At 35.8% G+C, this 72089-nt stretch overlaps 2 protein-coding genes across 3 annotated transcripts; one reads left to right on the plus strand and one right to left on the minus strand.

The window, feature by feature from the left end:
• The first annotated feature begins 21524 nt into the window (after positions 1-21524).
• LOC127092022 (small RNA degrading nuclease 5) lies at positions 21525-32875 on the plus strand. Its single transcript, XM_051030796.1, has 14 exons — positions 21525-21949; positions 22127-22186; positions 22257-22322; positions 24965-25098; positions 25178-25290; positions 25483-25611; positions 25697-25767; positions 26228-26287; positions 27459-27514; positions 27747-27807; positions 27920-28187; positions 30630-30811; positions 31842-32137; positions 32529-32875. Exons 1-14 carry the CDS (start codon positions 21638-21640, stop codon positions 32650-32652), a joined length of 1932 nt encoding a protein of 643 aa, XP_050886753.1. The 5' UTR covers positions 21525-21637; the 3' UTR covers positions 32653-32875.
• A 2614-nt stretch (positions 32876-35489) lies between these two features.
• Positions 35490-38623, minus strand: LOC127091724 (scarecrow-like protein 1). 2 transcript variants are annotated; one of them, XM_051030407.1, is made up of 3 exons: positions 38454-38623; positions 37778-37813; positions 35490-37685 (listed from the first exon to the last, which is right to left on the minus strand). In XM_051030407.1, exon 3 carries the CDS (start codon positions 37643-37645, stop codon positions 35870-35872), a length of 1776 nt encoding a protein of 591 aa, XP_050886364.1. In that variant the 5' UTR covers positions 37646-37685; positions 37778-37813; positions 38454-38623; the 3' UTR covers positions 35490-35869. The 2 variants fall into 2 exon arrangements, with proteins under 2 accessions (XP_050886364.1, XP_050886363.1); XM_051030406.1 differs by having other exon boundaries at positions 38404-38566.
• Positions 38624-72089: the final 33466 nt, after the last annotated feature.

The raw sequence follows: 72089 nt of genomic DNA on the forward strand, positions 1-72089 counted from the left end.
GTGGCCTTCTTTTTATCCTCTGGTACAATATAGATCTCATTTTTCACAACATGCAAGATCAAGGGGTTAAACCACCTTTGGGTTTGCCTCACTACTTTTGCTCCATCTTCAAGTAAGACCTGATTCATGCACATTGATAAGCTAATACCAAGAATCTCAACCAAGGTCCATCCAATTGCCTTCTTATGTTCCTGCTCAAGTTGAACATTTGATGAACAATATAAATCTTCAGGAAGTGGTTTAGGCTCTAAAGAAGGTGGTTTTTCAATGGACTGTATGTTTGGGGCAGCCAGAATGTCAAAAGCTTCAACTGCATAAACAACTTCATTTACACTGTCACCCTGCAAGGTGTAAGACCCCAATTTTATCCCTAAGATCCCTCATGGCATCATATCATATCATTGCATTGCCTCAAGGATCATTGGACACCTTGCTTCCTTCCCTGTGGGTGGGTTATCTTCTTGAGAGTGGTTCTTGATCACCAAGCATGTTTGCATTTGTATATCATTGTTTTTCTTTTTTATCACTAACCAAAAGTACAAAAATATGTCATTAACCCTTTGTCTTGCAGATGAAGCATTAACAGGTCAAGGCAATCAAAGGCATTCATTGAGCAATAGATGGTGGTCATTCTTGAGATTTGGACCTCACCATCATTCACAAGAGTTCATATGAGTTATGATGTCATTTTGAAGCAAAATCCCAAGTGGTAGAGGCATTGAATTTCATCAGAACATTGTCAAGTCATCTGAAGACCTAGAAAGTCAACTGCAAGGTTAATTGTGGATTTGGAGGTGGGAAGTGACTAGAAATACTTCATTCATGTTCAAACAAGTCTCATTTGACATTTCAAACACTCACATTGAAGAATTTGAGGTCCAGTCAAAACTTTCCCAAAATAGCAAGTGACCTATAATTTGGAATTTCCAAAAAAGGAAAGGTTTTGGACCAACTTCAACTCAATATTACATCATAAAAAAGCTTCAAATGAAATTTTGTTGAACATGAAAGTTGTATATCTTTCTCTCCCATTTCCAAAAAGTCCAAGATCATGAGCATATGATGTGTGGTTGAGGAGATATGATCCAATCATGGCAAAGTGTGTATGGGACTTCAAATGAGCATAATTTTTCAACCAAAGCTCCAAAATGAGTGGTTCTTTTTGCAATATTCTCCTCATGACTTGTAGTTTCCAAACATCTCATTACATGGCTTGAATTCCACTTGCATAATCATGTGCTCACTCATGAAGATTTTTGAAGGAAATTTCATAAAATCATTTTAGTGAATCATATGCATACAAAACCAATTCCAAAGGGTGCATGAACTTATTTTAAGTGATTTTGGGCCTTATTCTGGCACTGTTCACGCATGCATGAAGTGCATGAGGTGAAAAACCATTTTTGTACATACATCTCATAAGTTGCTAATCTCATTTGCATTTGGCTTAAACTTGATTTGAGGATCATTAGCAGGACCTATATATTGTTAATCATAACTGCATTCATCATTAACATTGATTTCATATCTGAATTTCAAGAATCATCAAATTTTTTCTCTCAAATTTTTTTCCAATTTCTTCACACAAGAACCTTTCCTATTGATTGATTCATGATCCTGAAGCATTTTTGAGGAGATTGGAACGTGGAATCGGAAGGAATCGTGCCATATTGAGCCATACTCGAAGCTTGAAGGTTCCATGGATTTTGCAAATTTAGCTGGATTCGTGTATGCTGGAGCTTCAAATTCATCATCAATCACTTCATTAAGCATTGTAGAGAAGATTTGAGGCCTTGCTGAGCTTGATAGCACACGATTCAAGTTTGCTGTTCTTGAAGAGGTCATAATTCGCATCTCTTAATTTTAAAATCCATTGCTATGTTGTTGTAGATCTGGATGTCCTGATGAATCTGAGCTTTGAATCGTGTAATTTGGTGCACTATACATGAAGATATGCTTGATTGAAAGTTTGATGTTGATTTTGATTTTCTTCGATTTGAACTTGTTATGAGGTTTTTACATGATTTGTTTATGGATCTTTAATGTGCATGGAATGATGATTCGAATGCTGTGCTTGTTTGTGATTTCTGGACACTTTTTGAATTTTCTGGAAATTCACATGAAGATCATCATGATCTTCATCTTCAACCTATGAACTTCATCATTTCCAGAACTTGCTGCGAATTTGCTTTGGTTTTACTACGAATCCTTCGATTAGCTACGAATTTCTGGGCGCGCTAGGGTTTAAGTCCAAAACGGCACCGTTTTGATGTTGAGCGTGCAAATTTGAATGTGTGCAAGGTTCGAGTCCTACCGAGTGATTTTTTTCAAATTGCCATTCATTTTTATGTTTCCCTCCATATTTTGCCATGCTAGTTTATATTTTGATTTCAATTTTTTCCAAACTTCATAAAATCATATAAAATTGAAAACTCGTCCAAATTGATCCCAATTTTTTGCAAAATGCTCCTTATTCTGTCTAGTTTTTTATCATCATAATTTCCAAAGTTGTGCTTGGCTGGATTTATTTGGTGCTAGGTTATGTGAGCATGTATGCATGTGTGACCTTGCCTTGCTTATCTTGTTGTGAAATGCTTGTTTCTTATCCAATGAACTTGAAATTTTGCATGCTGAATCTAGACACATTGCTTGACATTTTGGTTTTGGTTTGGTATTTTTCCTATGCTCCATTGTTGTTTTATGCATGTGCTAACTTGGTGTGACAATTTGTGTCACACCTTTTGATGTCCAACTTGTGCCACTTGATTTCTATGTCAAATGATCTCCAATGCTTCTGATTTTTTGTATGTTGATCATGTTAGATGTCTTGAATGTGCATGATTTTTTCCAGATTTATTTGAATCATTTCTATTTTGATTTGATTTTTCCATTCATGATGATCACATATGAGCTTTGAAATTTCCTTGAACTTCACTTGATCATGAAATGCTCTTGGTGATTGATTTTGATGTGAGACCTTTTGGAATATGTCAATATGTGGTTGAAGTTACTTTGTGTTAAATTTCAGCTCATGTTTTAAATTTTTTCTCCATCTTTGACCCTAGGCTTTGACCTAGTGGTTTGTTGCTTATATGTGAGCTTTGATTTCAGGTTAAGCATCCAAGTTCCATAATTGATGATGCTTCATCATTTGAGTATTGATGTTTGCTTTTGATTACTAACACTTGTGTGTTTTGTAGGTTGATGCCAACTCATTTGAGTTTGCCTTTTGGCTTACACACTTTTGTACATTGGGATTGTCTGTTGCTTATTGACTGTTGTCTGTTTGTCTGAGTATTGTACTGATTTGTTTAGTTGTTTCCACAGGTACTTAAGTTGCTTTAAGTTCATTTTGAACTTTGCTTTGCTTGGTTGCTTAACCACTTAGGTATAATCCCTAATCTTCATGTAGTCTGGAAGACCTACTGTTATTGGTAGGCACCTGTCTGAAGTCCTCCTTAAGAGGCCATGTTTTTGTTTGTTTAACTTTGTGCCAAGCAGGAAAAGTCCTCTTATGAGGCAATTGGCAGATAAAAGAGATGTGTAATCCATCTCCTGCTACTCAGTGTGTCATTCACCTTGCTCACACCATGTGTTGATGCATGGTGAATAATAACCCAAGATCTTATAGAGTCAATCATTTGTGGAGAAGAGTTTCAACTTTCTGAACTCCCACACTTTCCATTGATCAAAGCTCTCCTGACCAGGGATAAGAGCTATGAGGCACACCCCTCATCTCCATTTCATCTGCTTCACCTTAACTCTCAATGTTAGGGTTAAGAGCACAAAATACCCCATTCCAGTTGGCTGTAAAGCCTAACCTTGCTTGAGCCTAATTGATTGTATATAGTGTGTGCTAATTGACTTGTTTGTTTGCTTACCTGATTCATCTGTGCATATTTGCTTATGTGTGCCTTTGTGCATTTATCATAATTTCTTGTATATCATTTCATGATCATTGGTTCATTGCTTTGTGACATCTTTGTTTTGTCCATTGAGGAGTCAATTGTAAGTCCAGCTATTGGCAGTTGTTTCCTATGATCTGGTGGGATTTGGAACTAAGACCATTCATTGGCGTTCCTTTCCTAGGAGTCAAGTGTAAGACCATTTATTGGCAACTTGTTTCCTCTTGCTTATTGCATTTGTCGTTTGTTCCTTGTGAGGAGTCAATTGTAAGCCCATTTATTGGCAGTTGTTTCCTATGATCATTCCTTGGAGACTGGTATAAGTCCATTGATTGGCATCTGGTATCCATGTTTCATTTTGTTTTAGGAGATTGGTATAAGTCCATTGATTGGCATCTGGTATCCATTTTGTTTTAGGGAGATTGGTGTAAGTCCAGTGATTGGCATCCGGTATCCATCTTTGTTGGCTTTGCCTGACACCTTGTTTATCTGTTATTTGCTTGTTGCATATTCCAAAGGAATCACTTGAATCATCTACATATGATCTCAAGAGGTGAACATCTAAGAAGTTTTACTCCCTCATCCTCCCACCTTTTGTTTCTTTAAACCTCCATTTGCATGTTAACCCAAAACTTGAAAACTATTGTGCAAACATTTTCATTTGTTTTCAAACTAGAAACCTAGGCTTTAGGCCTTTGATTTTCAAACTTCATTTTCATAATAATTCTTTTGAATTGAATTCTAATCATACTTTGACCATCTTTTGTGAATAATCCTAATTGGTTAATTTCACTCATTCAATTGTTTTGTGGCTTTGTCCATTCTTGATAAGTTTTCATACATTAGCCATAGGTTTGATTTATCCTAATTGGTTGATGTTAATCTCACCTTTTGTCCTTAGTGATTGAATTGTAAGACTTCCTTGCTTATTATAGGGTTAACCCCTCATTAGCAAGTTGAAGCTTTTCTCACATGGTGGACTCGTGGTTGTATAGGTTGAGTTTTCTCCCGTGGATAACGAAAGACCTTAGGGCTTTTGTTTTAAAATCAATTCACTTACTTTTGGAAATCTTTTAGCCGAACTACGGCGTTTTGATCCTTACCTTTCATGGAAAGGTAAGTAGGCAACAGGTTCATCCGTTCAAACACAAAAATAATAACTTGTACATTCTTTTCCCATCCCTTCAATCATGTTTGCACAATAAATATTTCATAAACAAATAACATTCCGTACAACAAGTTGTGAAAAGGGCTCTCTAGGAGTACCTAGGACGTTTTGGGTGCCTAACACCTTCCCATTGCGTAATTAACCCCTTACCCAAATCTCTGATCTTTCATTAGTTTTCTATGTGTAAAACTTCTTAGGCTTTTGTTCGCTTTTTAGCCATTCCTTTGGATAAATAAAAGTGCGGTGGCGACTCGATTCTTTGTATGCTTTGCTTTTGATTTAATCAATAAATCATAAAGTGACGAATACACTGCTACACAAGGCAGCATCAATCTCAGCATAAACAACACAAAGGTTAGTGTTAGTACAATCATCACATGAGTAAATATCATCAAAACCAGATACAGTTGGAAAATCAGCTGAAAACAAATAAGAATAAACTTCACCAACAACTTCAGAAAGCAACTCTATTTGAAAAACAGAATGCTCTTCCTCGTCAATCTTCTTATTTTTCAGTACTCTTTGTGGGAAAGAGATTGATGATACATACTTTTTTTCAACCTCAACAATAATAGAAGGTTCAAGTTTATTTTCAGGTGTTACACTAACAATTTTTTTATTTTTTTCTGGGGTTGGTTCTATAACTTTTTCGGATCTCAAGGAAATTGCACTCACATTAGAGTATTTTGGATTAACTACTGTTTGGGCGTGTAGTTGGTTTGATCCTTGAGCTTGTTGCATGACATTCATTGAAGTGGCAAGTTGTCCCATTTGTGTTTACAAAGTATGAATACTATAATCTGTCTGCTGCTGAAATTGGAGACTGTTTACAACCATTTGTTTGACAAGTTCCTCTAGTGAAGGTTCAGAAGGTGAAGAGGTGGTTACTTGTGGAGGGTTATATGGTGGTGGTGGAATGGGTAGAATCAATTGTTTCACTAAATAGGTAAGTTCATCAATTCTGGTTTCTAGAGCTTTGTTGGAAGAAGAAACATGAATCTCATTCACATATTTTGCTTGAAAAACAGAATGCTCTTCCTCATCAATCTTCTTATTTTTCAGTACTCTTTGTGGGAAAGAGATTGGTGATACATACTTTTTTTCAACCTCAACAATAATAGAAGGTTCAGGTTTATTTTCAGGTGTTACACTAACAATTTTTTTATTTTTTTCTGGGGTTGGTTATATAACTTTTTCGGATCTCAAGGAAATTGCACTCACATTAGAGCATTTTGGATTAACTACTGTTTGGCCATGTAGTTGGTTTGATCCTTGAGCTTGTTGCATGACATTCATTGAAGTGGCAAGTTGTCCAATTTGTGTTTGCAAAGTCTGAATACTATAATCTGCCTGCTGCTGAAATTGGAGACTGTTTACAACCATTTGTTTGACAAGTTCCTCTAGTGAAGGTTCAGAAGGTGAAAAGGTGGTTACTTGTGGAGGGTTATATGATGGTGGTGGTGGAATGGGTAGCATCAATTGTTTCACTAAATAGGTAAGTTCATCAATTCTGGTTTCTAGAGCTTTGTTGGAAGAAGAAACCTGAATCTCATTCACATCTTTTGCTTGGACCATAAAATTATCCATTGTTGTGAACTGTTGGAAGTTAAGTGACATCTTCTCAATCAAGGATTTGACAGCAACTGGAGTCTTTTCAACAAGTGCTCCATCACTAGCAGCATCTAAAATGTTTCTTTCTATTGGTAGCAATCCCTCATAAAAGTATTGTATTAGCAATTGTTCATAAATCTGGTGGTGAGGACAACTCGACACTAACTGCTTGAATCTCTCACAATATTCAGCCAATGATTCCATGTCAACCTGTCTAATACCACATATTTCTTTTCTGATTGAAGAAGCTCTTGAAGTAAGGAAAAATCTTTCTAAGAATATTTTCTTCATATTATTCCAACTTGTAATAGAATTTGGCTCAAGATAATATAACCAATCTTTTGCAGCACCTTGTAGTGAGAATGGAAATGCTTTAAGATTAATACGATCTTCAGTAATTCCTTGATGTCTCAATGATGTAGAACACACAATCTGAAATTCTTTTAGATGCCTATGCGGATCCTCACCTGCAAAACCATTAAACCTTGGCAACAAGTGTATTAAACCAGATTTCAATTTGAAAGGTACAACAGCAACAGGAAATTCAATACATAAAGCATTATAATCAACATTAGGGGCAACGAGTTCTCTCAAAGTTCTTTGATCAGCCATGTTAAACTCAATATAAAAAAAAAAAATCAACAAACAATGAGAAAACACAACTAATTCAGCAATGTAGCAATAAATAGGAAAATACTAACAATGTCCCTATTAAGTAAAAACAATTGAAATACGAGAAAAAACAATTAAAATAAAATACAAAAAATACAAAAACACGAAAATTAATCTAATAACGTCAATTAAGAATTTTGAGAATTTTTGTGGAATTTTCTGAAACTACCAAAACACAAAATAAATCATAAAAAAATAGAAAAATAGGGAATTTTGATTTTTGAGGGTGGCGTCCATTATTTAGTTCCTAAATAGAGGCTTTCGATCCTTAATTTTTTTCTAATGAATCTACAAAGAATCGGAATAATCTGAGACGATTTTCTTAAAAACAGAAAGAAAAAAAATTATCCTAAACCGCAAAAAGATCAGAACGCAAGAAAGTTAAGGCAAAACAAAATGCTAAAAAAACAACACCTATGACTATAATAATGGTTATAATCTACAAAAGTCCCCGGCAACGATGCCAATTTGATCCGTTGTCGCATACGGGTCAAAAACGAGTTTAAAAGTGTAGTAAAACGGAAGCGACACTCGAATATCGTATCACAAGGACTCTTGAATGTTATAATCAAACGAATAGAAAGAAAGAGTTTTTAAGGTTCAAAACTTAAATCGAAGATGATTAAAGGTAAAAGCAAAATTGATAAATAAGTTAATCTATTATCGATTTCCGACTTATCATCGATTCTTATAATTTTAATTCCCTAGCGGATTCAATCCCATTCGATTACAATACCCACTGACAAGCGCAAATTGGTATTATATGATATATGTTCCTAATTTCCGAATTAAGCAAACGAATTTAAGCAGACGCGAATTAAGCAAACGCGACTTAATCAAACACGATAACGAAAAAGCTACGCTAACGTGATTATAGTTAAGGATAGTACAAACAATCAAATTTAATCAATTCTATCCTATAAGAAACAATCGAATTAAGCAAACAAAAGTAATCGAATTAAGCAAACGGGTTTATAGAAAGAATTGAAAAGAAATTGAAATTAAATTGAAATTAATAAAAACCTCAAAGTGGAATTCGAATACAACAGATCAATTCTTTGGAAATTAGCTCTCCATGAAATCTTCTAATGTATCATCGAAATTCAAAATTAGGATTTCTATAGTAGTGAAAGACCTAATATAATAAAAGGTAAATTCGGACCCTTATAGGATCCGACCCGAAAATAACAAAAACTGACCTAAACTAACTATTTTAATTAAGTCTGGAACTTCAACGAATTATTCGACCCTCCTTCACTTAGAATCAGCTTTTGACTTCAACATGAAACTTTTACTTATCCTCTCAGCTTTCCAACGCATATTATAACTCATTAATCTGATTCTCGTAACTCAAGTTATGATTTGCATAGTAACAAGGTATGAAATAACTATTTATGCTGAAAATAAAGTACGAAAATAAAATAAAAGCAAAAATAAACTTAAATGTAAAAACACACTAAAATAATAAAAATAATAGAATAAACTATAGAAATGTCTAAGTAAAATTATAGAAGAATGTGTATCAAAATGCACTGATCACCAGGCCTGGATGCACCTCTGAACTTGTCCGTCTCCGGAATACTTCCTAGTTTGCAAAAATCATGTGGCAAACCAACACCAGTAGTCCTTCCTCTCAGGTCTGTCGAAAATGCATTCGCTTATTCTTTCCTTCAAAATGTTGTCTCTCTGCACTCAATCCTTTTTCATTTGGTTAGCCGTGTATCCAATAGTATGCAAACAATTGACGCGCTACTAACATGCAATCAGAAAAGAAAAAATGATCTAAATGTTCGTTTACGCCGAAATCTACTCAGAAACCTCAACCAGGTCTGTAGAATAACTTTTTAAACCACTAAGTAAAGTTAATAACAATATGAACTTGGTTTTTGTATGAAACATGGGTCATCTTTGTGCTGAAGATGACTCATTTATGGAGCTTACCATAGACATACATTTCCCTGTGAGAGACTATACATTAACAGATATCGAGCTGGACGAGAATGATTATCCTATTAATAAGCTAGGTGATTTAAATTCTTTTACCAATTTCATGTTAATCTTTTATGACCATTTTTCCTACTGAAAATTTTTTCTTAGCCAATTTTGTACAGGTTTTGAGTGTACATTTCCTTACGACTTGGGGCGTCCTTTTTATCATATTCGAGCAGTTGATTGTGAGATGGTATTCTATATCAGTACTCAGTAGTAGTAGTACTAATGTAATCTTGGTGAATCTTGTTCTCTATTTTGCATGGTTTTTTATTTGTCCTATTTTTATGCATAGTGCATAACAAGAAAAGGGTTTGAACTGACAAGAGTTACTCTAGTGGATCTCCAAGGACAGGTTGTGTTAGATAAATTAGTTAAACCTTCAAAACATATCATTGAGTACAGCACAAGGTAATTCGCGTATGGCCGAGTTTTTTCCTTTATTTGAACAAAAATTGCGGGAAGATACATAGTAATATCGATGACGTGCAGATTTAGTGGAATAACGACTGAGATGTTAGATGGGGTGACGACAAGTCTGAAAGACATTCAGGTTTTACAATTGTTGTTTCAGTGCTATGGTATTTCATGTGAAACTCTATGTTTTGCTCACAAAACTTGAACTGTTTGGATTTTTCAGGAGGAGTTTGTGAAACTTGTGAAGAAAGAAACTATTCTTGTTGGACATTCCTTAGAACATGATTTGTTAGCATTGAAGGTATCACATGAGTTGGTCATTGACACCGCGGTATTATACAAATACCCGTGAGGGTCTTCGCATAAATCGGCTCGGTGTTCGAATAAAACTGCTCGGTCTTTGCAGAAACATTCTATACGGTTTCTTGCTAGAAGATTTCTTTCAAGGGAGATATAGCAACCAGGGGATGGACATGACAACATTGAAGATGCTATAGCTGCCATGGAATTGGCAGTATTGATGATCAGAAGTTGGAGTATCATCTAGTGAGAAAAAAATGGTAGAGTTTCGCATTGGATGGTTTGGACATGTGTGATGATCAATGTAGCCATACAATGCAGTTTTTCTTCATCCTCTTTGCTACTTCCATTTTTGGAATACAATGGTGAAAGCCTATAATAGGTTGTTTTTGTAAGCTCTTCAAAGCACAATAACTTCATGCAATACAGTGCCATAAGCCTATAATAGTTTTAATAATATTCAATTTGACTAGTAACTATATCCACCACACAAGAGCCTTTGCAGTGGCCGTTTGGGATCACATAAGCTCAAATTTTTGCTTTTAAAAAAGGGACCTTTCCACCCTATAATTATCGTGTTTATTTTAAAATTCATTGAATAATTCGGAAATGCAGTTATGGATTTGTCAAGTGGAAAATTGAATAAAACATCATCTCACATGTATTATTCATTTATGATCACACCACCATTCTTCTTGGAATTATATTAAAACCTCGTTCTATTCTCAATTAAGTTTTGTATTTCAAAATAACTTTTATTTTCATATTATTTTCAGATTAACCACATTCAATTTCAAAATTGAACGTGGTTACGAAAGTTTATTTTCAGATTATTGTAATGGTCAATTTTAGCTTTTAATTTTTTCTATTATGATTGGCCTTATATATGATTATATATGATTGACCTTAAATATGGCCAATGGATCCATATGGAGGTTGGCAAATTGGATTTCAGCGTTCTAATCAGGAAGTCAGATAATGGTTCAGATAGAAGATAATCATTTGTGACAATGAGACACAAAAGAAGTGACAAGTACAAAAAATTTATATGAAAGTTGAAACAATGACACCTAAACGAGAAAATGTGAGTGTCCTTTTAAGTTGTGCGGGTATCTTATAGCGAATAATACATGGATGTTTAATCATGACTTGTGTTACAAGTTAGTCAGGCATCCCATTGCATGTCGCCTTAATCCTGAAGAGAATGATCTTGTTTCTGATATGACATTGAACATAGTGCAACCCAAAAAAAACATGCAGCTTTGAAACGGAACAGACCTCAAAAGGTCTCAAATATCAAGCAAGTATACAACGTTCGTGTCCGAAACAACAAGGTGATAAGAGGTCCAAGAAATGAAATGCAACAACTGTTGAAACTCTTTGATGATGATCATTATGTATCTAGGTACAAAGTGTGTGAGGATGGAGAAATTGTTCGAGATATATTTTGGACTCATCTTAATTCCATCAAGTTGTTCAACATATTTCTCATTGTGCTTATTATTGATTCAACATATAAGACTATTAAGTACATACTTCCACTTCTGGAAATGGTTGATGTTACTTCTACAATGATGACTTTTTCAATTGGGTTTGCATTTTTGAAAAGTGAAAAAGAGGAAAATGTTACTTAGGCTTTAGAAATTTGTCGAACTACGTTGAAGGACTAAGAAAATATGTCAAAGGTCATTGTCATCGATCGCAATATCACGTTGATGAATTCGGTTGCAAAGATGTTTTCTACATCATATGCATTACTTTGTAGGTATCACATAACAAAAAGGTGACTAGTAAACTTAAGTACGCGATAATGTTTACTGGTGTTTTTAGTAAACAATCACGAGTTTAGTTCACTTAAAAGATTAACTTGAAAAATCTTAAAGACAATTTATGCAAAGACAAATTATGGTGAAAAGTGTGTGTGATTTGAATTTAAATGTTTGGATAACGACCAATTCAATGCAGAAGATAGAATTTGAATAAAGGTAATAAATGAAAAATGAAGTAAATGACATTTAACATAAATGCATTGAATACAAAAAAGATTTGAAGAAAGTTTAAATGGTGGACGCAGACTCACATGTCTCAAAAACTGTTTCGCTTTATGACTTGGGTACTTTGGTTCTATAGAGAATGAGAATCGCAACCTCAATTACAATGCATAAGCTTGCATTATATACTATTACAAAGAAAACCATCAACCACAGTTAAATCTTATAAATCTGACATGTATCCCACTACTGAGGCATTCATGCTCTAACTTGCTTCCACATGCCTTCAAGGATATAACTGCTAAAAAAGCAAACAAACGAGGCAATAATTGACGATAACCGTTTCTGAACGCGTTACTTGTCCATACGCATATGAGAAGATCTATACGCCTATGAGGCCAACCACCTCAAACCCCCTGTGCAGGCCAGACCCTTACGTGTATGGGTCAAACCAGACTATACGCCGTACCCTGGGCCATACGCGTATGACGTAGTACAAAAATGTGTCATATGCATATACAGAGGGCAATATGTGTATGACACGACCCAGATATGAAAAAGCCCAAATTTTATTTATTTAGCCAAAAAACGCGAATTTAACATTTTGAAGGCTGGAGAACTCAAATTCTTGTGGTGGATCAAGGATTTCATGAACTCTAAGTGATTGAAGACTTAATTTTATCTCATAATCTGTAATGTCTACATCTTGTGTTTTGATTTTCTTTGATATTATGAGTAGCTAAGCCCCCAATGCTAGGGGATGCCCTTGATTCTGATTTGTTAAATTATTCTGATTTGAACCTTGTGATAACAACAATTTTATGATATTTGATTTACTTTCAATTTTTCTTAATGTTTTTTCTTCAAAAAAATTTTGTTTAATTTACGATTAGTCATTAGGCTGGACTGTCATTGTTAATGCTTAATTGTGAGTATTTTATAGTAGATATCACCTAGGACTAGGGATACCATGTGGAAACCGGAATATTCTTGATATTGTAATGCTTAATTTCATCTCTAATTCACTATAGACATATGAGTTAATTTGAATGATTAAAGGTTTTCTCACAAAGGACTTAGGAGTAAACACCCTTAAGAAACGGTATCCAATATTGTTAAATTAAGTTGTTGCAAGGTCAGGTTAAAATTATTGAAGAATCCAATCATAAAACTTCCCTAGCATGTTCACACATATTATTCTAAATCGTTCAACTACTTTGTTTACTTTTTAACTGCTATTTTATTTTCTCTTTCAAAAACTACAATTTCAAAACCCCAAGTCTTTTGTTTAACTGAAGTAAAACACGAACTTTGTATCGTCAAGCAGTCTTTGAGATCGATATTTGGGATTTCTCATTATTGCTACATTAGAAGATTAATACACTTGCTAATTTACCAATTAAGTTTTTGACGTGGTTGTCAGGGGGCTGTAAAAGATTATAGAGTTTGAGTTTTATTTTAGTTAAAATTTTGTTGCTCTGCAATTAAAATTTTATTTCAGTTTTTATTTTTATTTTAATTATATTACTACTAATCTTTGTCTAATATTTGTATGCGAGGAAAACCCTTCGCTAATTTTCCTTTTGATGCAGAACCCGAAAGAACATTACACGCGAGGCTCAAACAAGCTCGACAAGCTAGAATGGTCGATCAAGAGGAGATTAACTTTGACGATTCAGATACAGAATCAGAAACAGAAGTAGAGGATTTGAGTATGGATGAAAATCCATAAGGAAGACTTCTTGGGTACTATGGAAGAGCAAGCGCCTCAAAAAGTCGTTTAAGCATAGTTAATCAATTGGTGAATGTTCCAAATTTTCAGTTGCATCCAACGACTATCCATCAACTATATAAGAGACCTTTCACATGAAAAATTAAAGAAGATGTAAATAAACGTCTGCAAAGGTTTCTTAATATGTATACTACTTTAAAGATAGATTAACACATTAAAGAAGTCAAAAAGTTGAGAATGTTTTCGTTTACCCTAGCTGAAGATGCCGAAGAATGGTTTTATTCATTACCTGTCAGAGTATCACCACATGGGAAGAGATGGAAATAACTTTTCTTAATGAGTATTTTCCTACTTCAGTTTTTCTCAGGAAAATATATGACATCATGAACTTTAAGCATAAAGAGGGTGAACCACTGAGTGATTCATATAAGAGATTCAAGAGGTTACTTGTTGATTGTCCTACTCACAACTTAGATCAAAATGAACAGATGCAGATGTTTGTTAATAGGCTCAGGTTAAAGATTAAACAATTGATTGATACAGTTGTTGGTGGCTCATCCAACTTTGCAACACCCACTAGTATAAAAAAGATAATACAAGCCATTATTGCGAATGAACACTTAGAGTTGTATGATAGGTGTACAAGCAAACCAGAAGGAGTGATAAATTTGAAACTTGTTACTTAGAGTATAAAGATGGAAGAATAAATTGCTGCTAAAGTTGAAAGAAGACTCAAAGAAATGAATATAAGTACTCAACAGGTGGCTAAAGTTCAACTAGTTCAAGATGTTAGTTATGAAATTTGTGGTGACCCTTATCTCATTTTGCTATGTACTATGTTACAATTGCGCAACAAACTGAAGAAATGAATTATCTGAAGCAGAATAACCCCTACTCTAAGACTTACAATCTAGGTTAGAAGAATCATTTAAACTTCTCCGGGAAAGATTAGCAAGGGAGTGTCAAAATTAGGGTCTTGTTCATTATTAGAATCAACAACAGTACCAACCTCAACAAAACTACCAGAATCAGTTCCAATAACAATATCAACAACAAGCTCCTAAGAAGGCAAATTGGGAAATACCCATTGAAAAGATGGCCGCACAAAACTCCTATGTATGATTCGATTGGTTTGATCACTGAATGGTCGACAATGAAGTCTGCGATAATTTGTCCTTTTATTGCTTTCAAAGGACAGTTAGTGAGTGAATATTTAGTAAGCGCTAAAGCCCACTTCACTATTCGACTATGCAATATAGGCTTTGATACATGTGCTTAATAACATTGAAATATAAGTAGACATAAACTTCCATAGGTTTTATATAATGCTTCAATTTAGTACATGAGAAGTATAAACACAAACATAATTTTTTAATCGAGTTATACCTAGTTTCTGCATCTATCAGGATTCAATTGAGGTAATGAATGGCTCTTTCAACACCATTATCATCCTCTTGGTCAAACATACTTCCTATGGTCGAATCGGATGCATCTATGTACAAGTTCGTGCTCTTATTTCTAATTTGAGGTAATAAGTATGAAGGCTTCATCATGTATTCTTTGATGTTGTTAAAAGCCTCTTGCTGCTCACTCCCCCAAATGAAGTCACTGTCTCTCTTGAGTTGAAGTAGTGGCGAGAAGGATTGAGTTTTTCCACTTAAATTGGAGATGAATCTTCTACGAAACATTATTTTCCCCAACAAAGATTGGAGTTGCTTCTTTATCGAATGAGGATTGAGATTTACAATTTCTTTCGTCTTATTTTGATCGATCTCAATGCCTTTTTTATGCACCACAAATCCCAAGAAGTCCCCTGCACGAACACATAAAGCACATTTTAATGAATTCATTTTCGATTTATATTTCCTCATCCTTTGAAAGGATTGTCGAAGATGGACCAAGTGACCATCCCCTAATGAGGAATTTATGACTATATCATCAATGTATACTTGCATGAAAGTCTCGATGAAGTCATGAAACATTGAATTCATTGCTCTTTGGTAAGTTGCGCCAACATTTTTCAGACCAAAGGGCATCACGACCCACTCATAAGTCCCCAATGCAAATAGGAATCAAAACTCCATCTTAGGTACGTTTTCTTCAGCTATAAAAATATTATTATAGCCAAAGTACCCATCCAACACCCTTAAAAACTGATAGCCTATGGTTGAATCGACTAGCATTTTTGCCACATGCATTGGTACTCGTATTTAGGTGTAGCATTATTTAGATCCCTAAAATCTATGCAGACTCTAAGAGTTCCATTCTTTTTTATAACTGGAACGATATTGGTTAATCATTCGACATACCTGGCCACTCTTATGAACTTGCTTCTGAGCAGCCTCTCAGTCTCCTCCTTGATCTTTGACATTATTTTTGGTGCAAACCTCCCAGGCAACTGCTTCACCGACTTCTTACCCGACCAAATTGGTAGCTTTATTTCCACTATATCTTGACTCATCCCTAACATTTCATTGTAGTCCCAGGCGAAACAATCTTTAAACTATTTGAGCAGCTCGACCACTTTTTCTTTCATGCATGGTTCTATCTTGGCGCTGATGTACACTGGCCTCTTTACTGCTCTGTCGCCCAAATCTACCTCTCCCAAGGGGTCTTGGCCTTGCATTTTCTTATTAGTTTCTTGTGGGGATTTTTCAAACCCCAAAGGATCGTTGTCGTATATGCAATCGAGCCTCCGACTTTCTGAAGCTGTTGTCTGGCCCTTGGAGCAATCTCTAAATTTATAAGAGCTTTCAACATTGGCTTCACTGTCCATATTTTGTAAGCTATCAGTCTCTAAGGTTGATTTTAATCTGATCTTGGCCATATAAGCTGAAATTAGATCCAAGGAGCTTGCCTTAGTAGTCATCCTCATTGACCATTATCCACCATGTAGGGTGTAGACTTTCTCCCTTGACAGGCTGACTTTCTGCCTTCTCTTTGTCCCATATGAACCCATAGTTGGGGTGTAGGTTCGGGGAATAGTTAGAGTCCTTCTCAAAGGTATAAACCTCCTTTGTTGCGTAGCATGGCAGAATTTTCGCCAGATTCCTATGGAAATCCTTCTTTCCGACCTTCCCAACTTTAACTTTGTAGTAACTTTGGTCGGCTTCTATGTTTGCGACAATGCCATTGTCTCGCCAGAGGGCCACCCTCTGATGCAACATCTACAACACCGCACCTATGCCATGAATCCATTCACGGACGAGTAGTAAATTGTAATTTGCGTTTGATGTTATCACCATGAATAAAGTCAGGCTTGAAGTCGAGCCAACTGATAAGTGCACTTGAATTACACCTAGAATGTGGCTAGTCTTGCCCTCATAATTAGACAAAACCATGTTGTGGGGTTGAATATCCTAATCAGTCTTCTCCGTCTTCTTAAATAATGAGTGCAAAATCAGGTTGACTGCCACACCGCCAGCGACAAACACTTTGTTAACGGCTATGCCATCTACGTTGGCCTTGATGAACAATGGTTTCAAATGATACATCATCCTCAGGTCAAAATTTTCAAAGATAGCCTACTGTTCTTCAAAAATGACATTGTTCATGATGTAGTAGAAGAGAGGCTTCTGGTTAGGCGCCTCATCTTGTATATAATCCTTCCCTATTTTGGAGACTTCTAAGACTCGATCATAATCCGCAAGTAAAATTGAAACTATGCCGCAATTAATTATCGTTGACCATCTCGTCATCAAACCATGGTGTGTACTACGACTCTTTGTCTTTTGATTGAGGCGTGTACTTGGGTGTTTCCTTCTTTGGCTGAGAAGTGTAATATGGTGCCTCATTGTCTGACTGAGGCGAGTACTCAAGCGTTTTCGCCCTAGGCTTGTAGCCATTCTTAGCGTGTTACGCCACCTTCATAGATAACCTTTTGTTGTTCTCCCCTTTATCCTTCTCGATTGGTTCCTTTGGGTAAGGCTTCTCCTGAGCCTTTGACACAATTGAGAGGTGATTTTCCTCAGGGGCTTGGTTTCAGTTAGTAAATTCCTCTTTTTTTGCCTTCTTCTTCCTCTGATGACACCTCCATTAGGTATGCGTCATTGGGTTGTTACCCTTATAAGTTAGGGGAATGTGAAACCTTTCCTTATGGACTTTGTGGTTGCCTTGATCTTGGACCCCCACTTTAGGGTCGACCTCTTTCCATTTTGATTGCTTCGCCCCCTTCTGTTTGAGGGGTTTCACCCACTTTCTCTCAGGAACATTTGTTGGTAGGCGAAATGTCCTATAGAGAGGTTGTCTAAATTGCCTACTGTATTCTTCATTTCTGCAAGGGTCACCGCGGTTGTTCGAGGCGAACCTAGCAGCTTGGCTTCCTCCCTTGTCTCTCCTAGGGTTGTACCTCATGGTACCCTCTTTCTTTTTTGTCACTTCTTCGTCAAAAAAAGCACTACACTTTGGGCACAATATCATTTTGGAGTCATTGAGCTTGCAGCGCTCCCAAAAGTCAATCATCCCCTCTTCAGCCTGGGGGTAGACCGTCTGCATCTCAGAATCGGCAATAGCAGAGATCTGCTCGCCCTTGTTAACTTCCATATTGAAGCCCTTTGTGGCTTCAACCATCATAATCTCCAGGGGCTCAACTTAGTGAGCATCTTCGGTCTGCATAGGGTCGGAGTCCACTTTCACTATTGACTTTGGCTTTTCTCCAAACTGAAGCCTCATGTCATTCAAAGCTTTCTAAACTAAATCCCTTAAAAGAACACATTAAGACGTTTTATGATCCAAAAAATTATGGTACTTACAAAAAAATATTTTTTTCCTTTGTTCGATAGAAGGAGTTTTTAAGCCTTTAGGCATTATGATCTGTCCATCTGTAACTAACAAATCAAATATTTAGTCGCATTTTGTTATGTCGAAAGTGTAAGTTTTAGCGATAATTTTTTTATTCTTGCTAGGCTCAACGAGATTCTTCCCATTCGACAGCTTCGACAATTTACATACATACGAAGACCATGACTTAAGCTCAGCTACGTTTACCTCGCTCTCTGCGAGATACTCGTCGCCTCTATTAGACAAATAATCGTCTACCTCAATGTAAGCAACTTTCTCCTTTTTCTGGTACTTATCTGTTGTGGCTTTTTCATCTTTCAAGCGTTCGACTTGGTGAACCCTATCTGCCAATTGCGCCAATATCCCTAAGGTACTGAGTGTCTTATTTCTTCCTAATTGAGTAGTCTAGGCCCTCAACAACCATTTCAACCAGTTCGTACTTAAGGACTTGCGTAAATCACATTGCTTTAAGAAGTTTAAACCTGTTGAGATAATCATCAATGGATTTAGGGATTTTTTGCCTAACACAAGCTAACTATTTCAGACTTACTTTTGATTGGCCCATGTAAAATTATTCATGGAACAACCTCTTCAACTGACTTCATGTTTGGATGGAGTGTAGAGGTAATGTAGTGAACCAGGTGAAAGCGTTTTTTGTAAGAGAATTTGGGAAATACTTTATCTTCAGATTCTCGTTGTTTGCTATGTCGCCTGCTTCAGTTTGATACCTGACGACGTGTTCGACCGTCGACTCACTTGTGTCGCCAAAGAACTTAGTGAACTTGGGTACTTTCTAAACCTTGGATAATTATGTTTTTCGAACATATTCTGACAAAGGAGATACGAACTTAGGTCTGTGAAGGCCCACATTGAGGCCACTTTGGGCCAAGATATGTTTGACCACACTTGCTATGTTATTGTGCCCAACAAAGTTATTTTGTTGAACATTTCAAAGGACTTGATCTGCATCCTGGTTCCTGTGAATTGTTAGGGGTATGGGGTTGACTTGAGCCACGTACTCCATTTCTTCCCTATTTGGGTCCGGGTCATATCGAAGCCCTTGATTTTGTCTTACAATATCCTGAACCAATCCATTTTCAGACATTTCTACATGCCCCTCATTCGATATTTGGGGAGTTGGTCGAGAAGGTATATGGGGTGTGCCAAAGAAATCGTCTATTCGCCCCATCTGGTTTGCCAGTAACTCATAAGTTTGGTTTGTGTTTGTGATTAGTGGGTTGAAAATAGTCCCCATTTTCTGGGTGATAATGTTTACTATTCTAGATTACTCTCATCCATTTGTTTCCCCATAACCATCATAGAAGTGGTATTCAATGATGGTGTTGTCTGAGGGATATAACCTATCCCTCATAGTCGACCCATATTATTAATGGTCGACGCAGATGCATTCTGATGGTTATACAATGGCGTTGTTGCCACTGCATTGTCACTATACTTGGACATGTTAGTATGAAAGTCAACCATCATCAGCGTTGGTATGCCTTAAAGGTAATCCATATTATTGATTGGCATAGAAAAACCAAACAAAGGCCTTACGACCGTAGGGTTAAATAGGGCATTTTCTGAGTGTGATGGGGGAGTTATCCCTTGTGACGACACCGATACAATTGGCATTAATGACATTGTCGAAACAGTTATCCTAACAGTTGTTGATACAATCGCATCCTCAACTGTCGACATGACTGATTGTTCTACCATGTTCTAGGGATTACTCTGTGCACTAGTATTGTCTACATAAATGCACGTCATTTTTGGCAAAGACTTTCCACTCCTTAAACACATGCAAACAACCCATAAATGCTCATGAATGTAAAGTAAATTTTAGAGTATACGTATCCAAACTAGAAAATTTAGCACGGGGCCCATTGGGCGTACCAATTTGTTTACGCTGAAATTTCGTAAACAACTACTAGTCTCTTAATTAAAGGTTGCATGCAAGATCGACTAGTGAATCCTAGGACACTGTGCTAATATTCTTAACTTATAATTTTCTTTTAAGAAAGGACGCTACTTCGACTCAGTCGAAATAATCATAGTGGCAATGTGAAAATATAGTTTCGATAGGAATAAAGCAGATTGTTGCAGTAAAGCAAAAGCGAAAAAAAAGACTGAAAAATATGTAAACGAAAGTAGTTAGACTGGAAAAGTAAATTGAATTGAAAGACTTTTGTATTAAAGTAAAGATTTGATATTTTATGGTTCACACATTCTCTCAATGAAGACTATTTTATATTAACGTTGATACTTTGAGTGTACGTGAGATTCTGTAGTAAAATGAATACCCTCAATTCTACAAATAAAATCCATATATATATACTAGTAAGACATAACTGCTCTCAACGTTTAGATCTTTAGCTTTTGCCACGTAGAAGCATGCATGACTCTCATTTTGCATTTCCTCCACGTGTCATTTCAGAATTAAACTCAAAAAGCAGTTATCATTATCGAACGTGATATATGCGCGTCCAAATAACCGCTTTCTCGACGCATTTGCTGCGGTTGAAATGTTTCCACAGTATTCCAAAAATACTAAATCCAAATTTCTCCTCGTTTGAGACCTAAAACTACATACAAGTTATCACAAATCCAACATGTCTTTAACTTTAACTTGTTTGCAGAGGCATTTTCCTCTATCAAAAATCCTAGTTAACTCTCACACTTGTAGGAAAGATTGTTGCAGTTCAAGTGTGCGTGAGATTGTTGGGGTTCAAGTGTGAGTATGAGTCCCACATCAAATGAAAAAATGAATGTTAGAAAACATTATAAATAAGAAGACCCATAGACCCAATGCCTTAAGATTTTGGATATATATATATATATATATATATATATATATATATATATATATATATATATATATAATTTAAGTACGGTAAATACTAAGGTAAATGTGTATCCGTATTATTTCTCTATATGTATTTTTTGTGGGTAATATGAGTATAATTGCCAATTCTAAGTGGATTCGAAAATGCGACTTAAAGAGGTGTAACTATAATGTTTAGGTCTATGATTAACAAAAGAAATCTAATCCTTTTCGCTCTAGGTTGGGCATATGGTTATTTTTCTGCGTTTGCTATTTAATTATTTTCCAGTCCAAAAAAACACCCGTTTCGTTATTCACAGTAACAATAACAACCATAATCATGACGGCTACCTCCACCGAAACCCCTCTAACAAACTAAACTCCGCCGCACCTCCTCTTCTCCGCGGCTCACTTCCGGGGTGCAACAACCGCCACTTCCCGGTAGCAGCTTCCGCGAAAATGGAATCCTCAAAAAATCAATACGAATCCCTCTCTTCCATTGATGAAGATGATTCTACGTCTAACAAGTGCACCAATTTCTACGATATTTATGGCCCCGAGGTATATATATCTTAATAGAATACATATTCTTTGATTTTTTCTATTTAGTTTAATTTATTGCCAACGTTATTTGGAAATTAATTCCCCTTTTTGTTCTTTTTGTGTGTTTAGAAAGTGAATGCAATTTTGTGTGTCTCTTCATGTATTTAACTGGAGTTGTTTACTCTCTTATTGCAGGCTAAAGCGGATGTTGTTTTCAAGTCACCGGAAGAAGATAGATCAACTCTGAATCTCTCTGTAGGTTCTTACCAACACTGTGTTATTTGAATTTTTAATTTGTAATATTCATGACTTTGGCATTTTACAGGACATTCAAGGACTTGTAACTTGGGTTCTCGGTGAAGGATTCATGCCATCATGGGTTTTTATCAAGGTACCAATCATTTTCTTTCTAATTGTTTAGTTCTAGTACTTGCTGAATTTTAAGTTTAGCTCATTGGGTGGGGTTAGCTCTTGTCTGCGTTGCATAGGTACGGGCACGCACCCGAAACCAGTACTGGTATGATGAGTACGGAATACACCATTTAAAAAAAAATTAAGATACGGGTACGATAGCGTAATATTTTTAAAATACACTTATAAAAATAACAAGTGAATTATATTGTTCAAATGTCAACAAAACATCAAAATTAAAAAAAAAAATTATTCAAAAAAAAGTTAATGTCTATGCAATAACATAAAAAAATTACACTTTAAAAGTGTCGAATGTCAATAATATATGGAATCATGACTGCTTATCAAGATTTTCCTCTCCAACATCATTAAAAAGAACGACTTCTAATATAGGCTTATCGAGAGAAAGATTAACAACTTCAAGAATACACGCTCCATCAAATTGATCTTATTCATCTCGAAAAAGAGAAATACTTATCAATAAAATAAAAAAAATCTAATTTTGGTCCACTAAAAAACGCTTGAAATTGTACCATCCAAAAAAAAAGTCGGGTTCGCGTGCCAAACACGTACCGGTGCGCGTACCAACTTAAAAAGAAAAAGAATGGTATGGGCTTACCGTTTGTGTACCGTACGCGTACCAGTCCCAATACCTACCTACCTGGTACTAGTACTTTGCCTAGAATGGCGTACCCATGCTTCACATTGTCTTGTTAGGAGCCTTAAAGAAGGGTAGAAGATCTATGTGAAGGGTAGAAAACCTTGCTTAAAAGGCTTACGATCCCATTCGGTAGATGATTTTCAAAGAACAGTTATAAGCACCTTCCAATTTTAGTAGAATTACTTAAACTTGTAAAGGAATTTCCCATCCTTCTTACCAAATAAGAATGACAGTGTAGATAGTGCGCATTCTCAATAGCAAACCTCTGTTCCACTCGTAGTGAGACTATATATTTTATTGTTGTACTGTACTGTACTATATTTCATAGTAAAACGTTCCATATCTTCATTCTTTCGAGATTTTCTGAATTACAGACTATGCAACCTAGTGGTATTGTGCTTATTATAATTTTGGGGAATCTTAACAGGCTTTGCCATGATTTATCTGACATGCCTAGGTTTTTTGTTGATGTAAGAAAAATAAGTCTTCTTAATCTTTATACTTTTTAAAGTGAAGTTATGTGTGTCTTTAAATTTAGAAAAAAGTTAGACAATGTTGATAAGCTTTAAGTTAAATACGAGTTAGTTAATCAATCCCTAAATGAAGTCACGATTCTTGTTGTCAGAGTATAAGTTACTCCAATGTAATATTTAAGGACATTATAAGATACTATTTTATATTCTAATAGTCTCCCTCAAGCTAAAGCTTACTAAGCTCTATCCTTTACAAGAAAACAATGTATTGCTCCACAACAAATAAATAAAAGGATGGAAAGGCAACTAAGGGACACGGGTGAAGTCGGAGAAAATTTGATAGAGTCACAGGTCCTAAAGTTTGGAAGGTATACGTGAGAAAAAATAGAAAGTAGGGACCACTGCTGATGTGGCATTAGCGTCTGAATGAGGGGAGTCGTGTAATTACATTTTCTGTTATAAAAATAGTGGAAGAGTGGGGGTAAGGGGCAGGGAGAAGTTTGTTTTGCATTCTGTTCGGCAGAGAGTGTATTTCTCTGTGGAGCATTTTGCTCTGTGGGTAGTTAGGGAGAGTTTTCCCTTTCTACTGTTTTCTACTTCCTCATCAATATTAGACAAGCATTTCTACCAATTGAATTGTTTCTGTTACTGTTTTATTACACTGGATTTTCTGGTTTCTATCAAAATTGCTATAAAGATAGTCTAGCCAGGAATGATCATCAACCTTAGAGAAAGTTTCACATTGGATGTGATATGGTCTGAAAATGAGTTTATAAGTGAGTGATATTTCTCATCTTACAATCCGGCTTTGTAGGGTTGATCTTAGAATTTGGGTTGAGCCTAACTCATCCCTACAAAACCGTCTTATAAGGTGAGGATTGCCTCCACTTATAAACACAACACAAGCCATATCTCTAAGCAATTTGGAACTAAATTCACCCCTTCAAATCCAACACAATGAAGGTGTTGGGGACTGCAATGAGGCAAGCCAAATGCTGCAATTAAGGCGACTGGGGGCGGACCACAATTAAGGCGGAAATTCCAACACCTCCCTTCACGCTTGGGCCTCAATGAGCCCGAAGCATGGACGACGCGGGAAGCCCAACAATGGATCTAGGATAGACTCCGATACCATCTTGGAATTTGGGTTGGGCATAACTCATCCCTGCAAAACCGGCTTGTAAGGTGAGGATTGCCTCCACTTAGAAACACAAAACATGCCATATCTCTAAGCAATGTGAGACTAAATTCACCCCTTCAAATCCAACACAATGAAGGTGTTGGGAGCTGCAATGAAGGCGAGACAAATGCCACAATTAAGGCGACTATGGGTGGACCGCAATTAAGGCGGAAATTCCAACAGTTGAGATAGGCTAAATCCAAATCCATCAATAGAAAATAGTGTTAGACCATCAAATTAGACCCGTACGGCATATCAAATATTTTTTTTTACTACAATCACTAATACAACACTCTCATGATTTGCAGAATAAACCTCTTATTCACAAAGTGGTTATGCTCTATATGCCAGGCCTGGATGCAGCTTTGTACTTGTCACTGTCCAGAACGCTTCCTAATCTAAAAAAATCGTGTGGCAAACCAAGACCAGTCCTTGCTCTCAGGTCTGTTGAAAATGCATTCAGTTGTTTTTTCCTTCAAAACGTTGTGTCTCTGCACTAAACTTCTTTTCCATTTGGTTAGCTGTGTATCAGATAATATGCAGACAATAGACGCACTACTAACATGCAGGCAGAAAAGAAAAAGGGACCTAACTGGTTCAGTTACACCAAAATCTACTCAGACATCACAACAAGGTCTGTAGAATAATTTTCTTGAATTTTGGATTCATTTTTAGATCACCTTCTATGTACTTTAACTAAAATAATATTACAACCTGTCAGTGCAAATGCAAGTAAACGCCATTGCATCGTTTTCAATTTTAAAGCAATAAGTTAATAACAATATGAATTTGGTCTCTGTATGAAACATGTGACGTCTTTGTGCAGAAGAAGGCTGTAGTGCTACGCTCAATCTATCATTCACGGAGCTTACTGAAGACATACCTTTCCCTGTTACATACTATACACTAACAGAGAAAGATCTGGATGAGAATGGATATCCTGTTAATAAGCCAGGTGATTTTAATTCTTCTACCCAATTTTATGTTAATCTTTATGGCCAGTTGCATACTAAACGGTTTTTATTGCCAATTTTGTACAGGTTTTCTTTCTACTCTTCCCGCTCCTCCGGGGTCTCCTTTTCATGAGATGTTAGCAGTTGATTGTGAGATGGTAAATCAATCACTATCTCTTTGGTTTAATAAAATTACTGTTGATGATAAAATTGATGAACTTTCATTGTTTTGTCAGTAAGAGGGAGTGGACTAATATGTTTAGGGGAATATGCTAATATTATGATATTCCTGCTTTAAAGTGTTTGCTTATGAGTGAGAGTAACCTTTTTAAATTGGCTGACCGCGTGTCATAATCTTAGTGGGATAATATAGGGGTTTCTTTCAATTTCTCAATGTGAAAAATGAATTAATAATGACTAAAATCATACAATGACAACTTTCAATTTCTCATTAACCCAGATTTTATTGAACACAGTATTTTTAATAACTTTAATCTCTCTATATGTACAAATTTAGTTATGGAAATTTTATTTGGTATTCTATAGTTTTGATGTAATGTTTGTCAATCTCGTTCTCTTTCTTTTTGGTTTTTTTATTTGTCTTGTTTTTATGCATAGTGCATAACAGGTGAGGGGTTTGAGCTGACAAGGGTTACTCTCGTGGATGTCAAAGGACAGGTACACACCAATTTTCGTTTTGAACATTTTTCTGTAGAATGTAGGAAAATATTACTGACCTTAGTATGAATAGCTATTTTTTAAAAAAGAAATTCAAAAAATAAAAAATTATTATCACTAATCAAGTTTGAATGTTATGTTAGTTTCGATGTGTTTATATTCATTGGATTATGTATAAAATTGAATGTCATTTTTTACTTGTGCATTTTGAACTTGAAAGTTGTAGTCTGAGCACTCCCCATCATGAAAGGAACTATATAAGGTGTGGACTGCCCTCCACGTATAAATTTATTTTTAGGTCTTATCTCTCATCTAATGTGGGACACTTCACACAGTTACATGCCTAGGACTGGACGTTTGAAGTGTGACCCAAGTGCGTCGACAGCAGGTGGCTCAAAATATCTTGGATATGCTCTGATTATATATTAGGCCTTACTCATCCTCACTTCCCACCACTTATAAACTCATTTTCATGCCTTATCTCATCAAATGTAGAACTCTCAATACTAAGATCAGACTGATCTTTACATGTGGCGTCTTCTATATGACGGTTTATCATTTAACCGGCTACTGTGTGCTGTCTCTCTCAAGCCATAGTAACTTCCATATTGGCAGTTGCATAGTCAGGTTCCGCAACATCATCACACTTCACTTCTATTCCCTTTGGCAGGGAAACTTAGAAAAAAAATTATAACTAGAAGCTTATGAAGATTAATGAAAAGTTCAATATAACTGTCCTGCCAAACTTAAGAAGGGATTGCAAAGGCTGCAGCAGACCATCCGCAGAGGAAGCTGTGTATTTTATAGCCTTTAACAAACATCACAGACCTGCACAGACTCTTTTGTAGCAGTACTAAATCCATTTTAAGTCCATGGCTCTGTTTTGGGCGTCTTTTATTCTGTCTGACCATCCGCAGAGGAAGCTGTGTATTTTATAGCCTTTAACAAACATCACAGACCTGCACAGACTCTTTTGTAGCAGTACTAAATCCATTTTAAGTCCATGGCTCTGTTTTGGGCGTCTTTTATTCTGTCTGACATACAAGTTTAAGAACTTTATTAACCATTTTACAATTTGAGACTCAACTCATCAAAATTGGGAACATTGACTTGCAATGTTATAATTTTTCCAGTTATATTCAATCATTAGTTTTTTTTTTTATCTTTTCAGGTTTTGTTAGATAAATTGGTTAAACCTTCAAATCCTATCATTGATTACAATACAAGGTGAGCTGTTTTCTTCCAATTTTACCCCCACTTTGAGTTATGTGTGTGCTGGGTGAATTTTACACTTTAAATGTTTCTCTATATGATTGTTTTATGTATGAAAGGAAAGCGAAAAGATAACGATGAGAATAAAAAATTCTAAAATAGAAAAGCAAGGGAAAATTGGAAAGTTTTTTTCCCTATGGTCTACTTTTTTGTTTAACTTGAACAAAATTTGCCGGATGTCATGCAGATATAGTGGAATAACTGCTGAGATGTTAGATGAGGTGACAACAAGTCTGATTGACATTCAGGTTTGTGCAATTGACTTGATCTGTTTCTGGAACAAATAGTTGTTAGTGCTGAGCTATTTCAGTTGAAACTATATTTTTTGCTGACATAACCACAATTCCTTCCCATGTTCAGAGAGAGTTTCAGAAACTGGTTTACCAAGAAACTATTCTTGTTGGGCATTCTTTGGAAAATGATTTATTAGCATTGAAGATATCACATGACTTGATCATTGACACGGCAGTATTATACAAACACCCCCGAGGGTCTTCCCATAAATCTGCTCTTCGGTTTCTTACCAGAAGATTTCTTTCAAGAGAGATACAGCAATCAGGGAATGGACATGACAGCATTGAAGATGCTAGAGCTACCATGGAATTGGCAGTATTGAAGATCAGAAATGGCAAGTAACTCTTCTACATGCATTATTTCTGCAAGCTTTGTATGAATGTTACTTAACTAATTACGGTTTTCTGTACATGCATATGCAGTTTTAATATAATAATATTCTGTTGGACTTTCCGCCTTAATTGCGGTCCTCCCCTAGTCGCCTTAATTGCGCCTCTTTGGCTTGCCTCATTGCAGCCCCCAACTCCTTCATTGTGTTGGTTTTGAAGGGGTGGATTTAGTCCCACATTGCTTAGAGATATGACATATGTTGTGTTTATAAGTGGGAGCAATCCTCACCTTACAAGCCGGTTTTGTAGCGATGAGTTAGGCCCAATCCAAATTCTGAGATGATATCAGAGCCTATCCTAGATCCATTGTTGGACTTTCCGCATCGTCCACGCTTCGGGCTCATTGAGGCCCAAGCGTGAGGGGGCGTGATGGACTTTCCGCCTTAATTGCGGTCCGACCCTAGTCGCCTTAATTGCGGTCCACACCTTCATTGTGTTGGCTTTGAAGGGGTGAATTTAGTCCCACATTGCTTAGAGATATGGCCTGTGTTGTGTTTATAAGTGGGGACAATCCTCACCTTACAAGCCGGTTTTATAGGGATGAGTTAGGCCCAATCCAAATTCTGAGATATTCTAATTCTGATTTTGTTTTTTTTATTTGGACTCAAACAGATCATCGAGTACAGAGCTGTTACCATTCATATGTATATTTTATTTTATTTATTGACAAAATTTGTGTTCATTATTTCATCTTTCATATCAATTGGTTTTTGTTTGCCTTTACTTTAAAAGCAGATTACTTTTTGCTATAAATTCAGAGTGAATATCATCGATGCATATTTGTGAGGTGTATTTATGAACTGACGTTTTTATTAATTCCAAGAGGTGGTGCCACATGCATGATTTTTGCAGATGATATAGGCCTTGTTAGATAATCAAGAGATAGAATGTGAGAATGGTGAATATAAAATTTGGAAGCACATGGCTTACGCCTGATTTGGATTAATACAAGTATTCTTAAATGTGTGTTTATTGGGAGGCATAGTCATTTCGGCTATAGATATGAAAATTGGAGTCATGATTAAAGTATTTTTGGTCCATCGTACAAATGATAGCTCAATAAGGGGAGCAACCAAAGTATTCAAATATGGTGGATAGAATTGAAATTGAAGAATGTTTTTGGTGTAATTTGTGATAGAAAAGTACTACCCAACTCTAAAGGAAAATATGTACAACTCAGATGTTGTATTGTATAGGACTAAGTGATTGGCCATTTGGCTGTACAAAACCGAATTACTGTGCCTCCCATGTAGATAGCTCATTTGGCGGGCTAAGGAACATCGAAGGAAAGATAGGGTTCAAACTCTGCAGACTAACATAACTACTAACTTACTAAGATTTACCTATTAAAAAAAACAAAAGGCAATACAAAGCCAACAAGGAAACAAGTTGTAATGCTGTGATGGTATTATGGATGAGTATTCACGAGACAATAGAAATGGTTTGGAATGTGTGAGGAAGATCCATAGAAGCGATCATAAGTGGGTAGATCATATGGAAGATAGTCCAGTAGTTTGATGTTGAAAGAGATCAAGGAAAACTAAGGGTTGGTTTTGATTTAAATGGTTTGTCAGTATACATGATTGATGAAAGGATATTTTAGCGTCATCTGCAGTTTTTCTGTTGAAACCTATCTTTTTTTGTGTGCATATATTATGACTTTTTAATTTCTTCTTACTCAAGTATCGATGATCATTTGCTTCTTTCATTTTTCTTTCTTCATTATCGAAGAAAATGGTAAAGGAACTAGGAATCTTTAAAAATTAGAAAGTTTTTTTATGATGAAAAAGATGTAGAAAAGTCAAAAGATTTTGTGTCACAAGGGAAGCAAGTCTTGGGTGCAATTAAATTTCTGTTTTTCATCATTCCTGCCTAATTTCAAATCTTTTAGCTTATCCAATTCCTTATTTTGGAGTTACTAACACTTACTTAGTTTTAAATATTTTCTGTCATTTATAGTTGTCTTGTTTTTATTAATAGAAATGCATGTTCTTATAGTCCATCCATATCACATAACCATGTGTGTGATATATAAGTGATATTTTCTTACTCTTTTTGCATCTTATCAGTCACCATTTTGAACTACCCTTTTAGGTTAACATGCTTCAGTAAATTACCTTTGAGGAAACCGTATTCCATACGTTTATGCTTTACCGTGCTTGTCAATCACTGTGGTTTCACTATCTTATATATGATGGACAATTTTGTACTGAAGTACATGATTCATGTATGACTAAAAACTTTTAGAATGCAGGGAAAGTATTATTTTAATTTTTGTTTATTTATTGTTTATATATGTTTCAGTATTATCCCTATATATTCACATGGTTTGCCACGTTGTTAGCATAACTGTTATGACATGCTCTTGGCATTTACTCTTGAAACAGGGCCTGACTTTGGTGCTCCTCCATCCTTTATGCGCAAAAAGCTCCTTTCCATTTTGAGTGAGTCTGGCAAAAATTCTTCAATGATTGATGACATATCCATTGTAAAACGATTTGCCTCGGAGTCCTCTAATGCAATTCCAGTGATATCTGATGAAGAAGCACTTGCAAAAACCATCAAGGAGGTAACAAATGTCTTATTGCTATGATCTTGTTTTGATATTCAACTTTATTGAGCGTCTATCATATAAGTGTTAATATATAAGCTGTTTCTATATAATTGAAGATACAATGAAGTCAAATAATTTTTATATAAGCTATAAGCTCTATTCATAAGTTATTGTGTAGAGCTTATGGAAATATCATTGTATTCATAAGTTATTATGTAGAGTTTATGGGAAATATCATCAGTTGTTTTCGTAAGCTCTTCCAAGCAGTCTCACAAGCAAGGTTGTTAAACTTGAGACTTTAAGTCAACTCGTTTTGGCTAGGTGGATTCGACTCGTTCGAACAATTTTACCTCATTAAAATAATATTGAAATTAATATATACATGATATTATACTTAATCTAATATCATAAATTCATCAATATTTCAAAATTTCAACTTAATAATGAAGCAAAAGTATACCAAATTACCATAATAAAGTGTTATAATCATGAACTTGTATCAAACTACATAACTTAAGTATCTACAATTGTTAAAACTTAAAACAAACCAAAAAAACGACTTAAATAAATGAAATTTCACAAAGCAACAAACATATTGAGGGATAATAGATGTCTCTCACAACAACACTAAACACGTGAGTTTACATTGTAAAGCTGATATACATTAAAACACATAAACAACTAAATCAAATATCTATAAATATTGATCAAAATTTTATATTTCAAGGTCAAAGCAATTTAAAATCGTAAACTAGTAAAGTTGAGAGTTTATTATTTTATCTGAGCTTACTTGAACTCGTATAAGAGTTTGCAAAAAAGAGGGTTTACATGCGAGTTAATTCGTTTTAATAACCTAAAATCATAAACTCGTAATAGTTTAAACAATAACTCCCGAGTTAACAATCTTGCTAACAAGTGTTTATGTCTGAAGAGTAGATAAGCTCAAATAAGTCAATCCAAACAAGTTCTATATTCGTAAGTGTTTTTATTTTTGAGTATCAGTTACAAATGGTCCTTATTTGTTTCTTTGCCATATTTGTTTCAGTTGAATAATGAAAAGGTGCATTTCATCTGGACTCAGTTTTCAGAGTTAGACTCATACTTGAAGAAACAAGCTGAGGATTCAGATAGCTTGAATAAAAAAATTGCAGAGATGATTGCATTACATACATGTCAGAAGAATAATTCAAACGGGAAAGGCCTCAAGCCGAATATATCTTCTGAAGTGAAGGAAATTGTTACTCGCATGGATAATAAAATTCATAAACTGTATAAGTCATTACCAACAAATGCTATGATGATAGTTTGCACCGGTCATGGAGACACAGCAGTTGTTCGCAGGTAAGATAGGCATGCCTTTTTACGTCCAATTATTCTATGTTTGTTTTGTTTTTACTGCTATACCTTATTCACATTACAGTAACCTCGGACTAAGTTGAGGACGTGCTATATGTGGGCGCGTGCACACACACACACCGTTTATTAGAGTTTCATTTGAGCTATCCGCAATCCATAGAAGTTAATCCAAGAGTCTAATTAAATTGTAATCCTTACCTACAATAATTGAGATTTAAATTTACAATTCGATGTAATTATACAAGAGGATTCGGCTAATTCATTTTCAATCAGTAGAGATCTTGAACTTGCAAAGCTAGGGTTTTACTTTTCAAACATGTTTATGATGATTTGGATGAAAGTTTTTTTAACCCTTTTTTCCCCTTCTTTTTCAAAGGTTGAGGAAAATGCTTATGGAGGAGGGTGAAAGTAATTTTGGTCGTGAGAAGATTTTGGAAAGCTTGCAAGAGTTTCAAGCTAGAGCTGAAGTAGCCTTGTGTTTTGTAGGTGTAAAACACTGATTATAGAAGAATTTGAAATGAACTTAAAGCTGATTTTTATAAATTATAACCTGTGGCGATTGGCCGTATTTTTTTATTACGTTCTAAATGTAAATATTTGTTAGGTCACATGGCAAGAACTCTAATGTGTTTGACAATATCCTGAAAATTTTGAAGATCGGAGTCCTTAAGCGTTGTACTTGATTCTGCTTATTTTTTCTGAAATTATTCATTGTTTTAGTCATTCGCATTTGTGGCGATGAATATTTTTCCCTTCATACCAGATTTACAATTGTTCTTCAAATTAAACTTGTTTATGGTCATACATTGATTTTTACTACTTAGTAAATAATTTTCAATTGCAAAAAGTAAGTTTTCTTCCGTACAACTTGGAAAGCAACATCAAGCATTGTCCCATATTAAATGGAGTTCACTATACGGGTTAACTTTTGTCATTTGAGATTTTTTAAAATAATTTTTCTTATAGTTTTCTTTAGGTCTTTCTCTTCTATTTGTTTCATTTTTCAATTTGATTCACTTTCATTTTATAGGTTTTCTGTCCAAATCATCTAAATTTATCTTCAACCATCTTATCTTTTTATAGGTGATATGTTAACATTATAATACTTTTATTTAAATTCAATTCTATTTAGTCTTATCACGCATCCAACGCAACATCTTCATTTATGTTATAATCTTTATTCCCGTGTTGATTCTTAATCGTCTAATATTATATCTCGTATAATATTGTAGGTCTTATTGTAGTCCGATAAAATTCTCTCTTCTTTATAATCATCTAATTTGAACTTGTTAGTTTACATTCCCTTTGATTTTTCTATCATTTGGTATCATGTATCCAAGATATTTAAACAGTGTGAATTGATGATATTGTCTCCATTCACCTATAGGATAGTAAAACTTTTTCTTTTGTTAAATTTTTTATATACTCCGTTTTTCTTTTGCCTAGGCGAAAATCACGTGTTTCTAAAGTTTTTCTTCAAGTCTCCAATCTCTCATTTAAATCTTCCTTCGACTCTCTAAGTAGAGTTATACCATCTACAAAAAAACATGCATCTCAACAAATCATTAGTTGGTTCAGGGGAGGACCACGGTTTGATCCCCGACAATTGCGATCGGGAGAAGGCTGGAACCACTTGATGTCAGAATTGACTCTAAACTGGAATAGTTGGTTAGTGGATCGGATACTAGTGGTGAAAACAAAAAAAAACATGCATTTCAGTGTTACCACTTGGATGTGTTCTGAGGGCAGGGGTTTAGGGTTGAACTTTAATGCAAACCTATTGTAATAGAGAAATCTTCTCTCTCTTTATCATGTGTTTGTGTATTAATCGATATCCCTTCATACATATTTTGGATAACTCAAATATATGCACTTCTAACATTTTCTTCTCTAGGACTTTGTACAAAATCTCTCTAGACCACTCTATCATATGCCTTATTCAAGTCAATAAAATTAAGTGCGAGTCTTGTTGATCCATTCGATACTGCTCCATCATACGTTGTAGCAGATAAATCACTTTCAAGATCGACCTTACAAGTATAAAATCAAATTGATTCTCAGTGACTTGAGTCTATTTTCTCAGTCTCCGTTCTTACTCTTTCGCATAACTTCACTGTATGACTCATAATTTTAATCCCCCAGTAATTTGCACAATTTTGTATATCTCTCTTGTTCTTATTATATATTGGAACTAAAATGCTTCTTCTTCATTCATCTGACATTTACTTTGACCTCATAATTTTATTAAAGAGTTTGGTGAGCCACATAATACATCTATCTTTAAGAAATTTTTACACTTCAATATGTATGTGTTCTGGCCCAGCCGCCGCCTTACTGTTACTCATTATTTTCAACTCTTACTTTATTCTTGTTTCTCCCTCATTGGTCTCTAAATATTAATATAATTCGTCAAAATCTTGGATTCTCTCTTCACTCACCACCTTCTTGATTTCATTCTTATACTTTTTTTAATTTTGATATTTTTACATCTAAACCATTCTTTAAAACAATCTTTTTTTACTCTATCTTTACTAAAAAATCTTTCATTCCACTACTAGATATGTGACACTCCCTTGTGACTTTGTCTCTTTCCTCTCTCGTTGATCTAAGGATCAACGACTTAACATTCACATTATTTTATAATTGAATCATATTATAGAAGTTTGACAAGATTTTATATTAACTATCAATTACTTAGCACAACTTTTTTTTATCCAGACTTAGAACCGACCATGCATAGGAAAGTTAACAAACGCAAGATTTTTCATTCAACTTGTGAGTATAAAAAAAAATTGAGTTGTATTGGTGAGTACGTTTAATCTTGTATTTTTATATATAAATTTCTAAGAACCAATTTTAAGAATAAGAAAAAAAATATATGATAAGAAAAAAGTAATTAAATCTATATAATTTATTTATTTTTTAAAATTATTATCAGTATCGCCGTGTCAATGTTGGTGATATATTCGGCGTGTCCGTGCTTCATTCAATAAAACAGGTTGATAAGCCATTTAATCTCATATTTGAGAAAATGCTAACAAGATTGATGTCTAATAAGTTTCTCCTACATTGAACACATCAATTAGTAACGTACAATTTTTAAACTTCAATTATGATCCAATAAGAACAAATATATTCTTATTTCTTCAATGATTATCTATGAATCGTGTGTCTTCACATGAACAACTTAAGCTTCTTCATTGATCATAAAAAAAATCTTAAATTGTATACAAACATACATATGGTAAGAACTTATCTGATAAACATAACTACCACATGCTACTAGTTAGCTCTTTATGTGAACGAGTTACTCAAAAGAAGAAATGCAAAATTATGGTAACAAGCAAACAACAATTTAATTACAAACCTAAGCATAACTGTTTTATGTTGTAATATACTACAATGTCTCATGGACCACAAACTAAACACATACATAGACTAAACAAGCAACCTATAACAAAAATGAGTAAACAATCATTTAATCCCTAAATGTGAAGCCATGTCACTAAGTATGTATTTTGTCAGTAATTTTATGAACTAAATTGACTAACGAAAGACACATCAGAGAATCAAACTAATTAACAACAGAAGACACATCCGAGAGACCAAACGGCCTAACGAAAGACACATTCGAGTGTGTTTTTCTAATTTTGAAAATTTACGGATTATAGTGACATCGGCTCACACGTTAAAGGATTCAAATGTCTATTTTCATGTTCACTTCCATGCTGAAGCAACAATCAAGTTTTTGTCCTCCCACCCAAAATGAAGTGCTCCCATTTCCTCTTTTATCTTGTACTTGTCACAGTACTGCCTAATGAGTTCCCGAATTGCTTCTTCCACATTTGTACTCATTGGTGATGAAGTGAAGCCAGCCATTCTCATTCTCGCTCTCCATTTTCCAGCAACTTCGTATCGTTCTATTCTCTCTTCGCCCTCGCACGCGATGATGTTGACAATGTCCCTTGCCAAGCATTGCCTTTCAACATTCACCCTATCTTGGCTCTCTCTTGGAAGAGTGGCGTCGAGTGACTCAAACACAGCAGAGTAGTAATTGTAGGCTTCGACGAATCTAGGGAGAAACGGGGAAGTGTTTGTGTTCACGTCTTGTTCCACGACGGTTACAAGTTTTGGTTTGAGGCTCTTGACCATGCGAAGAAGCTGGTCTCGTTCGTTTACTGTTGATACACTTTCGTCGCGCATGTGATGAAGCTGGAACGCAAAGTTCACCACGATTGCTTCCCCGGGCCGACAGTTCAGCATTGATGGAGTAACAATTGAAGAACTTGATGCTACGGCTCGAAACTCAAATGGCAATCCGAGTACTTCTGCAAGCTTTTCAAGCCTTTGTCCTATGATACTTAGGCCTCCAACAGATCGTTGCACGGATTCAGGATCGTCAACACCGGTCAATCTCACAAAAGGCGGCTTACCTGGCCTAGAAGCAAGTGTTTGTATTAGGGTTATATATTGGCTTCCTTGGTTGATGTCGAAATCTATTATGTGAACCTTCTTATCATCTTTAATAGCCTCAGCAATAGCACCATTTGCTGCGATAAATCCAAATTTAAAACACGGGCACACCTCGAATAGGATCTGCATTGATGCTAGACGGTCGGAAGAAGGAGGTTCCTTGCATTTCAAAGCTTTATAAATGCATTTTCCAGACGAAGCCAAACGAGCCGCAAGCCCTTCAACCATGTAGGCCGCAATTCTTTCTGAAGGATCTCCATTAATCGAAACCATCTGCCTTAGATCATCTATCATAGCCGAGGCTTTTCCTTCATTTCCTTCTGAAAGTGCACAAGCACATTCATAAAGTAATTGCTTCGGCGTCCGGGGAGAGATTTGTGATATTTCTTTGGTGCAACTGCTGGTACTAAGATTCGAATCTGATGACAAGGATTCCTTTGGCGAGTCATGATGTGACATGTTCTGAACGAGATTGGCACACTCAGCAAAGTCGGGATCAATGTCCATGCTTTGTACAGTTCTAAACATGTTTTCGTCATCATCGTCGTCATCATCATTATTGTCACTAAGCAACGCTCTCTCCAATTCTTGCAGCTTCAATCGCATTTCACCATCAAACTCAAAGCAATCCGGGCTCTCGTTTTCCAATAAATCTGATTCAAAGTTCGACTGATAGGCATCATGAAGCCTTGTCGATGAAACATAAGTATCAAACGGGTTATCAGTGACCACAGAAGTTCCAGAACTAGCTCTGATCTGGTAAGAATCACAATCAGCATGAATTGAATTTCCCGATACACCAGAACTCGACGGTTCTATCAGTTCTTCCGTAGGTGAATCAAGGAAGTACTTTTCATAACTCTCACTCGAGTAAGACTCATTCATGTACATGCTTCTGTGCTTATCAGGAACGAAATTATGGGAGGACAAACCAGGTGCAACATCTGTTCCCTTTAACGAGTACAGTTTGGCATTCCTGTACGACGCATCAGCCAACTCCGACGATATAATCAACGACATAGTTTCACTTCTACTCAATCAGCTCACATAAAATTTCAGTCTGTACACAAAACAAGAAAATCAGTCACGAAAACGCTATAAATTCTGCAATCCATTACGCAATTTTTTTCACGCCTTAAAGAAATAGCTCACCGATGAAATCTAGTTGAATCTTGTAGGACACCTTTGCTGAAATAAGATAAACAAAAGCAGAAGAACACATTAGAAGATGCTTTCTGTTAGAAAAACCGAACTAAATTTGTCCCTGCTTGATCCATAAATCAGCACTAAGATTTTGAACAAACTCAAGTAGTAACTATAATAACGTAAAGAGAGTTTAAAACCAAACATCCTTTTTGATCAAATTTAATTGTAAGCTTTGGTCAAACATTAATGAACATAGTTGACAAAAGATCCATCTTAACACAGCAAAGAACATGATAATATTATTCCAAAAACATCTTTTTTTGTAATCATAAGCCAGAAAAAACACATAAATAAACCTCTTGCTATGAAAAAACACAACTGAAGTTAAAAAAACAAAACATTTTTTGGAGATAATACCCATGACCATGTTTTTTTATTTAGCATAAGAAGAATCTGGAACACGCTAACAACGTTATTACAAGACAAAACAAAAAGATTAAAACCAAAAAAACATGAACATATATTGTTCAAAATTACAATTCAAACAAAAAAAAAGCAAAAATCAAGAAAAAATTGAAGAGTAAAAAGCAGTTAAGAAAAAGTAAGATAGGTGTAGAAATTTTTGTATGCACCTGATGCAACTAGAAATGAAGAATTGAAGCAATTTAGTTGAGGTGTTAACCTGAAAATTGATTGAAATAGGAAAAAGAAGAGAAACTGAGGTAAAGCTTTTGACCAAGTGATAGAGATTATATCAAGGAAAACTCTTAAAACTGGTTCATATATTAATAATTTTTTTTGTTTGTTTGGTGAAAATCAACGAATCATATAAAATTAATTAAATATATGAGGAGCGTTTCGGAAACGATACATAGATAGATATTGAAAGAATATAAAATTGTACTTATCTAGTCTTTTGAGGAAATGTAGATTTTTTAAATAAAAAAATCCTTTTAAAAAAAAAATTAAACTAATCATTTTTAAAATATAAAAAATTCATCACCAAGAGGATGCGTTATTGTCTATGGTGCATGCTCTTATTTTTTTGGACTAAGTTGCTATAGTCTATAGCGCATGGTCAAGTATCATGTCATGCATGTATCTTTCAAGAGCATGCACCATTACGAGTGGTTACGGTGTTGTTTTAGTTATTTTGTTAAAATTATTTTAACAACAAAGTAATTATAGATAAAATATTTAATAAAAAATAAATTATAATATTATTTTATCAAATATAATTACACAACGATTGGAGAGAGATTTAATGACCCACTCGATCGTAACGTCCATCGGTTTCACACCCCGGCGCATTCGCTTGCCTTCGAAGTCTCACGATTTTTCCGAGGTGTTTGGGGTCTCCTAGTATTCACCTGAGCCAAAGGTGGTTGATGTTAGGTTCTTGAGATATTAGTGTCATCTAACAAATCTTCGATCATATCTTCCCAGTAGTCAGCACTACCGTAATTGAGTTTCGCGCCCATGTTGTCGTAGTTGGATCGTGTTGGTTATGTTACATGTGGGCGGACTAGTTGGTTGAATTGTGACATTTAATCATTTTGGAAACATATTAATGGTTCTTATGGTGTTTGAAAGACATATATTGGTTGAATGCTTTGGCGATGTGATGTTTGAGTGCTTTGGTGGTGTGATATTTGAGTGTACATTAGTTGGGTGCTATGGTAGGATGAGGTGAAATCATATGTCTCATCGGTGATATAATAAGATGTGGTGGTGGCATATGGTTGTTGGTGGTATAGGCAGGGCCGGCCTTTCACAGGCGCAACAGGCCCTATGGAACTGGGCCCCAAAATTTTGGGGGCCTATTTTTTTTTTTTTAAATCTAATTAATATGAAAAAATTTAAAATATATATTATTTAAAAAGATATTATTAGTTTAAACAATACTTTGAATTTTTAGTGTATTTTTTTATTATTAAATTATATATATATTTTAGATTTAGGCCTATTTATTAAATTAAAACAGGGCCTCCAGATTGATTGGGCCGGCCCTGGGTATAGGTCATGCTCTTTATTTTGTGTTTGGGTGTGTGACATGAATTAGTTGTGGAGTGTATTTGATATGGTAATGTTATGGGGTTGGTTGTTGGGTTTGGGTAGGTTGAGAATGTTATTGGGTTTGGTAATGTTGTGGGGTTGGTTGTTGGGTTTGGGTAGGTTGAGAATGTTATTGGGTTTGGTAATGTTGTGGGGTTGGTTGTTGGGCGAGAGTTGGTTGTTGGGTGTATGATGACGAAGCTCGTTGGGTGTGGGTCGATCAAATACATTGGGTTAGACACACACTGTGTCGTTGTAACCGACATATACCAATTTATATAATTTTGAGTTGGTCTAGCATCCTGCATGATATGTTCATTTATGATTTGTTGATGTCGTTGCTTCCATTGATGACACACCTCAATTAGCAAGGATTCGTCATTGAAGGTGAGTACAATAATCTCACATATTATTACATAATACAATTATACCCCATCGTACAAAAATGCATGGATAGCTAGAACTAACGCGGTTGAACGAGTATTTGGAAATTGAGAGGATTTGTACAAAGAACTTCCATAATACCTGGTGGCACTTAAACATTATGCTCTGGGGACTGTTGCAATTTGGAGAACCTACCTACATATACCCCATACATGACTTGTGTTAGTGGAAATAGAATATTCCACCGACTCTTTTGGGCTTATGAACCATGCATCAAAGGTTTTGAGTTCTACAAACCTATCATTAAAAAACTGGTGGAACATGGTTATATGGGAAATATAAAGGAATGCTACTCATGCCAGTGGCACAAAATGACAACATCAACATTTTTCCAATCACCTTCGCTCTGGTTGAAGGGGAGACTGCTGGTGGATGAAGTTCTTTTTCTTTAAAAAATCACCAATTACACGTTGCTCCAAAACCTAACTTATGATTGATTTTAGACATACATCCATCTATTGAGAGTGCATACAAAAACCTTGATAATGACTGACAAGATCCTCTTTCTACGCATGTCTAATGCATTAGACACATTACTTAAAATTTCATACGGAAGATCAAAGACACGCTTCAGAAGAAGGTTGTGAACACATGGTATGCATTAACAAAACCTTCGTTCAAACACTACCACGAAAAGATCAGATTGACAAATGCAGATGCAGTAAGGTGGATCGATAATATTCTAGTGGTGAAAGCAACCTATTTTAGTTTAGGGTTACTGTTTGAGATCAGACGTTCAAAATGAAGTTCAGTGTTATAATCATGGTAGTTGTTCAGTGAAACTTCTATGAAATTTACTAAGGAGGAAGCTGTCAGAGCTAACTCACATGTGGTCACTGTGTTTGACCGTCGTAAAGGCTGGTTCAATACAGATGATGCAATAAACTACAATGAGGGGAGGCCAATGGGATACTATTGGGTCGAACTAAATAAAGGTTGGCGCGATTACGGAAAGTTTCAAGCCTTCTATATGCCTTGCTCCTATGTCATATCGACATGTTCATATTTTCCACACGACCCTTCTAACCTAATATTTTCCGTTTACAAAGTTATAAAGTTATGCAATGTGTACATTAATAGATTTTCGGTGGTAGCAAATGATGATTATTGACCTGCATATCAAAGGGACATAATTTGATACAATGAAAATATGTGAAGAAAGAAAAAGGGGCGCCCTAACAACATGCGTATCCGAACCTAAATGGATGTGACGAACAAAATGGTGAGATTATGTAGTTCATGCCGTCAGCCCGGACACAATTGTACAAATTGTCCTAATGTTGGAGTAAACTCCATAACATAATTAAATAATCCATTTTTAGTCTTCTTTTTATATGTAATTCATTTTATGTAACAATTTAATTTGATATTGAAAGCAACGTTCTTTTCATAAAGATCACAACATTTGATTACAACAATTTAAACAACAATACAAAAAACAAATAAAATGACTAAACAACATATCTATGCGATTACAACCACCAGGATAATTGCATTTGAACTATGCATCATAATACAACAATCATTGTCAGTTTTAACTGACTCCCAGATATGATGTTCTCCATTGTTGTTGAACACCATAACAAGCCTTTCAATTCTTCTAATCTTTCACCATATCCAATGTCTCCATCGGAGGATTTACTGCCGAATAAATCAAATTAGCATTTCTCTGGTAATATAAGACGATATTTTGAAGAAAATTGAATGAGAGAATTAAAAGATGGATGGAAAATGGTGGGGAGGGAATGACCTATATATATATATATATATATATATATATATATATATATATATATATATAATATATATATATATATATATATATATATATATTATATATATATATATAAAACATAGTAGCCATTAGCAATGGCGCATGCTCCTAAAGAATGCATGTATGCGCCACAGACAGTGGCATGACACATGACCATGCGCCACAAGCTATGGAACCTTAGTCCAAGAAATGAGTGCATGTGCCACAGGAAGTGGTGCATCCTCTTGGTGGCGATTTTTTTTTTAAACATGGTTCGTTTGCTATTTTTTCTGAAAAAGTGATTATTTGAAGTTTTTTATTTTTAAAAAAATGGTTATTTAAAAAAAATCCAGTAATGTGGTTTTTATAGGATAAATCAAATTATATAATATAAAATTTATTTAATGATAATTTTGAAGAATTTTTTAAAATAAAAGGATTTTGTAGAAATTTTATCAAATTTAAATTTAGAGAATTTTAAATATTATTTATAAATTAAGAATTTGGATTTTTTTTCTTTATAAATGCAATATGAATTTCAAATTAATTTTGTTAGAATATGTAATTCATTGTTTACCAAATGCAATGTTAATTTCAGGTTAATTTTGTTAGAATATGTAATTCATTGTTTACTAAATGCAATATGAATTTCAAGTTAATTTTGTTAGAATATGTAATTTGTTATTTTGTGAAAAAGATTGAATTTGACATAGGTGTGTTCAACCTAGTCGAAGTAGTGACTTTAGTAGAAGTTAGTTGTACTCGACAGGGTCAAATACAACATGCAGTTTCCAGATTGTGTAAGTATGCATTCAACTGAGTTGAATGCTGCATCTTATAAGCTTGTATGTTTGTTGCCTATATATAGGTAACTAGTAAATTGCAATAAGCAACAACTTCACTTTAATAAAATTCCCTCTTCAAATATAGTCTCTCTCTCTCTCTCTCTCTCCTCTCTCTTCTCTCTCTCTCTCTCTCTCTCTCTCTCTCTCTCTCTCTCTCTCTCTCTCTCTCTTTCTCTCTCTTTTCTTCTTCTTCTTCTTCTTCTTCTTCTTCTTCTTCTTCATTCTTGAAAACCCTAATTGTTCCAACAAATTGGTATCAATAAGCCCGGTTGTAATATCGAGAGAATATGTAATGGAAAATGGCAACATAATATCAACGCAATTTCCAGCGAATCTACTAATTTTGAAAGGGAATAACTATGAGAGGTAGACTGCACAAACTAAGGTCATCTTTAGGTTCAATATATGGCTAAAATCGTGAATGATGGAGTACCTGCATTAGAAGCGAATGCAAATGATGTTCAAAAGGTTGCACACATGGAATAAAGAAAGAAAGATGGAAAAACTTTATTCTTGATTCATCAATGTGTGGATCCTAACGTGTTTGAAAAGATTATTGAAGAAGAAACGTCCAAAGGAGCGTGAGATAAATTAAAGAACTTGTACAGTGAAGATGAAAAACTGAAGAGAGTGAAGTCGCAAACACTATTAAAGCAACTTGAGATAAGACATGAAATATGATGACTCGGTTACTGATTTCTTCTCAAGATTAGTGTTACTCGTGAACCAGGTGAAGGCATGTGGTGAATAGATGAATAATTTGCAGAAGATTGAGAGAGTGATAAGATCTCTGACTGTAAATTTTGATTATATTGTAGTGTTTGTTGAAGAGTCCAAGAACCTAGTTGGGATGGAGTTAGAAGAACTTCAAGCTTCATTAGAGGCTCATGAGATGAGGCTGAAGTAAAGGAACTCAAAAAGGGAGAAGGTGGTTGAACAGACATTACAATCAAGATTCATCAAGAAGTATGGAAATGAAAAGGAGAAGTGGAGAAAGAATCTTGCAAGTTATGAGAATTCAAGCAAGAATTCAAAGAATCACTCTGATTCAACCAACAAAGTCATGGTCAACAAGTATATAGGGAAGAAAGTTGACATGAAGGAGGTGCAGTGCTATAACCGTCAATGATTTGGTCATTATGCTTGAGATTATCAAAGAAAGAAGGAATCAAGAGTAAAATATAATGACAAAGTGAAATATGCACATGCTTGATGAAATAACTTTGATGATATGCTACTCATGGAAAATACTCACTCGAATAATGAACAAACGAATATGTGGTACCTGGATTCAAGATGCAGTAACCACACAAATGGTAATAAGAATTGGTTGACTAAGTTAGATGAACCATTCAAGAAAGTGATCATGTTTGCAGATGGCAGACATGTCACATCAAGTGGAAATGGAAACATAGATGTGGTGAGAAAAGATGGTAAGAAGGCACATATTATAGGTACCTTTGATGACAAGTAATTTGATAAGCATATGTCAATTACTCGCTAAAGGGTGTAACATGAAGGTGGAAGAAAATATGATGAAGGTGTATAATGGTGAAGGAAGAATTATTATGAAGGCACCATTGTCAGATAACAAAACCTTCAAAGTATAGTTCAACATGGTTGATCATCAATGTCTTGTTTAAACTGTTGTTTAGACAAGAATTGGCTATGGCATCACATGTATGGACACCTAAACTTCAAAGGTCTATGTATGCTCAACTAGAAGAAGATGATGTATGTCTTACCTCAAGTGAAAGAACCAAGTCAAGTGTGTGAGTAATGTTGCAAAGAAAATCAGGCTAGGAAGGAATTCAAACATGACTTGTCCATGAAGTCGAGAGAAAAATAGGAGCTTGTTCACTCTGATGTGTGTGGACCTTTTAAAGTAAGGTCGAATGAAGTTAATTGTTAATTCTTAACTTTCATAGATGAATTCACTAGATATATGTGGACTTATCTTATTGCAAGGAAGTGTGAGGTATTCATACAGTTCAAGAAGTTTAAGTTGCATGTCGAGAAACAAAGTGGATGCAAGTTAAAGAAACTGAAAACTAACAGTGGATGTGAATACACCTCTAGAGAATTTTCAAGATTTTGCAATGAGGAAGGTATAGAGCATGAGGTCATTGCAGTTTATACACCTCAACAAAATGTTATAACATAGAGGAGAAATAGAAGTATACTGAACATGACCAGGAGTGTGTTGAAAGTTAAAGAAATGCCCAAGAGATTTTGGGGTGAAGCAGCTTCAATGACAATATACATTCTAAACAGATGTCCAACCAAGAAGATAATCGAGGATACACCTTATGAGGCTTGGACATGACTAAAGCCAAATGTTAGTCATCTTAGAGTTTTTGGATCAATGTGTTTCAGGCATGTTCCTGAACAATTGAGGAAAAGGCTAGATGATCGAAGTCAAGCTAGAGTGCTCATAGGTTATCATTCGACTAGTGCATACAACTATTATTCACCAAATGATGATAAGCTAGTGATCAATATGAATGTTTTGGTGGACGAAAGAAAACGGTGGAATTGCATTCAGGGGTCAATTCGACATGAGCAAGATGTAACCGAAATTGTGCTTGAAGAAGATCAATAAAATGAAGTCACAACCAATTGAAATGAAGAACCACCTAAAAAGAATGTTAGAAATATACTAGAACGAGAACTAAGTCGACAAGGCTAGCTGGATGTGATAGATTTCTAGATCAAGCAGACGACTCAAATGGTGACTTCATAGAAGAATTAATGATGATGGTTGGATCAGTACCAATTGAATTGGATCAAGCCATGAATGATTCAAATTGGTTGGCAGTCATGCAAGAAGAACTCAGGGCAAACGAGAAGAATAAAACACGGGAGCTTGTCAAAAAGTCAATCAAGAAGCCAATTAATGTGAAATGGGTCTACAAGTTGAAGTTGAGACCAAATGGTGAAATTGTCAAGCATAAGGCAAGACTAGTGGTAAGAGCTTTTTTTTTGCAAAAACCTGGTATTAACTTCGATGAAGTCTATGTACCTCTTGAAAGGCTGGAAACCGTCAAACTTATTGTGTCGACCATAACATACAAAGGATGGAAGATACATCAACTAGATGTAGAGTCATAATTTTTGAATGGACCACTAGAATAAGAGGTTTATGTCAATCAACCACCAGGATTCAAAATCAAAGGGCATGAACAAAAGGTGTATAGATTGAGGAAGGCTCTATATGGTTTAAAGAAAGCCCTAATGGCTTGGAATAAAATAATAAATAACTTCTTGATTGAGCCAAGTTTCATAAAACACGTCTCAGAATATGGATTGTATGTCAACTGAAATTATGTTCCACCGAGAATAAATGTTGGACCAGATGTTGGGACAAAGTGTCCAACTTCTTGAACCAGACTGATAGTAATGTGACATCAATAAAATAGTACAAAAAGCAGCAAAATAACAAAAAATTGGTAATCCAATTCGGTGAAACCACACCTACATGTGAGAGACACTCTACCCAAGAAAGGAAATTTACCACTTCAAATTAGTACACTTAGTCTTACAAGAACCAAAAAACCCTATGTTGTTCAAATCCTCTTCATAATCCTAGTGCCTTTCTATTTAAGGACTCCCTCTAAATATGAGAACCTACCCACTTTATTCTCAATCACACAACCCATGATTTATGTTTACGACTCAATGAATAATGTTGAATATTACAACTCAAATAAGACAAACCAATTATGCCAAGTTACTAAAACATAATGGTGTACAATAGTAAATTCAACACTAATCCAATTATGGCATTAGCGTGGAATACAAGTAATAAAGACTCAAACCCTAAAGCAAAAAACTTAGTTCTTACGCACAAAAACTCTTGTCAAACAATGAAATTTGAATCTCCTTATATAGAAATGTGTTATGGTATTTTTCCACTTGGATATCTGCATTTAATTCGTTTAGAAAATAGCTGAGTAACTTGGATATGATTTTCTCCTTAAACCTATCCAAAATATATGATTTGTTATATTTCATTTTCAAATTTAAATCTGATTTGAAGACCTTCAGCTGTCAAACAAATCAACCAAACATTGCTAAAATAACTGCAACAAATTTGATTGAATCTAAATCAGAAATTGCGCCCAAACAACATCAATCAAGGGCTGCTGAACAAGGCCATATTTTGTACTGCACATGCTGGAACATCGTGTTCCACATGTTACACTAGTACATCCAAATTAACTCCACTTCATATCTAGTATATCTTTTGCTGTATAGTGAATCTTGGATAGATAAATACTAAAATAAATCTCGATATCATATGTATGTTGACAGATACCATATGTTGCAACCCACATGTTGGAACGTCGTGTTCAACAGCTATCCCTTCTGGACCAGAACTAGCTTGAGAAAACTCCATGATGTTTTACATATTGCACCCAATCCCAAAAGGACCAACAATCACCGACTTTGGAAATTTTTGGTAAAACAACTCTTCAAGCACAAATAGAAATAAATACCAAAGATATAATTAGACCAATAATAGCAGCAGCAGAAGAATATCCAAATAGAGCATACAATAGCAGTAGCAAAATCAACACAAACCATGGCATAACTTATAAATTATGAGGTAGATAAATACACACACACACATAATATCATGAGTTTTCTACACACAATGCTCCATAAAAATATACAGGAAATCATTCAAGATGATTTAATCATGCATGTATACATAAATTAGTAGTCAGTATTCAGAGATCAGAAACTACTACTAACACACACAAAAATTCAGCACACATAACCTATGAGGGTTAAATGTCAGGTCAGATACTTCAGCAAGTGTGCAAAAAAAAAATCAGTTAGTACCATACATATCAGTCAGTACTAAACAATAGAAAAGCTACCCCCTATATACCATTACCCCCCCCCCCCATTTTTTTCCATAATTTGACAAAGATTTTCCTCAGAGATGTTAGCCAATCAACATAAAGGTTAATATATTAGCATATACACAAAACAGATAAGGAGGAAATAAAAATGTTAAATCATGATGCTAGAGCATCAGTCTTTGATAATCAACACTTGGTGATACTTGGTTTGAGTTTAAGGTTACATCACCATTGCAAAAAAAACACCCATGCAAGGGCTAAAAAGCAAAAGAAAAGAAAATAATGTAGTATAAATAGCAACCAACTACACCAGGTACCATATGTCAAACCAGATGTCTGGCACATCCTAGTTGACAACACCAAACAACTTACTCTTCAAAGTTGACCTCCTCCTCTTCAGCTTCTTTTTTCTCCTGCATTCTCATTTGATAATAGCTTGATCAAATCATCCACCTTATTCTTTTTGATGGTACTTGAAGTGATTATTTTGCGAAGAGCCCTTAACACTTACATTAGTTCTTGCATAACCTCCTATTTGGTGACTTTGGAACCAAAAAAGTAACTTCCACTAACAACATGACTATGACTTCGTGACACCTCAATGTCTACAACATGTGATCCAACAAAGATTTTGTAGTCCAAAGTCAGTGGCCCTGGCTTTTTGTTCTTGATTTCATTTGCATGCAGTATTTTGGGGTGTTACTTCAATATGATTCCATTGATTAAACATGGAAAGGCAATGGGAAGTTTCATTGCATAAGACCCAACATGTTTCATTGTCTGACAAAAAACATGTTCCCCAAAGTTCAGTTTAGACTGTGCTCCAATCTGAAAAATAAGCTTGGCTAAGACAAGTGTGGTGCTTGAGCTATGGTTAGTGGGAACCCAATTTTTTTATACGTATTCTATTCAGCACAACATATTTCACACTCAAACTTTAGGAAAGTGAGATTTTCTTTGGCCACTACTGGACTTGATTAGTTGTGATTTCTCTAGCAACTTTGTCTAGAGAAGGAATCCCCATCATATTCAAAATTATCTTTACTCATCTTCTTTTCTACAACAACTATTCTTAGACACATAAATCTCCACTTTTTAAAAATTTATTTAGAATGAAAGGACACATTGTCCAAAAGAGCAACATGAATATTCATAGGCACCTTTTTTCTCCCATCTTCTTACTGGAAGAGGACACTGTGTCAAGGACATCTACTTCAACACCTGATTCTGAGTCACTTGAAACTACAAGCTTTCTTTGAAGAGTTTTTCTTTTCGAGGCATTTTCTTTGACTTTTCTCTGTTGAGGTATTTCCCCATTCTTTTTCTTTTCATCAGACATAGTTCTAGCCAATACTTCAAGCAGGTTCTTCTTCTATTTCAATTTCTTCTTGAGTGTCATTGTCTTGAGATCTGGTTACGCTCTCGATGAGACTTTTCATTTTATGGGCAATAGGAACGTTATCATTATAATCTATTTCATCATTCCTAACCTCTTTCCCATTATCTTGATTACCAGGAGAATCCTCAATACTTACTGCATTGTTTTCATCAAATGATTTGCTCAAAACTTTAGCCTCTACATTCTTTTCTCCTTGAACTTCATGATCTTCATTATGATCATTCTCAATAGTTTAGACTTCAGAAAAGTTATAGTAATCATTTTCATCTACAAGAGCTTCCACAGTTGAACCAATGGGATGTTTAACTTGGAGTTCACTAGATGTTGGAACTGATGCTTCAACATCTGGTTCAACATGTTGATCATCAGGTGATTCAACATGTGGTCCCACATCTTGTTCCATATCAGTGGTTTGACCAAGATCATCTTTATTCTCACTATGGTAGGGTTTAGACGTAATCATAGTTTCAACATGAATCTTTAAAGAGGATTCACCATTTGAAGCACTAACCTTTTGATATGTGGCATTCCTTTTAATAATAACATTATTTGATTCTTTTGTTTAAACATCCACTAGAACAATCATCTTCAGCGGTTTTGGGTCCAAGTACATGCTGACATCATCATCAATGTTGTTGTTAGAAGAAACCCTAGTTCTCTTTCACATATCTTTCTCGCTCATTTTGGTACATGATCGAGAATTTTGATAAACATGAAGTGAAGCAGATATGTTAGCGCAATAGGTATAAATAGACCAGATGCGAGGGGATAAGGAGTGGCTGTGAGAAAAATTTGAGTTTGGAGATATTTTTCTCAATTTAGGCGCTTCTATGAGCACATGAGAGAGGGAGAGAGAGAGATTTTCCTTTTAAATCTTCACGCCCCCTTGAGTTAATATCCAAATGCAAATGTCTATCATGCCCTTTTGGTTTTTAAATTCATTATTTCTTTTAGGAGTTACTTGAAACTTAAGGCCTTTAGAGACTATCTTCTTTAAAGCTTCATGCTTCATATGCAGGAACCAATTTCCTAACATTTGATCGGACTTCTCATAAATCTTGAAAATCATGAGATATTTCTCACCATTCTTAACACATAGGGTTTTGTTTATTTCTTCTGCGTTTCCCTTATGTAGAGACCCTTGACTTATAGATGAGGTATGATACTGGAGCATCGTGTAGAACATCTTGTTCTATTGTATTTTGGACTCATCTTTCAAGTTTGTTAAGGGCTAAATTATGATCCATGTATAACAGTTTTCCATGGCCATTGAACCCTTCATTATCACTTCTAGATATTTGTTGGAGACACTGCATTTCGACTTATTAAATTCCACATTCAAACTCTAATCACATAACTGACTTATGTTGATCAAGTTTGCAGCAAGACGTTCTACTAGAAGAACTTTATTAAGACTTGGGAGACTAGGGTAAACCGGTTTTCCTATTCATTTTATGTTTCTACAAATTACATCACCAAGAGTAATAAACTCGAATAGTAGGTCTTAAGTTATTCAATATAGCTCCTTTCACCAATCATGTGTCGTGAACATCCACTGTCAAAATAACAAACTTCTCTTGAATATACTCTAGGAGATACATAAACGAAGAAACAGTTGACAACTTCCTTGAGCTTCCACACTTGCTTAGCAAGATGTTTCTTCCCTTTCTTCTTTTTAAACCTTGGCTGACTATAAAATTGAGGATAACCATACAGTATGTAGCAAAAGGGTCTTATGTGACCATATCTCCCAGATTGGTGACATCTCTTTGTAGAGTTCTTATAGCCTCTATGATGAGGATACACATGTTGAGAATGATGTTGAGGCATGTGGTCCACTTCTGAAACTCAATTTTCTTCTTTGAAGGTACTTTGATCTTTTTATTCATGGAACTATATAGTCAAACCCTACAACCTTCATATTTTATTCCAAGAGATCATCCAACATATCTGAACTGCTGTTCATCATCGATACATATTTTGGCATAGTTTCGAGTTTACCTTTCAACAAATAGATTTCATCTTCCAGTCCTATGATGGTTAAGACAAGATTCTCTTTTTCCTTCAGAAGCATATTGATGGTTTTATTTTGCTTATCTAATGTAGTGCAAGCATCTTTCCACCTGGTGGCATAAGTATGAAGGTTTCAACAAGCTCTTCTTTGTACATGTCTTTATCACTAAATTCTTCCTCATACTCATACTTTCTAGTGAAAGCCATTACTTTATTGGAAATTTCTCCGTTACTCTCATCGTCAGACTCAGACCAAGTGATGGTCATTTCCCTTTTTCTATTTCTTTAGAAAAGTAGGGCATTCAATTTTGATGTGACCAAAGCCTTCACATTCAAAACATCTAACTTCATTGCCTTTGTATTCTTATAAGCTCTTTCTCTGGGAACCATTGTCGGACTTGATGTGTTGCACATTCATCCTCCAATATCTATCCATTTTTCTTAAGGAATTGTTGAACTTTCTTCCAACATAAGTGAAATTCTGGTGTAGTCAGTATTCAGATGTTCTACTCCAAGTTATGACATCTGATCTAACATTGTACCTATTACAGCAAGACAGTTATTACACTCTGTACTAATGTGCACCTTTTCACAGTGTCACGACCTCTCCTTCTATGTCATCCTAGAATGGAGGGACACCTAGTTATGTGCACCTTATCATTCACTTCTGTTGTTTTCCTACACAGATATCAACAAGATGTCTCAATCCTGTTTTGGACATTATCTGTTACATTGTTCCAGTTTGTTGGTCATGTACTTGTATTTCCTAAATTAAAGGTTGTAACAAGTTAAACTAATCTCCACTTATTAAGGAGCTAACAAATAGATTATTTGCCAGGTTCATTAATCGTAGCTTAGTTGTTAGTTTCCTAGATTTTAGATCAGCTGGTGGATTCTTGAAGAATAGCCTGAGAAAAATCCTGAAACAGAAAAACTAACCATCCAACAATTTAGCATATGCAGTCAGGAGTGAATGTCACAACATTCCGTTTGACATCCAAGTCCAGAACCATATGCTAAGTCTGCTTGGTTTCTGAAAACAGACTGTGCTAAATTTGTTGTACTGTAAAAGACCAACCAGTCTCTACTTCAGTATCAGCTTACTGGAAGAACTGTCAAGACATCCAGTTTGACAGTTTCACAATGATCTTTTGGCCAGGTCTGTTGTGCTTTTGAACTCCAGACTTCACTACATACTGAACTGAAATCATCAGCTTATTAAACAGTATGTGCTGTTGTTGATGAATGTCAAAACATTCTGATTGACATTCCAACAGAGGGCTATGTATCAGGTCTGCTATTATCTTGATGAACAGACTGGAATACATGCTTAGTTATGGCAGACATGATTATATCATACAGAAGGAAAACAAACACAGGAAATTGTTAACCCAGTTCAGTTCAACATGACCTACATCTGGGGGCTACCAAGCCAGGAAGAAGATCCACTATTAGCAGTATCAATTCAGAGTTAAACTCAGCCGTTTACAACTCCTCACTTAATCCCTACCCAATGCAATCTATACCTAGGAACTCCTAGATAGAAACCTCCAGTTTCCATTCCTATCACTACAAATACAATGTAATGTTACCACACCTTGAACTTGCTTCACAGCTTCATTCAAGAACAAAATCACTCTTGCCTACAGGCTTCGAGTTACAAACACTCTCAGGTTTACCACTGAGAAACACATGGTAACCTTCCCACAGATTGGGAGGTTTACCTTACACACACCCCTAAAAATTCATTCTAAGAGGCTTACAAATACTAGATTACAATCAGCTATTTATAACCTAATCACCCAACTGGATTTGGGCCTTCAGAAAATTGCAGCAGACTTGTTCTTGCTGTTGCAACTTCAGCAGAAAAATTCTGCTACAAACAAGGTCTTCAAGTTCCTAAATTCTCTCCATATATATCTCCATATTTAGAGCCTATATATATTCTGATTTAGTCTTCAAGACCTCCACAAGGGAGTTAGGATATTCACCAGATATCCTTGCTGATCCCATGACATATACTGAATTAATTAATTCAGTTTCCTACACATGTGCGATGTCACAGACCTGATGTCGTGACATCGTACATGACATGTTGGTCCAGATGTTGAATTTCTTCAACCCAACATATTAAAACAACAGAGATGATTACATTATTTGTTTTCTAAAATTAATGCCAATCCTAAGGAATCAACAATCTCCCCCTTTGGCAAATTTTAGCTAAAACAAATAAACAATACACTGGACAAAACATCCTAATTTGGGAATGCTCTTCATCTCCGTCATTGGCTCCACCACCACAAACACCAAAGTTGGTGTACATGGGGAAGAAGAGGGACAATACTCAGTTGTACCAGAACCCTTCCCCTCAACCGGAGAGCTTCCAGAAGAATATGTAATGCTGAGTACATAGACAATGTAACTCAGATCACAAGGCACAACTGTCTTCTTAACTCAGATCACAAGACACAAGTGGAAACCCCAGTTGGTGGATTTTGTGCCTGATGCCAACGTCTGTTTGCTGCCACATCCACAGTTGGCTTGCTTCTGGTACATTCTCAACCCCAGGACTATATTTCTTATCTCCCCCTTTGGCAAATTTTAGCTAAAACAAATAAACAATACACTGGACAAAACATCCCAATTTGGGAATGCTCTTCATCTCCGTCATTGGCTCCACCACCACAAACACCAAAGTTGGTGTACATGGGGAAGAAGAGGGACAATACTCAGTTGTACCAGAACCCTTCCCCTCAACCGGAGAGCTTCCAGAAGAATATGTAATGCTGAGTACATAGACAATGTAACTCAGATCACAAGGCACAACTGTCTTCTTAACTCAGATCACAAGACACAAGTGGAAACCCCAGTTGGTGGATTTTGTGCCTGATGCCAACGTCTGTTTGCTGCCACATCCACAGTTGGCTTGCTTCTGGTACATTCTCAACCCCAGGACTATATTTCTCTCCCCCTTTTTAGCTAAACATTTGTAAAGGCACCCTTCACAAAACCAGATCCAGGCGCAGCTTGCCCAAACCTTAACATACCCCATGATTCTGAGAATGGAGTGTTTTTCTTGTGAGAGGAAGAGGGCTATTGCATCCTTTAAATAGTCCAGCCCATGCCTAGGAATTTCCGGTAGAAATAAATGCTTGGTCAAGATGCATTTATTTTTTGCTGAGAAACAGTCAGAGAATCACCAACAAAATCTCAGACTATCTTTGAATACCTTTAATAGCTCTTGACTGTTTCTTTCCAAAACAGCCGTTCCAGTGCATGGAGACCATTCCATATATGCAGTCAGACACGTTGCACGCGATGTCTTAACATTCCTGCATTCAGCCAGTATTCAACAAGACCTCTGTCATACCTCCAGTAGATACTTGACACCTAGCACTGCTACAACCAACTTTTCACACTTCAGTTGATGGTTACTCCCCCTGTACCACACAGCTGTAGCCAACAGGCTTATTCTGGTTTATCAGACTTAGCCACATCACCCTTATAATTCCTAATGACTTTAAAATTCAGAAGGAATTAACAGCAATGTCCAGGGCAATGTCATGACATCCGGTCAGACATTCTTCTGCTCACTCAGCCTTGACATACATCACAGCATCCTGATAACTACCTAGTCATCTGAGAACACATAGACCACAAGCTTGGTGATTGCTTGCAGCACAAAGGCACAACTCCCCCTGTCATGGACAACCTACTCTCTTGGAGGTCACACATATCCAACATGGTTGGACCTTCACCTTCTTCCTGATTCAAAAAGAACTCAACCCACTTGATGAATGGAAAACATAAGACTCATCTTCATGTCTTCAAGAGCGCACCCTCTGTTCAACCCTCTTGGTTGAACACATCCACACCCTGTGTCAATCTCTCTTCTAACCAGAACAGAAAGCCACTTCACAAAATGTTCTAACATTCGTTAGGACATCCTTCACACATAACAGGGAACACCATCTGATAGTCTTCAGATATCACTGAGTCACCAGCTTGATCAAGAAGAATCCAGACATAAATTGGGACATATACCTTTTCATCCCATTACATGAGATAATCTTCCATAGATGGCTCAGAACTCCTACCACAAGCTCCAAGGGATGAATAGAAAACACCTCCTTTTGTCTTCAACTTAATACTTTTCTGCTCAAAAGTAATTTGTCTCAGACTTTCCTCAAGAATAATCAGCTGCCTTATGTTGATTATCTTGATTCTTCGAACTCACTTCTGAGATAGACCAACTGCCACTGGTTGATTACCTCCTTCATGAATTCTCATATGAAAAGGTCAAATGCTGCTTTTGACCTCCCCAAGTTTATCAGACTTCTCCCTAAGATATTCTGACCTCTCAAGTGAGACTAGAACTTCAAGATTTTGAAGTATCCAATCTACAACCCTGTAGACCTTTCTATCTCAAGTTGATGTGCCACATCACCAACTAAGGGTCTGATGTTGAACCAAATGTCACAACATTGTGTTTTGACATCTAGCTGTTGAATTCAGCTCCTTCTTCTGCCACTTGAAAGAACTTCCTCCCTTCACAGAACAAGAGTTCAATGTTCTCATAGACTTGATTGTGGAACCAAGTTTGAGTAAACAACCTCCATCCTGCTGGTTTGCAGTTAAGTCATCCAAGCTCACACCTTGATGAATCCCTGCTTCTTCTCCAAAGACATCAAACACTCTGATGTATGAGTCTTCAGAAGGACCAGTTAGACACTAACCCTTCAGCTCTACCAAGGATTTCACATCCTAAGGCAAGGCTGTTTCCATGATGTCAAGATTGCTGCCACTTGTTCTTGACTCCACAGTGTGCATAAGCTAATGCACTTCCTTACCTAGATCAGAAATAAACTGATCCAAGTAACCACCATCAAGACTATGATGTCTTCTTCTTCTTGTACATACCAAGGCTGAATCAAGTTTCTTGCCAGGAAACCTTTTCAGAGATCATATGCTTTTGCTGCCACCAAAGAGATAGATCCTACGCCAATGTACTATCCTTCCTGTGATTCTGCACAGGGTCTTGAAGAAGTGATGTTCCAACATCTTTTAAGAACATCCGTTATCTTGAGCTCCAAGGATAATCAATTACACACTTGTACTTGGCACAAGTAGACATTGATCTTAAATCCTTTCCCAATTTTCCTTTCAGATACTTCCACCATAAGAATACGTTGAAAGTACTCTTCTTGTGTCAACATCTTCTGCTTGCAAGCACCTAGACAATTTTGAAAGTCTTCCCAGATTAAATTCACCCTTAGGAATGAGAGAGATGAATTCTTCCTTGCAAATGTGTCACACAACCACCAGAACCCATGTGACACAGGTCAACAGCCAACCAGACCCTAGGCTGACCAGACTTGAGGAGGTTAACCAAAACTCCCCCTCAAATTAACAATCATGGATACTCCACACCAATATCCATGCATTGTACACATATGTCTCAACATGACATACACTATCCCTTCCAGTGGCAACTAACTCCTCCACTCACACCAATCAGACTTAAGCTGACCATAAGTACTAATGAGACAAACAACACCAGTCAATAGTAGATATGCATTGCCAGAGCATATTACCTCAACCAACCACTGAATCTTCATATTCTCACTCCTAGTAAGAACTGCCACTTCTGAACGTGGTGTTTGAATACCAAGATTCATGGTTATAACCCCCTTAAATGATATCACAGTCAGGTTACCCAATTATTGACTGCCAACATCCAGGAGACTTGTCTTCCAACACACCATAGTACTTCAGGGAACAACTATCCAACCCTGATCAAACTGCAGGGAGATGCCTAACAGCAGGAGATTGCACAATGTCACATCTCAACCAGCTCAACTTCTAGGGATGACCTTCTTGAGCACACACCCAGTTGACCCTGCTCTTGTCAACTTAGCACACACAGATGTCTCCTCTTCCAGGTCAGGAGTAGGTTCCAAACAGAATTATCCCATTGTTTGGACCCTAAAAACATCTGCTCTTCAACCAGTAGCTGCATACTTGTTGAACAACATGTTCTAACATCACATAGAACATTGGTTCCACCTCCTTGGAACAACCCTTCCTTGAAGGTCTTCAAGGTCTTCATATACACTACTCAAGAGAGTAAGAGAATCAGTGATTAAGTGACTCTTACCATCCTGAAGTGAGAACGTCATGATGAGTGGACTTGAGGAGACTCAAGTGTCTTTGACATCTTCAGTAGATTATGATGAGATCTTGAACACAGCAGCCTTTCATCCACATGAGGGGAAACTACATCAGAGTTTGAGTTTTGCCATGTATTATGCAGCGGAAATCATAATACAACTCAACCTATGAACACACACTTCACCAGATTGGCCTCCAAGACCATACCAGGTTTGAATGTGATTTAGTACTGGCACAGCTGTCCCACACACAGGCCAATTGCCAACCTCCAGAGACAGGTACACACCATTCCTGTCATGAACAGTCCATCCACCTACTTCAAGGGACCATTCAGGGAATTACAGAACCTTACACAGGTTCCAGCATCAGTACTAACATAACTCCTTGCCAGCTACCAGAAAGTATCACCCATGGATCTCATCCAGAGACAGAACAGGATGCCTGCTCTGATACCAATTGAAATTCTGGTGTAGTCAGTATTCAGATGTTCTACTCCAAGTTATGACATCTGATCTAACATTGTACCTATTACAGCAAGACAGTTATTACACTCTGTACTAATGTGCACCTTTTCACAGTGTCACGACCTCTCCTTCTATGTCATCCTAGAATGGAGGGACACCTAGTTATGTGCACCTTATCATTCACTTCTGTTGTTTTCCTACACAGATATCAACAAGATGTCTCAATCCTGTTTTGGACATTATCTGTTACATTGTTCCAGTTTGTTGGTCATGTACTTGTATTTCCTAAATTAAAGGTTGTAACAAGTTAAACTAATCTCCACTTATTAAGGAGCTAACAAATAGATTATATGCCAGGTTCATTAATCGTAGCTTAGTTGTTAGTTTCCTAGATTTTAGATCAGCTGGTGGATTCCTGAAGAATAGCCTGAGAAAAATCCTGAAACAGAAAAACTAACCATCCAACAATTTAGCATATGCAGTCAGGAGTGAATGTCACAACATTCCGTTTGACATCCAAGTCCAGAACCATATGCTAAGTCTGCTTGGTTTCTGAAAACAGACTGTGCTAAATTTGCTGTACTGTAAAAGACCAACCAGTCTCTACTTCAGTATCAGCTTACTGGAAGAACTGTCAAGACATCCAGTTTGACAGTTTCACAATGATCTTTTGGCCAGGTCTGTTGTGCTTTTGAACTCCAGACTTCACTACATACTGAACTGAAATCATCAGCTTATTAAACAGTATGTGCTGTTGTTGATGAATGTCAAAACATTCTGATTGACATTCCAACAGAGGGCTATGTATCAGGTCTGCTATTATCTTGATGAACAGACTGGAATACATGCTTAGTTATGGCAGACATGATTATATCATACAGAAGGAAAACAAACACAGGAAATTGTTAACCCAGTTCAGTCCAACATGACCTACATCTGGGGGCTACCAAGCCAGGAAGAAGATCCACTATTAGCAGTATCAATTCAGAGTTAAACTCAGCCGTTTACAACTCCTCACTTAATCCCTACCCAATGCAATCTATACCTAGGAACTCCTAGATAGAAACCTCCAGTTTCCATTCCTATCACTACAAATACAATGTAATGTTACCACACCTTGAACTTGCTTCACAGCTTCATTCAAGAACAAAATCACTCTTGCCTACAGGCTTCGAGTTACAAACACTCTCAGGTTTACCACTGAGAAACACATGGTAACCTTCCCACAGATTGGGAGGTTTACCTTACACACACCCCTAAAAATTCATTCTAAGAGGCTTACAAATACTAGATTACAATCAGCTATTTATAACCTAATCACCCAACTGGATTTGGGCCTTCAGAAAATTGCAGCAGACTTGTTCTTGCTGTTGCAACTTCAGCAGAAAAATTCTGCTACAAACAAGGTCTTCAAGTTCCTAAATTCTCTCCATATATATCTCCATATTTAGAGCCTATATATATTCTGATTTAGTCTTCAAGACCTCCACAAGGGAGTTAGGATATTCACCAGATATCCTTGCTGATCCCATGACATATACTGAATTAATTAATTCAGTTTCCTACACATGTGCGATGTCACAGACCTGATGTCGTGACATCGTACATGACATGTTGGTCCAGATGTTGAATTTCTTCAACCCAACATATTAAAACAACAGAGATGATTACATTATTTGTTTTCTAAAATTAATGCCAATCCTAAGGAATCAACAATAAGTTATAGCCTCTGACAAGTCTTCTTCAATATCCTTATTACTTAGATCTTTATTCTCTTGAGTGTTGGATACAAATGTAACACCTTGGTTCTTCTTTTTAGATCTTCCATTTAGAGAGACTTCTAATGTTTGCATAAAACCAATAAGTTCATCTACCTTCAAGGTGCTTATGTCTTGAGCTTATTTGATTGTTGTAACCTTCATGTCAAATTTATGAGGCAAGGATCTAAGTATTTTTCTGACCAACTTCTCTTATGACATCTTCTCTAAAAATAATTGTTGGCAATGTCTCTAAGTTTGATGTTGAAATCAGAGATAGATTTATCTTCATTCATTCTCAAATTTTCAAACTTTGTAGTGAGAACTCGTAGACTTGACATTCTAACCTTGGATGTGCATTCATGAGAAGTCTTTAAATTTCCCAAGCATCTTTGGCTTCAGTACATGTGTTGAACAATTTAAACATGTTCTTGTCAGCACCATTAAAAATAACATTTAAAACCTTGGAGTTTCCAAGAGCTTCATTATCTTCTGCATCATCCCATTCAGCTTCAGGCTTAAAACTTATAGTACCATCTTCAGAAGTGATCACATGATGTTTCCAACCTTTAATCACAACCTTCCAAGTTTTGATGTCTATGGATTTAATAAAGGAATCCATTTTAGCTTTCCAATACTCATAATTGGTGCCATCCAAAATAGGTGGTCTATTGATAATTCCTCCATCATTTGTCTAGTCTATTTGAACATAAAATATTCTTCATGGAGCTCACCCAGTTAGAACAGGGTGCCTGCTCTGATTCCAATTGAAATTATGTTCCACCTGGGACAAATGTTGGACCAGATGTTGGGACAACTTGTCCAACTTCTTAAACCAGATTGATAGTAATATGACAATAATTAAATAGTACAAAAAGCAGTAAAATAACACAAGAGATTGGTAACCTAGTACAGTGAAACCACACCTACGTCTAGGGGCACTCTACCCAAGAAAGGAAATTCACCCCTTCAAATTAATACACTTAGTCTTACAAGAACAAAAAAAAATCTATGTTGTTCAAAGACTCTTACTAATCCTAAAGTCTTTTTATTTAAGGAATCCCCTAAATATGAGAACCTACTCAGTTTCTTCTCAATCACACAACCCGTGGTTGGTGTTTACAACTCAACGAACAATGTTGAATATTACAACTCAACTATGCCAAGTTACTAAAACATAATGGCATACAAAAATAGATTCAACACTAATCCAATTATGGAATTAGCATGGAATACAAGTAATAAATACTCAAACCCTAGCACAAAGAACCTACTTCTTGAACACCAAAACTCTTGTCAAATAATGAGAAATGAGTCTCCTTATATAGCAATGTCTTCTGGGATTTTTCCACTTGGATTTCCATATTTAGTTCATCTAAAACATAGCTGAATCATTTGGGTATGATCTTCTCCTTAAATCTCTCCAAAATATATGATTTGTTATATTTTAAATTCAAATTTAAATCATCTTTAAATACCATTTGAATATCTCCAGTTGTCAAACAAATCAACCAAACCTTGCTAAAGTAACTGCAACAAGTCTTATTTAATCTCAATAAAAACTTATGCACCAAACGACATCTATCAAAGCCTTCTGAACAAGGACAAATGTTGTACTGCAAATGTTGGAACTTCGTGTTTAACATGTTGCACAAGTACATCCAAATTAACTCCACTCCATATCTAATAGATCTTATGTTGTAGAATGAATCTTGGATAGAGAAATACTAAAACAAAACTGCAATATCAAACGTCTATTGATAGAAACCAAATGTTGCAGCCCATAATATTGAACATTGTGTTCAATATTTGTCCCTTATACACCAGAACCAACTTGAGTAAACTCTGTGTTGTTTTGTATAATGCATCCAATCCCAAAACGACCAACATCAATAATGCAAGCAGGCTCAGTCGAGTAATTATATGTTTGTATATGGATGACTTGCTGATTACATATGCATATGAAGTTGAAATAAAATGGGTCAAGTCGAAGAGGATGCATGAATTTGAAATGTTCGACCTAGGGAATATGCCGTACTTCTTAGGGATGGAGTTTAAAGACATAAGTGAAGGAGTATTCTTGCACCATAAGTAGTATGCCCAACATATCTTGAAAAGGTTCAAGATGAGTAACTATAATGCAACTATCGCACCATTGGAGACTAGAGAAAAATTTAGAAAGGATATAAATGATGATTTTGTAAGGGCAACATTATACAAGTAAATAATTTATCCTTAAGGTATCTACGAAACACATGGCCACATATTTGTCAAAGTGTCAGGTTTTTGAGCAGATTCATGAAGAAGTGATGACACTCTGTCATTGCATATTTTCGGTTGAAGAAACAAATCAAAACAAGTCAAAGAGGAGCAAAAATAAAGATGAAAGACCAAAGAAAGATGCAAAAATGACCAAGTATGATGAAATTAAGACTTACTGAAAATTTGATGGAAAAAGGAGCAAAAAATGTGTAACTACTAGAATAATTATGTGCAACATCGCGTGCGTGGTAAGTTTGTTTTTTCGGCATCACGCACGCTATGAAAAGGATCACGAATGCAATATGTCCTTTTCAGGGCCTATTCTGACGCGTTCTGAACTGATTTGACAACTATAAAAGGGAGTTTTTGGCATCTTTTCAAGGGTCTACTAATTTTGATGAAAAGTGAAGGTAAAGAGCACCAATAGGGAAATTTTGAGAGCATTGGAAGCCATTGGAGGCCATTTACTCAAGGATTCTCAGATGCAATCTTCATCTTATTGCTTGATACTTGATTGTATCGTTATGAGTAGTTAAACATCTATGTGCTAGAGTTTATTTGATGAACTTAATTTGAACTTGTTGAGACACATGTTTAATTTGTCATTGCATGAATAATCGAAGTTATATTTCTATTTAATTGCTTCTTATACGTAATGCTTTTTATGTGAGGTACTCTTTAAATTTGATCACGGGAACATATGGAATACTGACCATAAATCTATGCATTAGAACTAGGGCAATTATTGTGCTTACGCTGGTTGAATAGGGATAGGAGACCTCGAGTAGTGACTTTTGAGTTAACGCACTATTGCATCGCCTAATTTTACTTACACTGGTTGAATATGGATATGAGACGCCGAGTAGGAATTAGTGAGCTATACACTAAGGGGTTGGATATTGGGTTTGTTAACTCGCCGTGGAAATATAACGGCATTATCATTCGTGTAATGTATTAAACATCAACAGGGGATAAATAAGGGATTCAATACAAAACCTGTCTACTTTTGCATTATTTCAGAACAACTTTTATCCTTCGCATTCAAAATCGAACCCCCATCCCCGTTGTTACTTTCTACTACTTACATAATTATTGTATTGTTAAATAGCAGTCCATGTGGATTTGATATCTTATTATTAGTGCGACACTATCGATACACTTGTTGAGAAGTCATTAAATTTTTGACGGCTTTGCCGAGGATAATTGATAATTTCAACAAGGCAACGCTTGTGCAACGTTTTTCTTATTTTGTTTTTGTTTTTATTTCTTTTTATTTTTTATTTTTTCTTGTTTAATTTTTTTATATAGTGCATTGCTACTAAGGTATTCTTCTTTTTATGTTATAGGAACGGTAAAGACAAACATGCAAGATGAAATATATGCTAGCTTGACAAAGTTTAAAGCTTATTCAAAGTAACCTGCAACAAAAAATCTACTTCAAAAATATGCGAGAAATTATTTAGAGTCGGAATCTTATATCGACACTAAGAACTTATGGGAGGAGGATTCATCATCTCAACTTGAAGAAACCTTGACCCAATTTATAAAGACGACTCAACTCAATTTTGAGAAAATCAATAGGCATCAAGAAACCGTGCAAAATGACATGGAAACATCCTTTAAGAATTTAGAGATGCAACTTGGTCAAGTATCAAACAAATTAGCATTAAAACTGTTATCTAGTGGGGATTTCTATAAAAATATGTTAGATAGTCCTAGAGATGCTGAAATTAAAAGAGAAGCCAAACATGAATGTGAGGTAGTCAATGAAGGATGAGTTGAAAAAGAGAAAGAAGAAGAAAAATGTACACCATCTGATAAAGAAATAGAAGCAATAATGGAAGAAGCGAAGGTGAAAATATATGTGGAGAAAGAACAAGAATGAAATATGAAGATTATATAGCTTTGGATGAAGATCCAAATTCAATAATTCACTTAGACGTAGATGTTCAACAACAAATCTTCAACAAAAGAATATTCCTACTTTTAGCAAAAAGGTTGATGAAATACGAGAAATAAATGAAGTATTGGATGAGATTTATGGTTTGTTAAATACTATCAAGCTGAAGATAATATGGAAGAAAAACCTTCAATTCCTCAAAGTAATGGAATTCCTATAAAACAAGAGGAAGAAGAATGATGATGTGTTTTTCTTTAACTAACTTTCTTGGCCGTATTATGTGGGGATACATCATTCTCTATGTTTTCATAAGTGGATGAGTGATTCAGATAAAGGGTGAGTGTTGTAGATAATGGGCAAACATTATGGCGAATGGGCACATATTATGATAAACGGGCACACATTGTGAGGACTGGGCTGCTAGACACCCTCATTTAGGCGAGTTGTGCCATCCACCTTCCCTTGGTGAATCTCGTGAGACCTCATGTGAATCCTTTGCAAATATGTACATAGCCCCTCAAGTACGAGGACTTGTAAATGACGAAGTGATTTAGTTTTATCACCTCTTCGCATGGCCTGGGGCAAGTCCCCCAAGTATGACCTGGGGTAAACCTCCAAGTGTCAATGAGGTGAATCCTCAAATGTTAGTTGCGATAAATCCCAAAACGTTAGTTAAGGTGAATGCACACACAATATTAAATGTGATCAATAATGATTTCGCCTTGGAAAGTCAAATTGGCTTTAATCCCTCACACGTATAAGAAATGTGAGAAATCTTTTGCGATTGTTGGAGAACCTAGTGAGAGATTCTTGATTACCCATATGACTAGCCATAAAATCCCTATAAAAGGGATTCAACCCTAACCATTTTATCTTTTCACATATCTTTATCTACAAAGCTTACGTGAAACTCTCTCAAAGTTCTTCAAGAGCACACTTATTTTCCAATTTTCTCAAGCTCAAGATTTCAACCCCCGTTTGTCGATAAAATCGGCTACATTTTCTTCCCTTTTCCTTTTCATGGTGAAGATTAGGGATTTAGATGAGAGTGATAACCTAGTAGATCATTCGAATTGAAATAATATAAAGTGATGTGGAATCATAGCTATAGGAATGCAAAACATCCTGATGTGATGATTGATTACAAATTAGTGGAACGATGCATGTTTGATAGTTATGAGAGTTTCACTAGTGACAACACCAGTGGTAGCTATATGACTCCTTTTCCCTTCTAATTTCTCAAGAAACATGAAATTAATGGCGGGCCCAAATCCTATGTACAAGGGTGTCGAGGATTTTGAGACCTATTATACTAGTGATGAGAGGATAGCCTCATTTCATAGTCATGTCAACCTCTCATGTTCTAGAGATTGTTAATATGCATTCCCTAGATGACCTTCTAAACCCCTGTTTCTACCTATACCTCCATATTATCCATGATTTAGGGCTTCTAATTGCCTTCACCTCGTTCGAGGCGGAGGTTCTGGCGACGACCAACATCACACCTCTCAGATTTCTCCCAACGACTTGATTAAGGCATTTGAAATCATGTGTTGGAGGCTAGAAGTCCACTCTACCATAGGGATATTATTCTCTTTTTATGGTACCAAGACTAGGGCTAAAGGTGGCTAGGCGACCTTGAGTTCCTTTCTTGGAAGAGGATTACTCGAACACCCATTCTAATCATTATAAAAATTAGAAAGATAAGTTTATGAGAGTTATGGGGCTAGATGGCGCCTCTATGGTCACAATCAGGATTGATGTCACCACTCCGGTTCCCACTAACCTAAATAGGAATCTATTTGAGATCATTGGTTTTAACTTTGAATACCTTACACCTAATGAGAGGGGGTGGTTCAACTTTTGGATGAGTCCAAGGTCACGAGCTTCAATACGATGATTATGTTAGACATAGGAAGGGCAATGAGATAGAAAAATATTTAAGTAAGTTAAAGATCATAGTGATCCTTATTTTAGGATTATTTCTTATCCATGGCACTTACGTTTTTCTCGTATCTTTTTGCAGAGAAAAATTCCTTTATCCCTCTCGTTGAAAAGAAAGAGCACATGGACAAGAAGAAGGAAAATCATCAAAAATAAGGAACAAATAATCCAAAGAGTGTCCTAGACGGCATGATCACGAATGCGAGCAAGAGGCATGATGAGGGTGACATCCCTAATGAGCTCTATACCACTAAAATCCAGAAGCAAGGCATGGGTTCCTAGAATGCCCTAAAGTAAAATGCAACTATGGCCTGCCTTCTCGATTTTTTGTGTGGAATGTTCCCGCATGTGACGCCATGAAGTTCACTGGTGCCCACCTACCTTTTCACGAAGATTTCTCGAGAAATTATAAGACAAATTTTGAAAGGCACCTCATAAGTTTTCTGACTTGAAGGAGAATCACTTGTTGAGGTTTTTACTGATGGTATGGGTTCAAAGTGAGAAACACACCAAATTGTGAATGGGATGAAATCCAAGATCTCTACTTCTCAAGGAAATCTCGCCAAAGGTCATGAGATAATGAATACCTTGGTCAAAGATAAGGAGAATATGAAAACCAAACTTGAAACGCTATCATCAAAGGCTCGAGATTTCAAAGTCTCAAAGAAGAGCATGAATAAGTCATTTGAGGATGCCATATACTCTAAGAATAAACTGAAGGAAGAGTTATCCACACTTAAGGATGAATTAATGGACACTTCTAATTTTTATTTTGAGTGGGCGAATGAGCGGGTAGTCTTCCTTTACCCTGAGCTAAACCTGATTCAAATGGATCTCTTCAACCTGAGTCAAATAGATCTCTTCAAAGTGGTCCGTGACGGCCAGTTGGTTGAAGAAGAAAAATTTCCACCTCCTGAGAAGCCTAGGGCATCTCTTGATGAGGGCACACAGATTAAAACTGAGGGCAACAACATAATGGTAGAGGAAACTCCTAAGGATGCTTCTGCTCGCCAGGAGATCTCCTTAGACGAAAAATTGGCCCCAAGAGGATGGTTGTTAAACATATGGTTTTGTCATATTTACCCTTTTAGGCCTTTTGTAACTCTCACCTTAGGGGTTTTTGTGTAATGAATATTCCCTTAGGAGTTTTTGTGTAATGATTAATGACGCTCTTAAGGGCTTTTTGTACCATTTACCACTTGGGGGTTGGATCAATGAAGTGGTGGAATTAGATGGCTTTACCTTATTTTTTCTTGTGCAAATAATTTTTTATAATAATTTTAATAAGTTTCTCGCCATTGTATAACTTAGTATTGAGGAAAGATCCTTCCATGAGGATCTAGTGTAAGTAAATGCCCATAGGGCAACAAGGATTCTTCCATGATGATCCAACATAATTGATTGTCTCTATGGCCGACAATAATTCCTCCATGAGGATTCAACAAAGTGATTGCCTCTATGAGTAGCAAGAGTTTTTCCATGAGGATCCAACATAAGTGATTGCCTCCATGGACGATTTTGATAATATTTTCCATTCCAATCCTTAGTTCCTTAAAAAAATAGAGCAATAATATTCCAAAACTTATATAATATTGTAAGGTGCCTCATGGAAAACCTCTGCTAGCAATGCAGGAGAAAAGAGTTCTTCTCACAAAATAAACAATGTCATGAAAAGTAAATCATGCACACAACAGAGATGGTACATAGTTTTAATCAATCCAAACAACAAACTAAACTAAACTTTGGATAACGCCTAAAGTAATTAATTATTTTTTACTAGTATCTTTGTCTTTCACATTCACCCTCCTATAGAGTAAGGCGGTCAAATCTTCGTCTTCGAGAGTTATCTCTTGTGGTTTGACTCTAAACTTCTAGTCTACAACGTTCACTTCCAGTGTGTATGCCTGCTAGAGTGGACCATGGCCACTGTCACCCTTTTTTCAATTTTGGGATCTCTAGGTAACGTCTCTTGGTAATCTATTGACCCTATTGGATAACCCCCACTCGCCCATCGAGAAGTGAGTATTTCATGCACTAATATAATATGGATACAATCGCCCTATAATCATGTTATATAAGGATGGTATATATATAACAAGATATTTTACCTTGATTAGTCTTATGCTCTCCTTAAATCCAAATTTAAGGTGAGAAAAATACACAAGAAATGGGGTTGAATTGTGTATATATATTCTTTTTCGCTTATGATGAATAACTTCAGAATCTGAACAAGTTCAGAGTCTGATATCTGAATGTTAATAGCAGCGGAATAAATAGAGTTCAGAAGCAAGTAGTAAATCAACACAGAAAGTTTATCCTGGTTCCTCTCCTAAACTAAGAGTAGCCCAATCCCCTTATCCAACAAAATATTTTCACTATAATCAAACTGATTAAAACTTTTCTCAATCAAACCAGAAAGAGACTTCAACTGCTCAATCAAACCAGAAAGAGACTTCCGCTCAAGCAATCCTGTAAGAGACTTCTACTCAATCACACAAGAAAGAGACTTCACTGCTCAAGCAACCTTGCAAGAGACTTCCTCTACTTTAAACAAACAGTTTAGTAGAAATAATTACAACTATACTTTGAGACACAATATGAAGTATAGAAGTGTTACAACAACCACAATGATTCTTAGCACTTAATATTTATAATATATACATAGACAAGAAATGTTAAGAGCTTGTGCAAATAAATAGATGAAACTTTAGCTCAAAGTTTATACTCAGTGTGTTCTATTAGATTGTGTAGTAGTTGTTAACCTTCCTTCAAATATTCATCTCCCTTTTATAGAGGCATAAAAATATTCGTTTGAAAGTTGTTTGCAAATATGGATCTTTTGAAATGCAACAACTCAAAGAGAGAGACGTTGGAAGATGAATCTTGTTAAGATCTTCAACCAATGTGTAATAACATAGTCCATTGCATTTTTATCATACTAGGTATAAAACAGACAAGGGGGTGAACTTGAGAAGTCACATAAGCTTTTCTTGAGCCTTGCACTATGGGACTCTAGTTGGCTTTTTCCATAAGTTTGGCGTTGTTAAGATAGGTCTGCTATGGACATAGAGTATGGACCAAAAGTTGAGAACCTTAAGCTGCAATCTCCAGAGTCTGGGCTATCACTAGAGGTAGAAGTACTATGATCATAGTCTGAACCTTTAGAAGCTAAAACACCATATTTAGAGTCTGATCCTTCAGAGTCATTGGATTCTGATCCATCGGAATTTGAGACATTCAGCTTGTCAACAAATGCTTTCAACATGGTTGATTATGAGTAGACTTTTAAGCTTTATGATCCTGCACACTTGAACACATGTTAGTATACCCGCTTGTTCTTTAAGTACTTTGTTATCATCAAAACCCAAGGGATATGAACAATTTTGTTCCAACAATCTCCCTTTTTTTATGATGAAAAAAAATGTATTTAAGAATAATGGTTGGTCAGTTTAACTAACTTGACATCATCAGAGTTTGAGGTTTGTAAGCTCCCCATGAGTATAATAGTTCAAAGGTTAAGTTTTGTAAGCTCCCCCTAAGTCCTATCCGAGTTAATTAAACTTATCTTGATAACATAAAACACATTGTTCATATTTAAGCAATAAATGAGTTCTGATGAGGGTTCAGGTAAATTAAAGCATTTCAAAAATACTTTTATCCTTTTAAATACTCCCATAATTTTCTCCTCTTTTTTTCATCAATAAAAAGTTAACAAATAAACACGTTAGTAGAGAGAGAAAATACTGAAGAAAAATAATAAGAGAAAGGCTGAAAAACTGTTGATAGATAAGGATAGATTCCACAAGTTCCAAGATGGTCAAAGCTAGGTTATGACAACATAGAATAGGCAGCAAGACTATAGGCACAATTTGACTCAAAAATACCTCTATAAAAGTTGATGTTGAATTACCACCTTGATCACATTTCTCTGGAGGTTTTTTGTGTAGCAAAATAATGGGCAAGACAAAAACATTCATGGTTGGCAAGAGAGATTTTGCAAAGGAAATTCACAACTTGATGAATAGACAAGCAAGGAAGGAAAAACATAAATCTGATGCATTAGAAATGGCTCAGAGATCTTCGTCTATAGAAGATGAAGGCTCATCTACTGAAGTCTCCAAAAAGGACAAGACCTCAGAAGTAGATCTTAAAAAGAAGGAGTGGGATGATGACTAGAAGACTTAGTTAGAGGCACGAGGAAGAACAAATGATCAAATATGAGAATTCCAAGTGTTTTTAAAAAATGAATGTAATAGTCTTTAGGTTCAGATCATGTAATGTATCCTTTTAATAGTAATGAAATTCTGCAACTATTTTAGCCAAGAGTCTTCCTTTTCCATATATTCAAAAAGTTTGTGGAATTGCTTATCACTCAATCAGTAATAAAAACTGGAAAACATTTAATAAGAAGCAACGATAAGCAAATAGAGAAAGCATTTCGTTGAAAGGATAAGATAAGTACATAGACAAAAAAAGCAACAAAAGAAAACAACAAGAGAAATTTAAACAAAAGAAGAGGATCCATCCAAAGAGACCACCTTGTTCACAAAATCATCAACAACTTTCAAAGCTTCTAGAATATTTAATTTGTCACCCCAGATTTATAAAGTAACCTTAATCATTGTTCTCTCCACTCCTTGTTGAATGAAGAGTTCTAAAAGAATCCTTCCATAAGGAATGAAATATGACTTTTCCTCGTGAAAGGATAGGAGAGTCATCTTCAGATATTCAAACATAACATAAGGGAGGTTAATCTTCAGATTTGAGTTGAGAAGTAGCGTACAATATTTTTCATCAACATCTAGAGAGTCCGGATCTTTGTCCTTTGGCAGAAGGTTTGATATCAAAAGTTGATACCAGATCGATGCCTTGGAATTAATATTAGAGACCTTAGATAAGGTGAAGAGGAAGAGAAGATTCCCAAAAGAGTATATATGGAATAACACCTTCATCCTCACAGTTTATTGCATTAGCAATAGAGGTGGGGATGATGGTGATAGGAACACCAGATACAATAGAAAGAATGACATACTCTAGATTAATTTCTTGGAAAAAAGCATTCACCCAGAATTCCTTGATCATATTAGGGTAAATAGGACCATAGAGCATATCAAAGAAATTATCACAACCATTTTAAGAGCCAGTGCTTTGAAGATCAAAGCCATGAGCCATCATTTCTTCAAAGTTAGCAAGTCCTTCAATGATCACTACCAACTAGTTTTCCATACCAAGATTAGATCTAGAGGCCATCTTAGAAAAGGGAATAACTCAAAAGAAAGAAGATAAAAGCAGAATAAAATAAACTGAAAGATGTTCCTAAAGATATAGACAGTGAATTGTCAGAAAGATGCAAGACAACTCTCTTTCCTTTAAGACCACTCAAAGATGATATTTTTTAGAGAAAAAAAACAGTAAAACAAAATAAATAATAAACAATTAGGAAAAATTGAAGAGATGACAAAGGATAATATTCACATAAATCAAAGAGGTTTCACATAATTACCCATCAGTCTTTACCTATATAGCCATTGTGCAAGATGATTATCAGTTATGTAAATGCTATCTGAAGAAAATATGGAGGACCTCGTGTCATGTATATGGAGGACCCCGTGTCATATCAGCTCCCAACTAGTGTTCTGTAGTAGAATTTTTTGTGGTTTGCAAGTCTGTGAATGCTATTGTGTATCGATTTGTTCAAAATGATTAGGGTTGTGTGGCTGAATTTTATGTGTATCAATGTGAGATGATGGTTGTTAGGGTTTTGCTACTCTTCTGCAGTATTATAGTGAGGATTAGGGTTTTGATTTTTGGATCAATACTTGAATGATAAGTTGTTTATTGATAAAATTGGGAGTGGAACAAAGTGAATTGAGAATGGAGTAGAATTGGTTATGGTATTCTTGTGAATGTCTCTTTTGTTGCCAAAATGGTGAAAATTACTGCTGTACTTTTGCTCTTGTTCTCATGTTATTATTTTCTTCCCTTTTTCTTTTGAATCTGAAATTCAAATTTGTCATGTTTTGTTATGAGTTTTGTGACCATGTGGGACCACCTGGTACAAAACCTATGATACCATGCATTGTCAAATTTCCATTTTTTTTTATTTTGAGTGATTTTCCTCCAATGTAATCTTGAATTCCATTTCAATTTTTTTTTCAAACTTTCAAATGCTTTTGGACAAAAAATGTGAACTGATTAATATTTCTTAATGATGCTTTGATAGGTTTTAACCATGGTTCATGCTCCAATAGGATATCTCTACATATGCAAAGAGAAAGGAATACTTGAATTGTATATTGATGGACATGGCATGGGAAGCTTGAAGTGGAGTGTGGCAAGTTTAGGGATGAAGACCAAATGAATGGGCCAATGGAAAACTTGGGGACCAAGTCTTAAGAGTCCCTTAGGTTTAGAACTTTCTTATAATTTTCTTTGAACTT

This window comes from Lathyrus oleraceus, chromosome 6, assembly GCF_024323335.1.
Source record: "Lathyrus oleraceus cultivar Zhongwan6 chromosome 6, CAAS_Psat_ZW6_1.0, whole genome shotgun sequence".
NCBI classification, from domain to species: domain Eukaryota; kingdom Viridiplantae; phylum Streptophyta; class Magnoliopsida; order Fabales; family Fabaceae; genus Lathyrus; species Lathyrus oleraceus.

Bases quoted from the DNA above. Each gene is read 5' to 3' on its own strand.
- LOC127092022 (XM_051030796.1), top strand. From the start codon at position 21,638: ATGGTTATTTTTCTGCGTTTGCTATTTAATTATTTTCCAGTCCAAAAA. The intron at 25,612-25,696 runs GTGATTTTAATT...AATTTTGTACAG, and splicing joins ATATCCTGTTAATAAGCCAG to GTTTTCTTTCTACTCTTCCC. The intron at 27,808-27,919 runs GTTTGTGCAATT...TCCCATGTTCAG, and splicing joins CAAGTCTGATTGACATTCAG to AGAGAGTTTCAGAAACTGGT.
- LOC127091724 (XM_051030407.1), bottom strand. From the start codon at position 37,645: ATGTCGTTGATTATATCGTCGGAGTTGGCTGATGCGTCGTACAGGAAT.